This window comes from Zonotrichia leucophrys, chromosome 12, assembly GCF_028769735.1.
Source record: "Zonotrichia leucophrys gambelii isolate GWCS_2022_RI chromosome 12, RI_Zleu_2.0, whole genome shotgun sequence".
NCBI classification, from domain to species: domain Eukaryota; kingdom Metazoa; phylum Chordata; class Aves; order Passeriformes; family Passerellidae; genus Zonotrichia; species Zonotrichia leucophrys.
In genome coordinates this window covers 14777991-14838938 of record NC_088182.1, presented here as the reverse complement: position 1 = coordinate 14838938, position 60948 = coordinate 14777991, and the positions used below count along the sequence as shown (strand labels likewise).

At 44.3% G+C, this 60948-nt stretch overlaps 3 protein-coding genes and 1 long non-coding RNA gene across 6 annotated transcripts in view; 1 reads left to right on the top strand and 3 right to left on the bottom strand.

The window, feature by feature from the left end:
- Positions 1 to 5696: 5696 nt before the first annotated feature.
- On the bottom strand, positions 5697 to 35183 carry NISCH (nischarin). Of its 3 annotated transcripts, XM_064723845.1 has the most exons (21): positions 34994 to 35182; positions 29453 to 29536; positions 28546 to 28728; positions 25226 to 25274; positions 23442 to 23605; positions 22029 to 22124; positions 20353 to 20448; positions 19884 to 20039; positions 18534 to 18602; positions 17899 to 18084; positions 17568 to 17696; positions 17060 to 17173; positions 16110 to 16218; positions 13407 to 13528; positions 12490 to 12545; positions 10701 to 12008; positions 10105 to 10279; positions 8772 to 8925; positions 8099 to 8227; positions 7576 to 7737; positions 5697 to 7093 (listed from the first exon to the last, which is right to left on the bottom strand). In XM_064723845.1, exons 1-21 carry the CDS (start codon positions 35078 to 35080, stop codon positions 6465 to 6467), a joined length of 4257 nt encoding a protein of 1418 aa, XP_064579915.1. In that variant the 5' UTR covers positions 35081 to 35182; the 3' UTR covers positions 5697 to 6464. The 3 variants fall into 3 exon arrangements, with proteins under 3 accessions (XP_064579915.1, XP_064579917.1, XP_064579916.1); XM_064723846.1 differs by lacking the exons at positions 5697 to 7093; positions 7576 to 7737; positions 8099 to 8227; ... (2 more) ...; positions 10701 to 12008; positions 12490 to 12545 and having other exon boundaries at positions 16102 to 16218; XM_064723847.1 differs by lacking the exons at positions 5697 to 7093; positions 7576 to 7737; positions 8099 to 8227; ... (3 more) ...; positions 12490 to 12545; positions 16110 to 16218 and having other exon boundaries at positions 13406 to 13528; positions 34994 to 35183.
- Positions 35184 to 39700: 4517 nt separating this feature from the next.
- TNNC1 (troponin C1, slow skeletal and cardiac type) lies at positions 39701 to 46743 on the top strand. Its single transcript, XM_064723956.1, has 6 exons — positions 39701 to 40038; positions 43512 to 43542; positions 43839 to 43985; positions 45157 to 45271; positions 45377 to 45513; positions 46078 to 46743. The coding sequence occupies exons 1-6, from the start codon at positions 40015 to 40017 to the stop codon at positions 46107 to 46109; spliced, it is 486 nt and encodes a 161-aa protein (XP_064580026.1). The 5' UTR covers positions 39701 to 40014; the 3' UTR covers positions 46110 to 46743.
- A 5081-nt stretch (positions 46744 to 51824) lies between these two features.
- On the bottom strand, positions 51825 to 54544 carry RPL29 (ribosomal protein L29). Its single transcript, XM_064724416.1, has 4 exons — positions 54423 to 54544; positions 54210 to 54254; positions 52955 to 53019; positions 51825 to 52046 (listed from the first exon to the last, which is right to left on the bottom strand). The coding sequence occupies exons 2-4, from the start codon at positions 54244 to 54246 to the stop codon at positions 51921 to 51923; spliced, it is 228 nt and encodes a 75-aa protein (XP_064580486.1). The 5' UTR covers positions 54247 to 54254; positions 54423 to 54544; the 3' UTR covers positions 51825 to 51920.
- Positions 54545 to 58105: 3561 nt separating this feature from the next.
- LOC135453252 (uncharacterized) overlaps positions 58106 to 60948 on the bottom strand; it is a 4048-nt gene continuing 1205 nt past the window's right edge. The window contains exon 3 of the long non-coding RNA XR_010441814.1: positions 58106 to 60332. This is a non-coding gene — a long non-coding RNA (uncharacterized LOC135453252). The remainder of the gene's footprint in view (positions 60333 to 60948) is intronic.

Here is a 60948-nt window from a genome sequence, read left to right as displayed (position 1 = left end):
CTTCTCATAGATGGATTCATCCTAGGCAGATAAATGTATTTTCTCATGGATGACATCTATAAAAACTTTATGCCTTAGAGGCAAAATGCATTGGGATCAATTTTTTGATTCCACTGTTTAGTCCAATAGTCTTCAAAACTGTCAACAAATAAAAACCCCAGTTCCCTCACTCATTTCAATATTAGACCCACTCATGCACAGAGACATCTCTACTAAGTATTTCAGACCCCAAAATCTCATAAAGCAAGATCCTGAGATTTGCCAGAGAGCCTTCGTCAAAAGAGAAAATTTAGGCAAGGCTTGTAAAGATCTAATGACAGAATACACAAACAGCCCTGTGCAGGCAGGGTAGGAGGATTTTGTTCACGTCCTAGTCAATGTTTGATTGAAATAGGATTGTACAAATCCAATTTTAAAGCATACAGTAGGAGTTGTCAACTGTCTGGCAGTGTGTTTATCTGTGAGGTTTCACACATGGATTTATTTGTTTTAGAAAGCATGGAGATTGACTTATCTGTCAAGTGTCTCTTGCCCACATAACAGAAGGTGGCTGGTTTAGCAGAAGTCACAGACATGGGTCTCAGAAACATCTTCAAATTCTGGCCCTGACTTCTTCAAGATGACTGCTACAAAACACTTAAAATTTACCTTGTGGGCTCAGTCTCCCCCATCATCAGCAGATTGTTGGCAGCAGGAAAGCTCAGGATTTTTCTCTCTCAGGGAAAAATTCCCTCTCTTCTTATTTATGCATCAATGACATGCTGAGTCCTCTAAAGCAACTTTTGTAAGACCTGGAATTTTTATTGTGTACACATTAACATTTAAAGTTGAGAATCTGCTGGTAAAAATTACTCAATCTGTTTCACAGAATAAGAAACCAAACCCCCACTTGGATAGAGGCAAAGGATAAGGCTGCAAACCCTCCCAGACTCCCTGCCTGCCTGTACCACACACTGTGTTTTAAAATGCTGGGTCACCAGCTCTGTTCTGTGAAGTGTGTGCAGCTCTGACCAGATTGGGCAATTTCCTGCTATTGAAATCTTTTGTATAGAAACTACAGAGCCAAGGCAAGTGATTTGCCATCCAGTCTACCTTGCCACACAGCTTCTCTGGGAACTGACCATTTGGTTACATCCACAGAGAGAAAAGGACTCTTGTTCTGCACTTCTGGCAAAGCTGGGAAAGGACATTAAGTCCCTTTGCTTGAGTTGTAAGGCTGTGAGTCTGAAAAGGATTAAGCAGGCCAAGCCAATAGTGGTTGTGTGTAGGAATGGGGCCAGCTGAACCATACTTACCCAACATACCCTCAGGGTCCTGGGGAAGATGCAAGGACACAACCCTAATTTTCCTTTCCTCTTGGCAAGTTGGAAGGAACTGGAATTTTTAAGGTTTGCTCATAAAAGCAAAAATCCTGCAAGGATTGCACAGAGAGACGAGTCTGTTTATCCTTCTCTTTCTCACACACAAGGTAGTCCACTTCCAAGCAGACAAGTAGGGCTGCCTGAGCACAATGCTGTGGCACAATTCAGAAAGAAATTGTCATGGTTGCTCACATCCTGTTACTCCAAAACCTCTATGGGCACCAGTTCCAATGTCGGTAAATAAGTGCTTTAAGTCTGGCCTATCACTTTCTCTTGATTCTGAGTTTCTTTACATGTTCTGCTGCAGTGAAAGACAGCAACATTTTCCTGTCTCTTGGTTTTAGTTTTGTACCTTTCCCATTTATTAATCTGGGATTGTACTGGAAAGTCAGACTCTAAACTCCCCACAGGTACCCAATATTAATTAGAATTCTGGGTAAAGCTCTTTGTTCCAATAGCTGAGCTACTGAAGCTCAGTACCTGCTGACAGGAGCACGCTGGCAGAGGCAGTGAGCTCTCCCATGAAGTGCTGCTAATTCTTGAGGCCCTGTTGTCTGTAAGGGACACAGAGGGCCTACAATGTGCTTGGCTCAAGCTGTACCCAACAGTTTGCCAAGGTCAGCACTGATGGGAGTCAGAATCCTGCTAGCTCTGCATTTTCAGCAACTTCAGAGATGCCAGGGGTTCTTGTCATCCCCTCTCAGAGGCCCTGAAGACTGAAGCACAAGGGCTTGGTGCCCTCCTCAGCTACTCTGGCTACTGCTCTTCATGCACCTATTCAGGCAGATTTTTTCAGTGCTGGCCAGTCTTTCTGGATCTAATGAATTTCCCATCCTCCCTTTTTCACATCAAATTTTAGCTTTCCAAGTTACTAAATGCCCTTTAAAATCAGGTGGGCATCAAGCTACAGAAGCTTGTGGTCTGCTCTGAGCCACAGCTTCCCTGCTTTTCCTCATGTGGCTGTTTTCTGCCTAAGATTTGGTGTGTTTGAAGATTACTACTGCACAAGTAAACTTTCTGATCAGAATGCAAGTAAGATGCAGCAGCACTTTGTGTTACACCAATTAAAAAACCCCGGTTCATTATCAGGGCTGATAAGAACAAGAAGGTGAGGGGCTGATGGAAATCCATGACTGTGCAGCACATGCACAGCCAGGCAGAGCAGAGCTCTGTAAAGCAGCACAGGAATGGACACAGGACACACAGGATGCAGGTCACACTGTCATTTCTTCTTGCAGAGACAACAGTGCAGCCCAGGTCAGCACCTCATTTACTTTCATTCCTGATGAAATTCATTTACAATTTTTTAATTGTGATACAAGGGAAGTTTTAAAACCTTGATCCTTGGCAGATGACACTGAACAAAAATAATTGTTTGGGTCTTCCTAGGGTGGCAAATATCTACATCAGCTGTAAAGCCAGAACACAGAAGTTTGAGAGTTCAGGAGATACTTTCCTGACAAAGGTCCCCCCACCAGCCTCTGTGTGTTTCTGGTCATAACTTCAGCTACTCAGATATCGTCTTAATGTTGAACAAGGGTTGGAAGCTGGAGACAATTTGAGGACAAAGGGTTACTAAAGAGGAATATGCCTGCAGGGCTTTGTAGTGCTCTTGCAAAAAAAGAGGTAGAAATCAAGACTACTCTATGTGAGCTCAGCTGTTGACAGTGACTTCATTCTGCAGAGCTTTCTGTAGAAACTAAACGTGGAAAGTTCTGGGAAATCTTTGTGAACTGAAGGAATCAGTTTAGTTTCAAGATAAGTGATTGTACATTTTCAAGGAAACCTCACTTAAGTTCCTGTATTTAAGAACAAAAGACTACATTAAAATTACACAATAAAGACAACAGGCTGGCACTGAAGAATGACAGTTTATGAAAATTTTCAGCTTAATATTGCACTTAAATGAACAGAAATGCACACCCACAAAGCACTGAATCCAGCAGGCTCTAACACAGAGCATCTCTCCTCCTCTGGAGACTGGCTGGGAGAGTTTGAGCTGTTCAGGCTGGAACAAAAGCAGATCCAGGGAGACCTGGCTGCAGCAATATCAGGATTTAAAGGGTTTTTAATGAGAGACTTTTAACCACGGCAGACAGGGATACAACCAGTGGAATGTTTTTTTAACTAAAGAGATTTAGATGTAAGGAAAACATCCTTCACTGAGAGGCCCTGGCACAGGTGGCCCAGAGATTCTGTGGATGCCCCACCCCTGGAAGTGTCCAAGGCCAGGCTGGATGGGGCTCTTGGAAATTCAATCACAGGGGTGGCATCCCTGCCCATGGAAGGGGGGTTGGAATGAGATGATTTTGAAAGTCCATTGCAGAATCACAGAAACCATTCTGTGATTCTATGAAAGCACCAAGGGATCAGATATTTGGCAGCACGAAAAAGGGGGGATTTCTTGTTTGGGGTTTGGTTGAGCTGTCATTTCTAATTTTTTTTTTCCAGGTAGAAATGGAAAAAGAGGTGAAGTATCAAGGAAAAGGCTTTGTATAGCCCACGCTCTATTTAGCAGAGAATAAAAGATTATTTATTGAAAAAATGCTCTAAAAATAAACAATTCTGATAGCATCACAAGTAAGATAGTTAATGAAAGAATCAAAACATACTGCAGTTGTACTGAACATTTCATTAATCTTGAAATGTGATCAATGCTTACCAAGATACAAAGGAGGAATTGCAGCTATTTCCTGGATTAATAATCTGTTCCAAAGGCACAGATTCTATGTTTTAAACAGCTGTGGACCTAAAAAGAATTTCAATTTTAACCAGAGATGTGTTTTTTTTCTACAATAAAATATGAAAAAGAGGCCTTACCTGCTCTAAGTATGTGACAAGCAGGGGATTATCCCTGCTTACTCTAATACAAGATTCTCTGGTACCACTACTGCTTTAAAATACCTTTAAAACAGTTGGGTTTTACAAAAGATGCTTAAACAGAACTCATGTCTGTCTCAAGCACAGGGGACCCCCAGAACAGCCCTTATAAATAAGATGGAAGCAGGGCTGACTTACCCAGAAGCAATGACAAGTATAATCCTCATTGGAGAGACAGATCTGTCCACGCTGGCTCAAATCCCAGGCGGTTCCAGAGGAATCCTTACAGACTCCCTTTGTATTCATTTATAAATTCATTTGTAAATGATCTGTTCACTTGGTAAGTCCTCAAATGCTTTTGAAAATCAGACTGTTTAAGTTGCCACAGGCTCCTCAAGTGTTACCCTGGACAATTATCAGTAAGTGATTAACAGAGCTACTTCAGAAAGAACTAGTGAAGACCTAAGATTTCTTTTAATTACTTTATTCCTAGGATGTTAAACTTAGAAATTAGCTTTTTCTACCCAATGATAATTAAACTTAAATGAAATGAACATAAGCAACCTTGAGATTTCAGAGAACAGAAGTGCTCTAAAGTAGAGGAAAATTCAGTTTTCTCCAAAATCCTACAGTACCTACCTTAACTGTTCAGTTCAGTCTAAGCTTAAGGAGTTAGGCTTCCTCTGGCAAACTGGGAGCAGAGCTGCACTCCAGTTATGCTCCTCATCTCTGCTTGCTTTGGGAACTCCACTGCATCCTGCAATACAATTTGACTTTGGCTGCCTCAGTCTTTGTCATCCTTGCACTGACTGCAACATTCCTGGCTTCTGAAATCCAAAAAGCACAGCCAAGCTCTGCAACAGCATGGAAAAATACTCTGTGAAACCCACCAAATTCCTAATACCACTGTGGACATGCCATTCTGGAAGAAAACTCATAACTTGTTTGGACCAGGCCCTGAGCAACCTGTTTGAAGATTGCCCTGTTTAAAGTTGGATGTCCCAAGGTCTCTTCCAACCCAGATTTCTCTGTGTGTTTAAGGGGCACCAGTTTTAAGCATCATCAGCTACCAAATAAATATCAAAACTGTTCTTCCCTTATTCCCACTGAATATAGAACTTATAGATACATTCTTTTTCAATGTCAATATCTGTCTTCATAATAGTGAGTAGGGACTTTACTGTCATGGAGGATGCTAAAATTTGCTGGGCACAGTAACCATCAAGTTAAACACAACAGCTTAGAATGAAAATCCCTTATATCTCACAGATAAGCAAAAGTACTTGAAATAAATCCTCAAATTGTGTTTAGAGGCTGCAGATCCTCAGTTTCCATGACTCAGCTGTATTTCTGGACTAACAGTCTTGTAGGAGAATGAACTATTTTCTTCTTTCATCTTGCTGCACATTTCATACTTTACAATGCACTCAAGGAACAGAATGGGTGCTGCTGAACTGCCATATGGTATCGTGGAAGCACAAGATATAAACTTGAATAAAGACAAGGCCAAAAGAAAACTGTCAAATTACACTTTATTTGTATTGACAAGATAGGCAAAAGAAAGACTTTGTGTTCAGAGATACAAATCCATTATTTGCTGACAAAATGCCAATATACCCACATTGGGTATTTCCACTTTCAAGACAATACTGAGGGGATCTTTACCAAGCAACTCTTTTATCCTTGGAGAAGGAAAATGAATGCCTGTGAAAATAGTTTCATATGAAAATTTGTTACCTGCTTGTGGCTCAAATTTTACTGTTAAGTTAATGATTGGCAGCAAATAATTACACTTGGCCTCAAAGAAAAACATATGTAAAACTGTAAGGTCATTAAATAATAAGCATTAGCAGCATACCCAAAATACTTCTTGTACAAAGAACATTGCACTTGAACATACACAAGCATTTACCCTTATTTACACATTAGAATTTGTATAGAACAGCAAGACTGATATATACAGAAAAATAGTGGAAACCTTAACAGCCCCAGACGACAGAATATCTAGTGTTGACTCCTTAAATTTTCCATACAGTTTCCCAGGATGTCTCATGTGGTTTTTTTCACTATATACTATTGCATAAAAATAGACTGTACAAGAAGGTCAGTCCCCAGTTAACACTTCAGAATATTTCTATGTACTATTACATGTTCACTGCACCAGGGAACAAAGGAGTCCAGGTCAGCTCCTCATGAACACAAAGAGAACTTGACAGGTGCTATCTACTTACTCACTGTGCTTTACCTTGTAATACAGACTGAAATCACTTGGCTGGGCAGTAACTACCCAGTGAGCTCCAGAGGCAATTCCCTACCACACAGGATCTCCCACTGTCTTGCAAGCAATGAAATTAATTTCTCCCTGCTTTCTGCACTTGGGATAAAAACGTACCACTGGATCTCTCTGTTCCTGCTGCCCTCTTGTTTGGAATTTCCCTTTGGGACACTATCAGTTTCTCCAAAGTGATCCAGTGTTAAATTCTGCATCAGGTCCTGATTCTGAACATCATCAAACACAAATGTAAGGGCCTGTGGATATGTCTGATACCCCATGAGCACTCTGTCTAAATCCCGGATTCGTCTTCCATCTGCAAGCTGGTACTTGTCTCTCTTTGGTGGCTCCTTAGCAAATTCAGGTAGTGGGTAACTGATATAATCTTCATCAAAGAGGAACAAATCAGAGCTGGTCAAGATCAGTGTTTTAGGTTGAAGTGAACTAGTGTTCTGAGCAGATCCTTCAAAGTGATTTACTTGAAATGCCAACACATACAGAAGGATGTTGAGGGATGGAAGATTGGTCAAACCATCCATCTTCTCTGCCACTAGAAAAGCAAGGTCCCCAATTTCCTCTTCATTTGGATAAATAAATTTTACTCTGCTAGAGTGAATCAGTTCATAATTCTCCATTTTTCCTGCAAGAAACATACATTATTATATCTCTATTTAGTGCTATACAACAATTTCTTAATGTACTAGGATAAACAACAACCTGCTTGATAGCTGGCTGTAGCTGGAAGAATTTAAGTTTTGTATCTATTGATACATGTCTTTTGCTTAAAAACAATAGTGAAACAATTGTACTTGGATTGCAGGTCTCTGCCAGAGTCCTTCTTGCATTACCAACACACTTTTCTGTAAATTTCTAACCATGTAAGTCCAGGGTGAATGCAAGAAGCCATCAGTAACTTCACTTGTGCAAGACTCTTACATACTTTTCACAATCCTGCTCACATAAGGCACATCTAAGATAATTAAATCAGGGAGTTTAGTTGAAGTATCAAATAGGAAATGACTGATGCATAAATGTCCCTCAAAAGAGTTTTTAATCAGTACAGTTTAGGTGAAGCCTAAAGTATGACGCCTAAATAAGTCATGGCACGTAGAAAAGACTCACCTGTGTTTTTACTCCCAAATTCAGAGTAGAAGTCCTTATCTACTGGTTCAGGTGAAGGAGTGCGTGCAAGCAGTGACAGGACTGCCATAAGCTGCTGGATGAAGGTGTGAGTGTTGTAACTGTCTCTTGTCAGGCAGGTGACAATGTGATCTGCAGAATGCCCTGAGGAGAACACAGAACATAATTCACTCACTGTGGCATTACCATTTCTTGAACCAACATGCAACTGTCATCAGAAAAGATTTTAACGATTTTTTTCTCCTGAAAACATGCATTACTATTTAGAAATCTTTCAAATTCTTGAAAACAACAATGGATTCCTTACAAATCTCTCAAAAAAATAAATAATTTCTCTTCATTTAAAATACAATGTACACTTATGATTCAAATCTTGCTCTAGGTATCCAAGAAAAAGGAGAAACAGAAAACCTCTCTTCCATCTCACTAATAAAGACACGGATCCATCTAAAAAAGACTAGAACAAAATAGAACTGGAAGAGTTTAAAGCACAAGATGTACTCACCAGTAATTCGGAAGTATTGGTCAAACAGGCCAACATTTACTGACTGCAGGTCATTAAGTTTTAGCACAAAGCAGCAAGAGAGGTGGAAAGAACTGTTTTCACAGTCTGAGTTTTCTTTGTTCCAAAAATCTGTTAAAGAAATATACATGACAAAAAGGTCAAAAGAAAAAGATTGTTCTTTCCATAAGCATAATTTTTATATTACAATCTAACACTTATCTCACACTTGAAGACAGAAACGAAGAAAAAACTGGGTACAGTGAGTAAACATTTCTCAAGCAAAATACAAGCAATTTTTATTAGGAGCATTTTAAAAAATAATTGTCCCGTACCTGATTTAAATCAGCACATGCACTAACTAATAACACACTTTAACTGAATGACCACCATGAGGTTCATTACCCTTCACTTCCCATTTTCATTATGAGAGGGACCATGAAATAACATCAGAGAACAGCATGGATCCCATGGCAGCTAAAAGGGTCTGTCTGAGAAGCAGCCATGACTCAAGACTCTGTTTTTATGAACATAAAAGCCTTATGCAAATACTGACCCCTTTAACTAGGAGGTCTAATTAAAAATATTGACCAAAATTGGTTCTTAGACTGAGGACAAACACAGAGAGAGGGATTACATTGGTAACATGATTAAAGGATCAAAGTAACTATTTTACCTGACTGGTGCTCATCTGCATGAATGAAAGAATCATCCAACAGAAAGTAAATAGCTTTTGTTGAGAGAAGCACACAAGCCATCACTTCCACACTGGGAGTCTTGTAAAACAGAACTGAAGACCACATGAGGTGTCTCAACTCTTCATTTTCCACCTAAGATGTAAATTTTATTTCATAAACACATGAACTTTGATATTTCGGACAGTTTCATCACCTTAGAGGCAACTTTAGATCCCCAGAGAAAGAACTACAAAATCTTAAGCATCTGAACATGCTCTGGTTAAAGAGAGGTAGTGGCAAATGAGGCCACAATGGCAGCTACTGAAAATATCTTGTGTTTATGTAAGAAAATTATTTTTCAAGCAAATTATTCCTTGCTTTCTAACCAAAATTAGAAAAATACAGAAAAACATCTCATTTATAAGAAAGACTTTTTAGGGCAAGCACTGCAGGCAAAACTTTAATCACCAGCTGAGCAGTGGCCTCCCAAACCTCAAGTCTGGCTTTAGGTGTTTCTGAGGGTTGGATTCAAAGACTCTGGAGAGAGGACAGGAGCACAGCTTGCCACTGCAGCTGCTGCTCCAACTCAGCATCTTCCCAGCTTCTAACTTGGTGGGCTTACTGTGAACCCTTAAATGAGTCACCTGCTTTTTTATCAGCTTCTCCTGATATAAAAAGAGAAGTTCAGCTTGTAATTGTGCTTACTTAAAACATTTGGAAGAGACGTAAGGGAATAAGAAAAATGTATCTATGTCTCAAGCTTTTCAATTTGTATTCAGATCACAGTGATTTGTCACTCAAAAAGCCACATCATAAATTTTGGGTAATGTTTTTACTTTTCAATCTGATGTTCCCCACATACACTTTAATGTTTTTCAGAATCAGGTTTATCTGTTCATGTTTCTGGAGTACCTGCAGCCATGTACATGTGTTGCAGTCATGCACAGTACTACAAAAACAAGTCAGAATACTTATTTACTGATGTAGATAAGAACCATCCCAAAATAATTTCATTCTTGTGATTTTCTTTCCTTTTTCCACTTTAAAGAGAATAGAGGAACATTCTTGGAGCAATCACATCTTCAGACATAATTAGTGTACTCTCCTGTTCAGCACCACAGATCCTGAAGGCAAAATATGCTTTGCAGGATCCCAGTTGTTGTAGCAGGGAACCCAAAATGGAATAACACACAGATTCTTGATGAAAATATTTTCAGGTTTCCCAGAGCCTAATTCTCATGGCTAAATTTGCTCAGGAAAGTTTTTATGAATACTGTGTAGTACAGAAAGGTCACAAAGCATGTTTTTGTACCCTTGATATAGACATGATACCTCTGCAATGTTGCTATGGAAAAATTCAACCAGAGCTCTTCCCTTCAGCCCAGCCACATACTGCAGAGACACAGAAACATGAATGTGAACAGGAATCTGGTTGTCTTCTGTTATCTTCTGCATAAGAAGTTCAGATGGGTATAAGGATGACAAGGTCAGATGAGGCTTGCAGAAACTAGAAAAGATCCAGAATATAAATAATCAAAAAAATGTAAAGATCTGCACAGCTTTTTCCCTTCAAAAATATTTGTATTTAATTCAAAAGTTAAAATTAGATAACTTCCATTTTTAGTAGTTTATTATTATTTCTATCTTGACCATAGCTGTCAATCTGCTGTAACTTCAGCCTGCAGGGACATGAAAAAGGAAGTTTCCTTCCACCAGAAATTACATTTTACGTTGCAGCAACAAAACAGAAAAAAAAAAAAAAAAGGTGGACTGCTACAGTCCAGGATAACCACACTTACACCAGACTAGCACATTGTGGAAGTATTTCATCAATGCTACAGTCCAAATTCAACCACAATGACAGCAGCAAACACAGGGGTCAGGCCACATCCAGCACTGTGGCAGAGACCTTTCACAGGAATCCTTACCTGGCTGCCTGACTGTGTCTGTTTGCCTCCACAGCATGATTTCTTACGGCATCCGATTTGCTTGAAGCTTTGAAAATAATAATAGTCTTAACATCCTGGAGCAGTGTCCTTAGAAGGCTGTAGATTCTTAGAAAGTGGAATTTCTCATGAGGTAGAACAAACACTGCTGTAACAAATCTGTATCCAACAAGCAACTCCAGCACGTGCCCATCCGAAAATGAACCCTTCTGCTGCGTGGCACCGTGAGTTGGATGCAGCACAAGTGATGCCAATGGAATTCTGTTCAGCTTAAATACACTTCCCAACTCCTCTGTGCCTGCCCATTTACCTGGCAGTAAGCTGAAATCCACCTTTACAATGTACAAATGCTGGGGTGTTAGAAGTATCCAACACGGATGGACCACACAGGGACTCTGGTCAGAAGATTTATAAACTGAAGAATAAAGTGCAGAACACAAAGCATTCTTTGACCATTCCTTGCTATTGCCAGCTGACTCTGGTTGATGCAAGACTTTCTGAACGTTGGTTTTATTCCCATAAACAAGATATGTTGGGAAACAACCTTTTATTTCAACATCTTCAGCTGAAATGCAATTCAATTCCATGAGCTGACAGAGAAATTCTTGGAGATTTGCTTTTCTACAGTACCATGTGGAGCTTGGTAACACTGATGTGTAGTGTTGAGAGCAACACGTTTGTAAACAGGAATAAAAGTCTTGAAGATTCTGGGATTCTGAAACAATAAACAAGCAGTGGTCACTGTTTTTCAGCTTCAGAGTTAAACAGATTTCTGGCAGGAGAAAGCCAAATTCTATTAGATCAGTGTAGGGAAAACACAGTGTTAATTTCAAGGCAGAAGGGATGTGCTGGCAATTTCCTCTCAATTCCTGATGAGGAATCTCAAACACAGCTAGCATCTCATCGGTCAAAACCAAACAGGAAGCAAACTGTCTGAGTCCTTTATGAATGTGAATTGAAAAGCTCCAGAGAATTTTGACTATGTCAACACTCTCCATTGCTATGTTGTCAGATGATTGAGCATCCAAAGTAGTGCTGAACTCAAAAGTCTGATCTCCTTCATGAAGTCCCATTTCAAAATATCCATCTGCTTTGTCTGTGGCTGTGGAAGTACCCACAGGGCTTCCTTTATTCTCTGTGGGAGAGGGGGCAGATTTCTGCACAGCCTGCACTATCGAGGCAGAAAGGTGCTGGATAAAGTCTTGGTTGGTGGCAGTGTAGGACATACAATTAAAAGGCAAGATGATGGTGTTACAGGGGTCAGGCACTGCACAGTGTTCTCTCTCCAAACTTCAAAAGAGAGAAGAAGTCACAATAAGTACAAACTTGAGTTTAAAAACAGTTATGGCTACCTACAATTCAGGGTGCTGCTTTTCAGAACTTTGATATTTGCTCTTGCTAATACAGTTAAATCAGTGTAATTTTGTGGAACATCTTTGTACTGCACAGCCATTGATTTTCAAGGCTGGTAGTGTGTAATTCTATAGAAAGTAAAAACTAAAATGTTTAATTCCTCTTTCCTTTCCCATCCCCAGTAAGTACAACCTCACGAGCTAAAGGACTAGACAATGCAGCTATTGCTGGTTCTGAAACCACCAGCTGCATTCCAGGGTTCAAAGGTTAAAAACATATTTTTTGTTCAAAAAACCAGAGGCAGAATACAATGAAAGAGATTGTTTTGCCTTAAAGGCTGTGTTTAAGACAACAGTATCTACTGTTATTACCCAAAAGCTAACAAGGATTTAAACCAGAGTTTATTTATGTAGCTTACCACACATGATGACCACCACCATACTCTTTGCATGAAGCCAATGAAGAGGCAGGTGCCTAAGGAGAAAAAAGCAACATCAGGGAGCTGTAAACTACTTAAGAGTTCAGCACACATGAGAAGCAAAGTTAAAGCTGGCTCATGCTTTTTAAAGCTGGCCAAGTCCTGCTGTTTTTACAGGGAGTTTAACAGCCACCCTTTGAGGACCCAAAAATAATGTTTGCTTTAGGCTGGGCATTCAGCTAAGGCAGAAGAAGAATGAACTCTGCTGCTGACCTGAGAACAGATCCAGCCTGTGACCCAGGCATTTCAGCACTCTACAAACTTTTAGTGAATTAGTGTAACATGAAGCCAAACACTAAGGGAACCTGACAAACACCAACTACACTGGTAGCAAAGGAAGAGACACCAAGTCTTCCTGTCTTATTCCTTGAAGCCATGCATATGAAGAGTGCTTCCAATACCACAAATGAAATCACAAACCAGAAGTTATCAGACAGGAGGAGATTGAAGAAGACAAATTAAGGCCATTGCCTATTGACAGAGAGAAGATTCTTCTGCTCTACCAGCAAGAGAATAGCCTTTCAAAAACTGATACTGTAATATGATAAGACACAATTATTACACTCAGCATCTAAATGGCTGTTAAATGATGTTATAGTAGTACTGGGTAAACATCTCAAAGCCACAGTAGCAACAGTTCTCTGCAGCTCTGGTAAACTTGGATTCTGTATTTAATTTACAACCTGGACCGAACACACTTGAATCAAATTTGGGGCTGCCTCCTTTTCCATAAAATAGCTCTGAGAAGCAAAAAAACCTTTGCTATGGATTACTATGATAATCTAAGTTTAACATCAGAAATAAGTTTGCAAAAGCTTTTAAAAATACTATAATATAAACAAAAGTGTGGCAGTTACCTGAATTTTACATCTGGAGTCTGGTATTTCAAAGCATCTCTGGGGAACTGTATGGTCTGTAGGAGTCGAATCACTGGATTGCAAAAAACTGTTGGCTAGGACTGTATCTTCACAAATTATTTCTAGAACAAACATAAACAACTCTTTAAATCACTGAAGCAGAGCAAAAATAAATATCTTATAGTATCTGCCAATCAAGCGGGATTAAAATTGTATAATCAAGATCTAATCATAAATCAGTAAAGCTAAAGCATACCTTCACACAATAGCCAGGATAAAAAAGCAAGCAGAATTTTAGTTTAATTGAAAAAGACTGCTACAGCTTCTTTCTCAAACTAAAAAGCAATTTCAATCTCAAATTCTGGTGTAAGAAATCTTGACACAGCTCAGTTTTAACAGAACTAGTCAGCTGCTAGGCTGGCAGAACACTCTTCATGAACTTTGTAGCACATTCCCAAATTTCTGCAAGCTTCAATTGAACAATATCTGTAATATCTCTGTACATCCTTCAACCAGACACGAAGCTCTCATCTCTCAAATGCCACTTAAGATATTATCTCACCTTATTTGGAACCTTTTTCAAGGGTTCAAAGCTGAATCATCAGTAAAAACTTATAATGAGTGAATACAAGGCAACATTCTCAGGGACGTTTTTTGACTTTTTGCCAGTTTGATATTCACAGCATCAAACTGGCTCAACAGAGCAAATCAATTTTCAATATTGCCACTGAACCAGCCAGCTCAAGTATTTAAATATGAAAATGACCAACAAAATTACAGTGTGGACATGTTTCTGGCTTGAGCATAAAAAACCTGTATGTTATCTTTCTGCATTGATGGTAAAGTTCAGCAGATTACACCAAGACATCTCATGGTCAGAGGAAACACAAGAGGTATTTATTACTTGAACAAAATACTGTGTTAGCAAGAAGGAAACTCAAATTGACAGGAAAACCAGAACATGACAGCATTATTTTTGATTTTCTGTTTCCTATATAAATATTTAATCTTTTTCCATAAGCCATTTCCCAATGACATTAAGTATGAATAATATGTTACGGAAACAGATGGTGTCTAGAAAATGCAGAGAAAACAATTCATAGAAACAGCACATCAGGAAATTAATTCCATTATTCATGACTTAAGGTCTATCAGTGAAACTAATTGCTCAGCATATTTCCATTTTCTTTAAAACAGATTTCTCAAAACTGGTATTTTGAAAACAACCCTTCATAGTTAGATATGTAGCAAATAATAAATTTTTATTGTTGAAGCTGAGAAATAGCCTGCACAGCCCTCATTTTCCCATTATTTATAAAAGCCTTCCCCAAAATTCTACTGAATGAATCTTATGGAAAAGGACTACACTAAATAAGCCTTGACCCTTATGCCACTCTATAGAACTCCTAAGTCCTTTAGAAAGATCTATATTTTCTTTTATCTCAAGATTTGTTTGCTCCTAAACATTTACTGTAGTAGAAAAAAAATTGTTGATAAATAATTTAAACAGTCCCAGGGGTTGCTGACAGCAAGTCATATTTTTACAGCAAGTCCTGTATAAAACTGCAGGTTGTTACATATTTACAGAACTGAGACAGTTTATCAAGTGCTTAATATTTTAAAGCAAGCATTTACTTGATTTTGGAAAAACTGGCATTTTTTCTGCAGATGAAAAATTATCTAGAAGGGCTACAAAAGCAAAGTACACAAATAGCAACAAATGTGTATCAAGGTGTCTACCCCCTCATCAAATGCTGTCAGAACAGTTTCGTTTTTCTAGAGTGAACAAAGAAACCTCTGCTGATTCTGCAGAAGTCACAGCAATGGATTTTTTCCAAAAATCAAGCTCCTCAGGGATGCTTCTCTCCCTTATCCACCAATCCACTGACTAATGGTAAGAGGAAGCTGTGCTCCCCCTGCCCCATGCCAAGAAATTGAGAAGATAATCCCAGCTCTTTTAGATGGGTATGACGTTTTCTCTCACTGTGCATATTCTACTGCACTTTTCAATCAGACAAAAGCCAAAACCAGCAACTATTTCTTTTTCTCAGTCACAAGTGAATATTCACATAAGTCAGTCCTATGGGCTAAAGAAGAAAGTTAAGTCATTCTTCTAAGTTCCTAATGCAGCAGGCACATTCATTTGAAACACAGAGTAAAAAAACTTGAGGTGAGGCCAGCAGGTACTATAGAGCACAACAGATGTGCTGAAATCACCAGCTCAGCCAGAACACTAATCCCACAGGTGTCTTTTACTCATCTCTTTTCTCTATCTTCCCCCTGGTGTGACAGAAATGCAGCTCTTGCAAAAAGCACTAATGGAACATATGCTGCTTGAGCTCACATTTTGCAGACCAAGAATGAGTAGTGAAGCAATTTTAAAATATTTCTCTCTATGCCACAGTTTTCCATTAAGGCATGACTCTAAACCTGGAAGTGGCATCTAGTCCTCTGCAGGATGATGCAGTAAAAAGTCCTGTACCCAAATTCTCACTCCAGATATTTAACCACTACTGGGAACTACAGGTAGGTTTTGCTGAGTCACATTCCATACAACTTTCACTTTCAAAGCCAATTCTACCGTGTCTTTGTGCTTGTCTTGAGAGCCCTAAATCCATGCACATAATATTCATGTATATCAATGCAGCTTAGAAAAGCAGAACCAAGAGGCTCAGCCCAGCAGCACGATACATACATGATTACCTTGGCTGGAGCTGACAGGACGAGGCAGAGAGGGAGAGGAAGGACGAACAGTAAGAGAAGAACAGTTTGATTTGGAGCTGGCAGCAGTGAGCCTGGAGTCCTCACTGATCTAATAAAGAAAGTACGCAGCAATTAAAGAAAAAAACTAAATACACAGGACACATGAGATCCTGAACTAAAATAAGCCCACACAACCTTTCTCGATTTTAGTAAAAGGAAAGTTAGTGCCAGCTTTTTTATTTTTGTTTTTGGTTTTTTGGTGGGGGGTGGTGGGGGTGATCACCTCCTCTAAGTCTCAATTTTCACACTAGGTGGAATTCCACTAAGAATCCTTTTAGAGAAGTCATTCTGATCACTGACTAATCACTGTATTGACAGAATTGGCAGTGTCACAAGTCAAAAGAATCAAACCGGATTTCCACATTGTATGGACAGAACCTCTTCTGTCCCTACACTGACTTCCAAACCAAGACTAACCAAGTACACAGCACACAGCCAGGTATGAGGGAAGGCAAGGAGAACTCAGATTTCTGATTCTCTCCCACTGCTGAATACCCACAGGAAAAAAGTTTGGGGAAGTAATTTCAGTACTCTGCAACGCAAGCAGTAAAATCACAGCTCTGAAATACTTGTGTAAGATAAAAAATATGGCTGTTAAGGTCAACTGTGAATTCACTGTGTACACCATTAAGTAATTTTATCTTTTCCTCCCACTTCCTCTCTCCTGAGCCAGCCCACAAATAGAAGGTCAGATAACTACCAAAAATGCATTGAAAACTAAATAGGAAAAAGAGGCAACATTAAAAGTTCATATCACATTAAAACACAAAGCATAAAAATTTTAATGCTAAGGAAAATTCACTTCATTCTGCTTACATCTAACCTGTAGAAGTAATTTTGTAAGCTTTTGTAAGCTGCACATTCTACTTTTCTCACAGCACCAGACTCACCTTTTTATCAGAGTTGCTGAGTTTGTATTTCACCTCCTTTGCTTTTTGAATAGCTTTTAGCACTTCCACTGTGTCCAGTTCCTTTTCTGTGGTAACAATGTTATCCAAACAAACCTAAAAAAAAGTTAAAATACCTAAAAGTATTGCAAATGAGGCATTCTCCAATTTTTATTAATGGAACAATCAAAAATTGCCATGGCTCAATGCAAACCATGTAACTATTACACAGAAACAATTACCACATTAGACCTTGAGCTAACATCACTTTAATGCAAACTCAGCAACATTTGGTAAGTGTAACACCATTCCAGCACAACAGTGTTTCAATATTAACAGACTGTTACCCAATGAGGCAGGGTAAAATCTCATTTAGATCCGGGAGTACTGCTGAATAACATTAATAAGGTTTCACTCTCTAAACACCATCCCCAATGCACGCTAAAAACTCCTCAGGTTTGCAGAGCATTTGCAGCTGAAGGGAGGGTGAGAAGGGCAGCCCTGGGCTCACCTCTGAGGCCCTGTCTCCAAACTGAGCGAGGACTTTGGTGCGGTAGTCAGGGATGATGCTCAGCGGGTTGCTCGATAACATCACCTTCTCCAAGCATGGCAGGCCGCCGATATTTTTTACTTCATCAATCTGAAAGTATTTGAGAATAAAAGCACGAATACACACTGGCAAAATGAAAATGAGCACACAGACTGAGCATTTCTTCCATAGATTACATACAAACAACAACCAGGAAAAATCACTACAGCCACATTTATTTATTTGCAGTTTGATCCACTAAAAGAAACGACTTCTGACCTAACACATTTTGACACCAAAAGTCAACAGTTACCTGTTCTATTTTGTTGTTGCTCAGATCCAAGTTGACTAATGAGTACAGTTTGTTAAGACCACACAGCCTTTCCAGCTGATTTCCTGCTAAATTCAGAGTTTTGATGTTTCCCAGTTTTGTGTGAACACCTTCCAGTGTTGTAAGTTTGTTGTAGGATAAGTCCAGGTGAACAAGGTTGTACAGATGCTACAACAGCACAGAAAATTCATGTCATACACCAATTAAAATGAATAAAGATGCTATCTTATAGCTGGCTCATTGTATTGTGCAACAGTGTTTTCATGCTGGACACTACATAGCATGAAAGACATGGCCTGAAACTGTTCATTACAAAGATTAAAGCTTGTAGAAATGGAATTTCCTCCATTGCATTTTTACCAACCCACACATACAGCTGGCAGTGAATGAATTTAGTTAAGAACTAAATGTATGTCAATATTGGCAAAGAAAATAAAATATCCAGGAGCAGTTAAGAAATGCATCACTAAAAGAGTACTTGATGCTACAAAGAGGCAGCTGTTTGGGCTGAAACTACTCTCCATGAAGATGAGCAACAAAACTCTGAAGCATAAAAATCTGTGTTCTAAGCTCTTGGGCACTTGGGTAAAAAATTCACCTTCAAATGCATCACTTACCTGTAAATTTTCCACCAGAGACACCCCATTGTGACTCAAATCCAGGAACTCAATCTTTGGAATTAATTTCTAGAAGGGGAAAAAACCCACATGTGTCAAATGCACTTTAGTTTTAAGTCAGGCCACACTTCCTTCAGTACCTGCTGACCAGCAAAAGCAATGGAAAGGTCTTGTCCAACACAGTCTCTCTTCCCAGCTTCTGGCATTAAGAAAGCATTCTGTGTGACTTGGGGCAAAAAAGGGCTGACTCCTGCTCTTAAGAAAACCAGGTTACTCTGAGGGGCACCATTCAGTTTTAATCTAAAACCTGGTTTCTTACTGAAGACAAATAATTTCTCCTAGCTTATCCCCACTAATTATAGATAAAACTCACTAATGCTGCTTTGGTCTTATCAAACAGATAAACCAGGGGATTTATGCTACACACAAACCTGGATAAAGACAGTAGTACCAAAACCCAGAGTAAATCCATTCCTGATTATACCAGCCAAGAACTACAAGGTCAGGTCACACAAACTTGTAGAAAATGCATTTTAACTTAGAAATTCTTTTATTTTGGAGGTCTCAAACCTTGAACTTGATGCTGAATTCTGACATCAGTGTTTTGCATCTGCTTTAATTTGGTTGTAATCTCAGAATTGATTTGCCTTGACAGGCCAGTTAAGACCTGCACACAGACTTGAAGCATCTTAAATCTACATCCCAAAAAATTATGAACAAGATAATTATGCTCCAAGTCTATGATGTCTGGTTGAGCTACACATGTAATTATTTCCTGCTTCACAAGAGTAGCTCAAGTAAAAAGCTATCTTCATATTTTACCATGCCCTTGTGATGAATGTTAATTTTTTTCTTAACAGTTGATTTACAAAACAAAATTCTAAAGTACTGGCAAAATACTCCAAAATTTTGGTTTCATGCTTTTCATATTGTTTTGATGTCAAGAAAGCTGCCAGCAAGTCATAGATTTTTAAATATGCAGGAAACTCCAGCCTTGATAACTGCTCCAAAGTTGAGCCATGAGGCATTTTTTCTTTAAAAAAAAATTTTAAAAATTCTGATTGGCTCCTACAGCCAAGGCAAACAGTAAAAGCATATTTCAAAAAGTGAGAATTCATGGAAATGCCTACAGAACACAAAATTACAAAAGTACTCTCCTTCAGCAAAGGAAATGAAGTTCTTATAGAACAAACCTCCTAAGCACTAACTTGGGTAGATAACCAACATAAAGTGCAACTGAAAATTCTCCAGAAAAAGCAGTAGAGCAAATCCAAAATCCTTGCTGTGCATAATATGCCACAGCATAAGTAATAAGTAATATTTTTTCCACAAATTAAAAATACTTCTTACCACTGAGTCATCAATTTCAGAGATGCTGTTGTGACTCATGTCCAAAGTTGTTAAAGTTCTCCAGGTTGGAATAATTGCTGTCACTGGACAACTTGAATCCAGTGCATCCTCTGGCTCCCACTGATCAAACTCAGAGGCCTCAGGCACCAGGATTTCCTGTTTAAGAGAGGGACACCAACATTTGGCTTACATCTTCAGGGAGAGCTAATGGTTTTGGAAACTATGCCAACAACCCCATGTAAACAAGCATCAAAAGTGTCCCTGTGAAGGGACACATCCCAACACTTCCCTCAATGAAACTTGAGATTCTGTAAGATTAGAAACCCCTTAGAGTTCCATGGTTTTAAAAACAGAACCTGCAATAGGCAGTACAGAAAACCCCATGAACTCCAAATGGATATTTCCCCACTGTGCATGTTGGTTTTGCACATGCTTTGAACACTCACCAGAAGGAGGAACTTGCTCTTACCTTCATTGATGTTGCTGAAAACCGAACACTCAGTGTGGCCAGAGCATGCTTTGATGAAGTCAGCCCTTTGATAAGCTTTCCCCCACAATGACTGATCTATTTAAAAAAATTACATTACAAAGTCAGAAATGTTAGGACAGACAAATGAGACACAAAAGAGGTAGCTGAAAGCTTCAACAGCAGATTCTACAGCAATCTGCAAAGTAGTTACAGCACTTCCTTAAAATCTCCTGGGATTATCAGGTCAGAAACACTGACACGTGGCAAAGCTAAAGCAAGAAATTAGAGACATAACTGGAGAAAAGTGAAATTCCAACATATATTTAAACAAAGCTTCTTCATTGACTTTCCACCTGTCCCATGTATTCAAGGTGAAATTACCCAGGTGATTTAACAGGTCACAGTATTTTTACTGTTACCAAAAAGAGATTTATTTCAAGTTATGATTCTACCTGCAGACACGTTCATTTGGGTATCAGATGGCCTTTTTATCATAAGAAAAAAGAAATGCCTAGAAAGCGAGGACACTAATCTAATGACCTGTAGTCAGCTAATTACACAGACTAAGTGTAAGATCACGAAGTCTTTTTTTCTGTAGCTCAATTTCAAACAACATTACTGAAAATCTGCTACAGTGTCTCTCCAGATCCTCCTCTGTAGACAGTCACACACATTGTGCAACCATGAGAGCTGGCACATTTGCTGGTGTATCAGGGAAACCACAATGAACTAACAGAGATTGAAAAATCTCTGTCATTCTTGAAAAAAATTCTTCCCAGATTACCACTGTTCCTTTTTGGACAGTGCTTACTTTGGGATGAAAGTGTTCATCTAGTGTGAGTCAATCCAAAACCTTTCATGAACATACAATTTCAGAAGTCTTCAAGATCTAAAATCACTTTTCCTCACATTCATGCTCAGAGAAAAGGGGAAAATTGATACAATTCTGCACTATCCTCTCTGCTGTGTTAGACTCTCTCCCTCTATTGTAGCTTCCTTCCCATATGAGAATGACAATAAATCACTGACTTCAGAAACACACTTCAGTTCTCAATCAACAACTGTCTCATATCAATGACACAACAGCATTCACATACTAGAAAAAGTACAGCATCCACCAAAAGTGCACAGACTGCATGACAGAATTGGATAGTCTTTCTCTCTGGAAAGACCTGAAGTGGTCAAGCAGGTATTTGAAAAAATATCCATTGAAAACTGCTAGAAACCCTGGTATTTATATTGCAAGCAGAGCAATGAAAAACATCTGTAAATTATCAAGCAAGCAGCACTACACCCAAAAAAATTAATGTCAGGGTATTTTCATAAATACTTGACATACTTTTTTTTCCAAATAAAAAGCATTTTGTAATAGAGGACCCTACTATTACCACTTGTTAATTCTTTATGGCAGTGGAAAGGCACTTAACATAGGTTTTGTGTGAATACTGAAAAGTGATTTTTTGGAAATACACACAGTGAAAGGTCTTCTAATTTAAATGTTGTGTCCTTATTTCCAAAACTTGTAAAAAAAACATTGTTTCACAAATGAAACAGTCCTGCTAAACTCTGCATTCCCCAACTCCAGCAGCAAATCAAAGCAGAGAATCACCAGTTCTGAGATATTGGCAGCAGACCTGGCATTTGCAGAGCACATATGAGCAGTATTTCAGCCCTACCTCTATTTGATGAAGTGATTTGAAAATAGACAGATCAAAAGGCAAGAGATGCTCCTGAATGTTACTGGTTCCAAAAGGTCCCCCTGTTCCAGTGACCTGGCATTTAAGACATTAAAGAACTGAGTTAGTGCACACAATCCAACTTGTTCACATTCCAGTCTTACACAGGCAATGGCCCAAGGGCAGTGGCTTGGAAAGACAGCCAAAGTTCCAAGCAATTTTTGAAATATGAAATGATTCATAACATTTGCAGGTTAACTCTTCAGGAAAACAAATACTAATTGCTCCAGCTAAGTGCACTGAACTTGAAGTGCCACCTTGTGCTTGCATTCTGTAGCACATGGGGCATGCAAAAAGCAATATAATAAGCAAGGCTGACCAAAGCTCCATTCTTAGCTGAAAATCAGAGAAAATCCACTGAAAATGACTTCCATGAAACCTTTGAACCCTCCAAGTCAGCGCTGTCTTTAATTCCACTACAAGGGATGAAGTTCAAGATGGGTTTGAGGAAGACAAGCATTACACTGATACATCAATAAAAATGCATCTGGTATTTCCATATGGTTATAGGATTCTGGCCTCAGAGCATGTCAGCAGCATAAAAAGCAAGTGGCTTCATTATGTTTGCTGTGAATAGAATTTTGAGAGAAAACTCAAAGGGTTTTCTCTGGTTTTATGTATCTTACAAGTTCTGAATGTGCCCACTCACAAGCATTCAGAAGGGCTAGAAATTCTGCAGATGCCCATTTTTCTGAACAATAAGCTCCTCTCCAGCCAGAAAATCCTCCCTTCAGAGGATTCTATACAGACAGAGGACGACAAAGGCAACTGAGGAGCCCCAGGAACACCAGCACAGCTGTGGTTTTGCTTCCCTGATCCACCATTTGATTTCAGCTTTGAACACATGACACAGTTAAAAGGCAGCTCCTCATGCAATAAAGGGGCTAAAATGAGTTTTTGAGTCATAGCAAGCAGTGTAAAAGAATTACTTTAGGGAAAGTCTAATTCATTTATTTGGTAGAAAAAAAAAAGTCAAATTGTCTCCTGACAAAAACTATCTGTTCTGAGGCCATTTTACATTTATTCTGAAATAGTATTTTAGCTAGAAATTCATGGCCACCTATGAAACTGAGGCACTTTTTAGGGTTTTATTTTTAACTTTCAAATGCAGTGAGACAGTGAGAAAGGGGGCAAGATTGATATAGAGGCACATATATTCATATACAGAAAACAAGGTTGGAGAGGTCAATATTTATTTCTTTACCCATCCCTACTGGCACTCAGCAAGGTTTTGTGGCTGCACCTATACAGAGGGCACTGCTGAAAAGACCACATCACACACACACACCTTGGCTGGAGGACAGCATGGATTGAAGGTTGGCAGCATGAACACTTATTTAACATTGACCTCACCTTTAGATACTTGAGTCTACAAGTGAAATCCAGAATATGCCCCAGATCTGTTTTGGCATCTCCATTAGCACAGGTAGGTTTGCCCTGCAGCAGCTGCTGAGTGACAGCATACAACTGCAAGGGCCTGATGGTGAAGACTTCTCCAGCCATTAAGAGCTGCTCTCCTGAAAAACAGAGTAGCTCAGGATCAAACACAATGTTGCAAGGCTCACACAGGAATAAATGGTACAAAGAAAATGTAGTGATACACATTTGTCATTTGTACTCTAAGATGAAAATTGAGGTAGCAAAATAAATTTTTTTTAACACCAAAATAATTCAGGTATTCAAGTGGGCACTCATGATACAGGCCTGAAGTTCCTAATGCAATTAATGGCAAATTTCCCTCAGCCTTAACAAGACTGGAATCAAAGTTCCTTTATGTAATGTAAGAGTTGTGAAACTTTTTCTGAGATATCTCTAAGTTTATAGCAGTTAGGTTTTTTCTATTAAGAAAACACAGCACCTGCTATCTAAAATACAGACCTCAGATCTTTTGCTATGCTAAATGCAGAACTGTAGTGAACAATATGTTCTTTTGAAAGTATGGGGATTTTCTGCATGCTAGTACCAAAGCAAATGCCCAGAACAGAAAATGCCTTATCTAATTATAATTTCACAATCCAATTTAACAGTAGGAACAGCAGGAAGCAGCACATAAAAGCCTCTCTGAAGGCACCATAAGCTTGATGTAGGGTACAGCAGCTGGAACCCACACATGGAATGAATATCTTTCTCCATTTTAGGGACACCAGTTTGACTTCATGGACAAAAAAGCATCAGCTTTTGTGATAAGCAGAGTTCTCAGAAATGCTCTGAGGAGTAAAATTCCCTACAGTCTCAGTGGGATCAAGTCCAAGAGTCCAGCTGCACATACATTAGTGGAGGATTACACTAATACAGAGCAGTCAGTGACACATCAATTCTCGTATCAGTGAGACTGCAGGCACAAGAAAGCCAGCAAAGATTTCTTCACAAGCTTTAGATATTCCAAAATTCACTGAATGGGCTCTCTGAGGTGGCCTCACCTAAAGGTAACTTTCTGCCAGAAAATCTGAAATGGCATTGCTGAAGCATGCTTCACCTTTCATGCCTACCACACCTCAGCCAACTGGAATGATAAAGTAGCATCTTGCATGTCCTTCAAAACAAAAATAGCAGGGATTAATCCTTTCACATGCCTCCTGCTGTTAATGGAGCAGCTGGAGCTGTTGTAGTTACAGTAAGAGCATTTCATTTTCATCTGCCAGCCTCAGAAAAGGACACCCTTAAATTAACTGACAGGTCTCCTGTTTCCTGAATTCTGGAAGAATAATATTTAGGTATCCAAAGTGATCTCTTGCATTTAGTACACAGACTGTCAGGACTCACTGACAGACCAAGCTGCCTTACAGGTTACACTAAAACACAGTGAGACAGAGCTTAGCAAAAGCTCCTGATCACCACTGCCACATGCTGTCCCTTAAGGACACAGACTAGGAGGCCCTTTGCAAAACACACATTCACTCATTTCTTGTTTCCATCTGTGGCTGCAAGACTGTTGCAGCTTGTCACAAAATGCAGCTTGAATTAAAGTGCAAGCAGCAAAAAAAAAAAAAAAGACAAAAAGAAAGAAGGAGGAGAAAAAGTATCAGTTGGATATGGAAGATCAGATCTCTCATTGTCTGGAGGTAAAATATGAAAGATATGTGAATGCATGAACAGAGAGGAAAACATTTCTGGAATGAATGCTGCAAGTTCCTTACCTTTGTGAAAGAGCTCTTCAGCCAATGCAGCAGTGATCCCATTGATCTCCTGCAAACAATAAACCATTGCAATAAGTGTTATTTACATACTTATGGTTCCAATTTTTAATTTGGACCTTTAGTGAAGTATCCTTCATTTGCTGTGGTAGAGGACTGTTGTTTTTGAGGTTTTTTTTACTGAAATCAGGGTGACCATTTTATAGATTTGTTTATAACTTGAAAATGCTTCATAAAAATTATTTGACAATGTTTTATTTCATATGATTTTCACTTCCAAGATGAAAGACAGTGAACTACATTTAAATAATCCCATTCTGCACACACCAATAAAAGGGCAGCAGCAACTAGAGCAAGTTATTACTAGCCATCATTAGTCCAACTTGGAATATTACAAGTGTAGTGTTCTTCAGATTTGAACATTAAAACTATTCTAATGCCTGAAACACTCAACATTTCCTCAGAACATCACTAACATAGGGAATGCTTTAGATTGACATGTCTACAGAAAAAAAGAGATGTAAAAAGTAAGTAATCTTCTGGACTTCAACTCTGCTATGCTTGCTGCAAGGTAAAGCAAACCCCTCCTCTCCCATCATCCCTCTTCCCCTCCTGCACCCACCCAGGTGCTCAGCCTCCATTCCTGGCACTGATGGCTCCAGCATGAAAGGCTGAAAACTCTCAGTGCAGGGATTTGTACTTCCTGAATCTGCAGGTGCACAAAGATCAGTACAAGTATTTCCCACCTGGGCACACCTCTCTCCACAAAAAGCAAATGCTCTGTGCAAGTCCAGAAATAGTTCTGAGAGCTTCCAACAGCTCCCTTTTAAAGGCCCACAAAAAGAACAAAATAAAACCATGAGGGTGAAGCTTCCCCTAGTGAAACATCTCACTTTAAGGTAGCTGCAAAGTATGAACAGATATTATGGATCATTGCCACATGAATATTTCATGAGTTTACTTTGCTGACAAATACCTCATGATTCATACCAAGGGAATACATCTACAGGACATCTGCAGCAGACAGCTCAGTTCATTTGATGAGACAAGGATTTTAGAACATCACATTCTTAGTGCAACTGAAACCCCATTCACTGAGGATGAACAAAGCCTCCACGCCATAGTTTGAGAACAACAAGCTCAAAGCTGTGTTTCAAACAAAATTAAACAATTCTGATTCACATCTGAATAAGCCAGTTACACTGATCTGGCAAGCACAGACTTAATTGAAAACTCTACTCTGTATCTCTTTTGTCATCTGGGACACAGAGCCAAAATTTTTTTCCTACATTTATAATTGGAACAAGATTATGACTTAGACTGTTCACTGACTAGCAGGCAAAAAAAAAGGAACTCTATTCCTCTGTCAGATCTACAAGAGACTTCTGTCTTAGCTGTAACTACTTAAATGCATCACACCCACAGAAGTCCATTGTTTGCAGGTGTCTGAACAGCAGTTTGTGGGTACTCAATGCTTTTCCTGCAAAACCTTCTACATGTAAGTTAACAAACCCAATCTTCTAAAATGACAAAGACCATGCAACAAAATAAACATCCCCAGGTCACTGCAGGAATCCTTTTCAATGTCAGAGTAACAATAAAGTTCTACATTGCTCTCACATGCAACTGTTTCTCTTTGCTAGGCTGCACCCAAGAACTACAAAAGGCTTCAAAGTGACTTTAATGTATCAATGGCTGGTATCTCGACTCCATTTACTTCTATTAACCTGGGAAATGAAATGAAACAATCCTTACTGGAAAAACTGCAAAAAAGAATAGACAAAAATATTGTAGCCTTCCTACATAAATTAATAAGGCAATATCAGGGATTATAATGGCTTCTGTATGCACATGGGTTGTCTGGTAATGAAGATATTTTAAAAGATCAAAGTTCTGCAGAAAGGTCATTTTTTCCAGTAGAATTACTGCAGTAAATATTTAGCTTTTCTTCTGAATAATTAACACATTTTTGGTAAATATTTACAAGTATTCTAAAGTTCCAAGCAAAAGACAATAGAGTTTAAAACTAAGTCAGATCCCCCTAAAGCAAAGAAATGCAGACTGAGCAACATCTTTGCTCTTAATATCCAAGAGCATTTAGAAACAGGGAAGCATTCATATCCAAATACTGCTAGCTCTTCGGAAAAGCAAAAACAGATTACATTACAAGAGATAAAAAATAGTCCTGAGAAATAAGTCAGGGGCAAGGAAGAACTTTTGCTTGCATAAAAACCATGTGGAAGTTACAACACTGAAACTTTATTGAAACAGATGTCATCTACAAGATAGAGCACAGAACAGAAAAATTATGCAATTTGCTGGTGATCACTGGAATTTTGGTTTATTTGAACAGAATTCTCCCTACATTGTCAGACATTTTGAAAAAATTTAAAACCTCAAATCCATTTCAGAGGGCTTGATAGTTACAAATCTGTGCTTCTCTCTCAAGTCTGCAAGGCAATAGCAACAGTGTGGAATAAACCTTCAACTATTTTTATCTAAGAAACTCTGAAGTCTCACCAGGATAATTATGTTCATGTAACATAACTAAACCAGGCTTTCTTTTGTTGCTAAAACTTAATTAACTCCTAATGGATCACTGGTGACTAATTTCTGAAGCTATGAAACCCTGAAGGGCCTTCTCAAGACATCCCATCCCAAAGCAGTTACTGCTCCTTCTTTCCACTCAGTTCTCCAGTGCTTTTTCCTCTTGAGGAAATTCCTTCTCCCCCTTACAACATGATGCCACATTGCAAAAAAAGCCTAACTATACACAAGAGATGAGCAAATTGCAATCTGAACATGAAATCAAGTAATTGCTTCTTGCTTCAAGTATCCTTTACCATAACATTCTGTCTACTGGAGCTATTTCTCCAAAGGCCACTCCATCACTGTGCTTCCACAGAGAAGCATCATTTCTCTTCATTTGGGCTACTGGAAACTGTTTCAGTGTGAACCACAGCTCCAGCCATTAGCCACTAAGTAGGAGGGTGTGGATCCATTATGCAATGTTCATTTGAGAGCCAGCACTCTTGACTTCAGCCTAACCAATTCAGCCTCCCATTTATTCACAGCTTCCAACTCTCCTGCCAGCATTTATTTTTTTCTTTTTAGAGTCCCTGCCCACACTACTTCCCAGCACAGTGTCTACTGCAATAAAAAGCTGTGTCAAAAAATCTTAAAAATATGCTTTGTTATATTGTGAAAAATGTTGGAAAAGAAGCATTTCAGCAAACTCATGAAGATTCCACAGAATTTTCCCCAAGTCAGAGAATTAGGGAGAGACTCAGGCCTCTATTCAGACACTAAAAACATAAACTTACATATAAATGAAAGTGTAGGAAGTGTGACAAAACTTTTGGTGCAGTAACAGGGAACTTGAGCAGCAGAGTTTGCAGGTAGATCTCCAGTTCCTTTTGTCTTTTCTCCACAAGGCTTTTAGAATTTTTTCCAATCATCTTCTTTGGAGGTAACAGATTTTTATCTATTTTCTTCTCTGAAACAAGCTGAAAGACAAAGACCAGAGCTAATACCTGACACACCACCTGAACTTGCACAAAAGATGCAATGGAACACAATAAGTGCATGTTGCCTGATGCTGGGAAGATCAAAAAATAAAATTACTTGGGTAAATTTGTCTACTGCCTTCAAAGTATTAGGTATTTTCAGAAAGAACATTTTGTCATGGAATGATCAGAGTGGAATAACAGTGTCAGCTCAAGGAATCACTCTCAGTACCAGGGCAGAATGCAACAAATATGATAAAACAACAAAATAACCACTGCATTTCTGAGAAAGCAGAACATTCATGATCAAAGTAGATTTTTCCTCATTTTTGTTTTTTATCAGCACTGGTTGGTAAATATCCCATGCTACTTTAAGGATGTTTTTATCATCCACTGTGATGAGACTTTGGCCACCAAATCAGCTGATCATAAACATCCTTAGCAAAAAGTTCACTGACTCCAGCCTGAACTCTCCTCTCTGACACAGCTTCCACCCAAGGCTGAAGTTGTCCAGGTCAATCTCTCCCAGTTCAAGAGGGGAGTGTAACAGGGGCAAGTAACAATGTTCTCACAAAAAGGACTGAGTCTGCAGTTCAGATGGCATCTGGCAGATATTCTCTCTCTTTATTGAAGAAAGAAATTATGTAAATCACTCCGTAAAACAAACTACAAGAACTGCACAAAGTTTTGTAATATACCAAGGTCACAGTTTTAACATTCTTACCTTTTCATGCAGGTCATGGAAATCACTGTAACGATGCTTGACTGTCCACTGATGATTGCCAACACTGACCTGAATAATGTACACCTGAAAGGATGAAATTCAAGTAAGGACACTGCAAAACATTAAAGAGAAGCTGCCAGTGAGACCTGCTGATTGATGGAGCACTGTAAGGTGGGTAGATATTCTGCAAGGATCAGAGCTAAGGAAATGCTAAACCCAGGTCTGAGGGGGCTTTGCTGATGGGGGATACCTGATCTCACTACAAGGGTGCTCCATAACAACAACATGCAGATGTCTCAGTGTAAAGCAAAGGGATTTTTTTGCAACCCAAAGGTTGATGGACCAAGGGCTCTAAGCTATTTCTTTTCCCAAAAGTTTCTGCTAACTGAAGTTGCTCCTCATAGCTACCCATAAGCCTGAGACAGCAGCATCCCTTCTTCCATCTACCAAGTTCCACAATGGGCAGAGGAACTTGGCAAGCATCCTGCTGTCACTTCAGTTTAGCAGAAATCTGGAGCTTAACCCTTGAGAAAACAGAACAAACCCTTTGGCTGGATGGATGCTGTTTTATTCCTTTTGGGGTAAAGCACACAAGACATCTTCCTGAAGAGTTACTGAGCCCAAAGAATCACTGCAATTATCTAAAGCAACCCAACATCTCCTAATACAAAATTAAGTATTTTTAGCCATGCATGTACCAAACAAAGATTTTCATTCTAGGTGACTTTCTGGACTGAACAGTACAGGTTTTGCAGAAAACTCAGCCTACCTTTTGATATGCCAGAAAAAAGCCATCCCAAAGACATTTTAGAGGTACAACCTAAAACACAAGCTGAAAACAAACAAGGCTCTGCAAAACCAGTTCCACAGCTACTTGAATACAACAAATTAAATAAACTATATTATCCAGTCCAACTGTACTCTTTGGGGAAAACACCAACTTGTAATCAAATCTTGAAAGCATTTAATACAGTTAAGAACTTGCTTACTACCACAGATCACCCAGAGCTGACTCATAGCTGCTATGAGGATGATACACATCTAGTCGCTAAACCCACATGAGAAAACAAAAATCAGTAACAGTTTCAATCTGTTACATAAAAGACCGGTTTTCACTTACTGCAAGTACAGAGCAGCACAATGTCAAGCATTAAATAGAATGCCACCTGCATTTTAGAAGATGAACTAGAGTTGATGCCAGTTTTATTTTTGTAAGCATCTGACACTGGCTCACTGAACAAACCCCAAACCAAGATGTCTGACTCGAGCACGCGGTGAGTGACACATCAGAGCTGGGATGAGCACTGAAAACACAGAAGAATGCCCACACAGAATTATGGACTCAATTAGGGCCTGTGCCTGTTCTCCTGTCATGTTGTGTTGGGAAACAGCAGATCAGGATTAATCACTGTGCTGGTGACAAACCAGAACAGAAATAACACCAGCATTCAAAAGCACCTCACAATGCTGAGGAAAGCAAGGAGAAACTCCAAGAAATTGAACTCAGAAGTAAAGAAGTGCTACATTTATAAGCTATAATAAAAATACCAATTGTTTTGAAAAAAAAACAAAAAAGCTGACTGTGCTAAACTATGGCAGAGCAAGCAGTGCATCTAAATGCAATGCACATTGAGTACACAAGGTATGAAACCTAAGATTAGACACTGGAAATTCAGTAACTTCACAGTCCCAACTGACAACTCACCAGGTGAGCAAGCAAACCCCTCCTCCCTGCTTAAAACACAGAGTAAATTTGTAATAAAGGTTTAATATCCTTTTGCTGAAATGGCAAGCACTGACCACTTCTAGAAACTTAGAGAAATGGACAGTCTGGTTGGGAAATTAACTGTTCAAGTGAGTGTTTTTATGCACTGATACAATTCCTTAAGTCTTTAAAAAGCTGTAGCATTTCCCATCTAGAAGGCAGCCAGAGCAGGCAGTACATATTCACCCCCCAAACAGCACCAGCATGCAGAGACAGCAACTGATTTCACATCAATCCACAAGCTGCCCTTATCTTGAAGAATAAATATATAAATGCAATATGCTGATGTGTGTATTAGACTTGTCTTAATATAGAAATAAATCATTTTAAAGCAAAAAATCCCCTTAGGTTTTTCACTGTTTTAGGAGTTTAAGCTCATCACCAACAATTTTTGAGTGCACTAATACAACAAGGCTGACAGCTGAAGTTAAGGTTCTCCAAGGGCTGCCTGTCACACCAGATGCTAAAGGAATACAGGGATAGATGATGACATCCCCACTCTGCACTTTCTTGCAGACATAAATAAATATACCATGTGAAATCCCCACCCATCCTTACACCACAAACCGCACTTCTATTGAGCTAAACACAAAACCCTTTATGTTCACAGGATTTCCTCCTCCACCTGTCTCTACCAAACCCTTCTGCATTAAAAGTTTTGTCCATCTTTCTATAAATCAGCTCTTTTGGTTATGTTCTACTTTGCAAAGTGTTTCACATACTTGCAATGCTATATATATATATTTTTGTTTTCTAGCGAGCCACTTCAAGTTCTTTGCAGTTAAGAGCCCACACCACCAAACAGCATCCCTTCATCTTGTTAAATACTGAGGGCTGGAAGACCTACTAAACATTTTTAAAGCAGATATTAAATGAACAACAGTGATTCCAGACTGCTTTTTGTTCACTTCCTATACAAAACCTGCCTACCTTGCTTTACATGGAGAACTGGCATTTCTACATTGTGTCTCATCACACTGCACATGCTTCAGTACTGCAAAAAAACCAAATAACAGCCCAACACTTAAATGACAGAGTTCTCCACAGGAAGGCTGGGACACAGGTGTGACTACAGCCAGCAGGACCCAAATTCCAGAGCAGTGATGCAGCCACATCTCCTCCTCCTGCCTCATCGTGTAGGCAGTTTACAGCCATTCAAGGAAGCAAGAGTATTTCCTTAAATATCAAAGGTAGTATTTATGTTAAAAACAGCTGCAAAAACCAGGAAAAGCAGGAAGGGAATTTTAGGCCAAACAAATGCATAGCAGGAAACAAATGAAGCACTGACAGCCCTGAGGCCTTCTACTGAAACCCAGTGTTCAGTCAGCATCAGCTGGAGCAGCACAGCCAGGAGAAACCCTGGAGAAATGCTCACAGCTCAGTAACCCAACAGCAAACACATCAACCAGGGCAGCATTTTTCCTGCTGGATTTACCCATACCTTGCCTTTCATGCTAACACTCCAAAAAGAATCATATTTTTAAAAGTACCTTCAACATCACACAGAACTGTGGGGCTCCCTGGTGTATTCTACAGGATCTGATACCACAACTGTCAAAGAGATGTCATCACAGCCCCCTTCTATTGAGAGTGAGCTCTGAAACACAGAGTGCAACAGGAAGCTCATCTGCCACAATAAAAACAATCTTTTAAAAACAAGGATGCAAACAGGATCACTGCCACCTGAGCACATGGTAATGGATGAAGATGCAGGTTGCTACAGCTGTATTTCCTCTCTTACCTTTACCAAATCTTTTACAACATTTAACAATCTCTGTCCTGGTGCAGGTCTTTGTCATGTCTTTAAAATCCACTCACCTAATTATGAACACTAAACACATGCTATTTTTTTCAAAAAACTTTTCAGCCTGTGACAAATTTTGTAAAACTTCTGCTTTCATTTAAAGATCTAGTCCCACATTTCTAATGGCTTGGGCCTGTGTAACAAAAGCTGACAAGCAGCCTTGGAGTCCTGCTAACAGCTTCAGGAGGTTTACATACAGGCAAGCTTAGTGCCAACATGCCTTCAAAAATGCAGCAAGAGAATCAAAGCAGGACCAAATACTGGTAAATCCTGTCTTTCATACACTGCACCTTTAAAGCTCCCAAGAAAAATGGCATTAAAGTAGCAAGGTATTTCCATAACCACTAATGAAAGAAATCTGGTCTGGAAAAAATAAACTTCTTTAGGTTTAGCTGCAGCAGCTTAAATTGTTATCCTCAACTATCAGCCAGTCAGATGAACACCACCTGCAGAGTTACACACCTGAACTAAAGCTCAATCCAGAGCATAAATGGTGTCACCCAAGGGTGGCCCTACCACAGCACTTGTCTGCAGGCTGGGGCAGCAAAGGAGCTCCTTTCAGCTCCTGCACAGTAACTTCCAGAGGGATAAAGGGGCAGATGACACTGGCATTTTGTCACCTGAATGCACCTGATTTTCTCATTCACTGGTATTGCATAATACTGATTGAAATTCTCAACACCAGCACTGCTGAGTCTTGGTTCACAGCTGCCATGGAAGTTTCCAGTCCCCAAGCCACAGGTCTCACTGTGCCTCTCAGTGACTGAGGCTTGAACCACATCCTAACACACCCTCAGTAACACCTCAGCACACAGTGGTACCATTTCTGAGAACACACATCATGCAACTAAGAGAATGAGCTCAGGCACCTCTCAAAAATTCATTTCAAGCTTGCAGTCAACTCCTTCACCAAATGCTCCACACGTTTCTGCCTGTAAATTTGGCATCTCACCACCTGAAAGTCAATGCCACAATCGTGTTCCAATAGGCATCACCTGGGAAGGAGTTAGGCTCTTCATGTGCCCCAGCTGTGTAAGCTCTGTCCTACTGACAACTCAGAGACCACTCTCCTGTTGCTCTGTGTTCCCTGGATACCTTTACAGAGGCAGGAGCATGAGGCATTACTTGTATCCATCACACAACTTTCCAAACATTGTCTTTCTAAACCATTGCTCTCCTTTCCCTTTTCTTTCCCACAGCAGGAAGTCTGTAATCCGTGAGCATTCTACCGAAAAAAGGTCTTTCAAATCACGCTAAAATAAGGCAGAAGGAGAAAACATTTTTTAGTTATATAACTAAAGGGCGGTGTGCTCGAGGCATTTTCTATCTGCAATTACACTGAGGTTTGCTTTAGGATGAGCTTCTTCCTGAAAAACAGACCAATTAACTCTTGGTAGAATGCGACCAGATGAAAAACAAGTTATATATCAAAAGCTTCATTCCTTCCCCAAATTAAACACTGCTGGCAATTTTTTTTTTTTTGGTGGGATAAAAGAAAAACTGTCTATCCTAAATCATCTGATTTCCTCTGGAAATAAGATCAGAGGGTTTTTTTAATGATACTTGCATGCAAAGGAAAGATTTTCTGCTTTGTTTAGTCCAGCTTTAAAAGCTATGTTTACTCGACAGCCATCTCCCATAAACATACGCACATACACAGAGATATATACGGGCAAGAACACGACACTTGCCCACGGAGCCTCCGCCTCTCCCGAAGGACCGAGGCTACGCGGAGCTCGGGGCCGCTTCTCCCGGCGGAGCCCGGCTCCCCCGCGGCTCCTTTCCCCAAAGCCCCTCGGAAACTTGTGCCAAATGCCTCGCTCCATCCCCAGCGTGGGCACAGCTCCGGCCGGGCACAGCTGCCGGCGGCAGCCCGGCCCCGAGCCCGGCCTCACCCGCTCCCCGGCACCGCTGAGGCGGCGGGGCCGCTGCCCCATCTCCGCACGTCCCGCACGGCCTCCCCGCTCCGCACCGTGTACGTCTCCACCAGCTCAGAGCCCAGGACTCGGGCCTCCCTCGGGGGCTCCTCGCCGTCCTCGCCTCCCGCCGCCGCCTCCATGTCGCCGGGAGAAGCGCCGGGGCGCAGCCGCTCAGGCCGTCACGGCTCCCCCGCGGCCGCCGCCACCCGCACCCGCCGCCCGCCCGGCCCGCACTGCCGCCGCCGCCATCTTGGTTCGCCCCCACTCAGGGCGTGGCGCGCTCCGCCCGCGCCCCTTTATGGGCACAGGGGCGGGGCCCGGCGCGAGGGGGCGGGGCTGGCGGGGGAGGGCGGTGCTCGGTTGCAGGGGCGGGGCGTGGTGCCGTCGGGGCGTGGCTATGGCCCACGGGGGCGGAGTCTAGCCTATCCGGACGCGCATGCGCGCTGGCTGTGCCCGGGGGGCGTCGCGCAGTTCGGTGCAGTGCGATCCAATGGAGTCCAACAGAATCCAATGGAATCCAAGAGAATCCAATGGAGTCCGGCAGAATCCAATCCAGTCCAATGGAGTCCAATGGAACCCAATGGAAAGCAGCAGAATCCAATCCAGTCCAATGGAGACCAGTGGAGTCCAACGGAATCCAATGAAGTGCAGCGGAATCTAACGGATTCCAATGGAATCCAGTGGAATCAAATCCAGTCCAGTGGAGGCCAACAGAGTCCAATCCAGTCCAAAGCAATCCACTGCAATCCAGTGGAATCCAATGGAATCGAATTCAATCCAATGCAATCCAATGGAACAGAATCCAGTCCAATGCAATCCCATGGAAGTCAATGGAATGGAATCCAGTCCAATGCAATCCAATGGAATAGAACCCAATCCGATGCTGTCCAATTCAATACAATGCAATCCAGTACAATCCAGTGACTCCAACCCAGCCCAATCCAGTGCAATCCAGAGGGATGCAATCCCAGCAGTGCAGAGCTGCCAAGGGCTGAGCCCCCTTCCTGTGCTGTGGCTGTGACACTGTCCCAGCTGCTGGCAGCTCGTGGTGCACATCTGTGACCACCAAGGGCTGCTGGAGGCTTGGACACTGTCACACCAGGCTGAGGTGCCACCCCAGTGGTTCTGTGACTGAGCTGCCCACCCCAAAACAGAGCTGAGGAGCTGGGATGATTCACTCAGGAACGAGCCCAGGGTGAACTCAGGGTGTTGTTTGGGGTGATTTACTGACAGCATGGACTTTACTTTCACTGTCCCACTGAGCATGGGGAAGTGTTTCAAGCCTGTACACACTAAAGGATATTGCCAGGAATTTGTAACAGAAGTGGAGAATCTAAAAGATGGCAAGAAAACTCTCCTCAGCCTTCTCCCCTGAGCTGAACCTGAGTTGCCCTGAGGGAAAGTCATGCTATGGCAACCTTTCTGACAGGCTCAGTGTGCACCCCAGGAACAGAAAATTGCAGGAGAGAGGATATAATGAGTTTCTTTAGAAGTATCTGATTGTATTAAAATTGAGAGGTTATCTAGAAATATTATGTTTTGGCAGAAGGATGCATCAAGCATCCATCAAGGCTTTGAAATAAACTCTGTGCTACATTACACACACAGAAGGATTAGGTTTTGGACTGTCAAATCAAGGAGATTTTGTTAAAAAGTACCTTCCAGCAAAATGAAAGCAGCATCTGTCTGCCCTACCTTATGCTACCTAAGAGAGGATGCAATTAGCTCAGTATGAATTACAACAGGAGTGCAAATGCCCTGGCTGGATGTGTGGGGCTGCAGGGGCAGTGCCGGTGTCTCAGATACCACCAGGACTGCAGTGGCAGATAAACAACCACACCTCTGCAAACAGAACTGGAAAAACCCATTTTGGGGGAGGGGTTTCACTGAAAAATGTTTTTCCTTGGTCAAGATGTAGCCAAAGGATGATGTGTACAAGGACAAAACACAGAGAGTACAAGCAGCCCAACAGGGATTTTCTAATGCTGCCCCAGCATCAGGAACTGCTGCTGGCTCAGCCGCTTCATGAGATAATAAGTGGGTTTGCAGAGCAACTTTAATTAAGCTTCCTCAGAATGTCCTGTCTCCTTAATTAAATAAGAATTTGCAGCCCTGTCGCGGCTGTCGGGTTTGATCAGGGCCCGTCTCCGCCTCCTGAAGCAGCTCCTGCCCGCAGGCACAGCGGTGGCTCAGGGTGTGACAGCCCTGTCCTGGCCCACAGAGGAGAGAGCAATGTGCCTGGGGAAGGGGGAAATGGGGGCTCCTTCAGCTAAAATATTCTGAGTAGGCTTTAGGAAGCAGTAAATTAAAGAATTTTGCTGTTGCTGGGTTGGACTGTCTCTCAGGGCCAGGTGCCCAAGGCAGGGAAGGGGGATGCTGGAGCATTTTGCAGCAGTTTGGAGCCATGACAAACACAGCCAAAGGAGCCCTGCAAACACCCCTAATCTCAAATAAAATTGCAATTTAGTTAGGCTTATGCCTTTTATTTCTTATATTTGACCTCAAGAATGCCTCTGCTAGTTCTGCAGTGGGTTACAGCTGCTTGGAAGTGAGAACCTAAAATGAAGTTTTGGAGGAGAAAAGCTCAGTAAAGCTTCCCAGTTGTCTTGGTAGCTTGGAGGGACTGACAAGTGGGACAGCATGTGAGGATGCAGCTGGAGCTAACAGGCTGTGCCTGACCCCAGTGACAGCCGTGGCAGATTAAAGGCACTGTGCTGGCAGCCCTCCCCAGGCTATAGATAGGCACCCTCCCTCTGCCATGGGGCTCCCGTGGAAGCAGCAGGACAGGGTGGTTCCCTCAGAACACCCCATACCTGCAGCGGCCCCTCCCTGTGCTGTGCATGGCAGAGGCTCTGGGTTTCCCTACAAAACCCCAATTCCCAGTTCTTTTGTAAGCAAACAGCCTGGGAGAGCCAGGAGATGCTGGAAGCCCTGTCTCCAGGCAGCCAGCAGGGAGGCAGGGGCTGGCATTGTGCCACTCGCCTGTGTCTCCTTCCCCGGCAGGAACATCACCTCCTCCTGCTGCCAGATGGGATTTCATCCTCTCCTCTGGCTCAGCTCTGCTCTGTAAGTCTCAGATGTGCAGCTTTCCCATGCCAGTGTAGGGTGGCAGTGGTCCAGATCTCCCCTCCCTAAGCACACAGAGACCCTTCCTCCACATCCCAGCCTGAATTTCACCCCAGCTCTCTCCAGCAGACCTTTTAAAGGCAATGTTGAGCCACCCCTCCTGTGCTACATTGACCCTAAATACATTCTGACGCATCCCAGGGGCTGTTTTCAGGGTGACTCAGAGCCATCCCTTCCCAGGATGGAGGGACAGGGCCAGGCAGGATTCCTCAGCCCCTGTCCTGGTAGTGCCCAGAGCTGGCACCTGCCACCCCACTGTCTCTGCAGTGAATCCCAAGGCCAGAGAAGCAGCCAGGGGCTGGGGTTTGCCTCGGGGCAGCATTTCCTTGGGAAGGTCTCTCTGGGGTGGCCCAGGAGGATTTGGGTGGTGGTTTGGTTCAGGGGAACAGCAGGTCTCCCATCCCAGCCTGTGCCCTCACCTAAGAGCAGGCTCCAATGCTCTTTAGCAAAATAACTGCTTCCCTCTTCTGCTTTTTCTGACTTTCCTGTGATAAAGGCAACCAAAATATAAATACATTCAAATTAGGAAGACTAACTTCTTAAAAAAAAAAAAAATTCCTTAAATGTAACAATTTTCCTTTTTATTCCATCTTCTACCCCTATGCTGAGCAGAGGCAGGGCTGGGCTGAAGCCTGGGTGCCCACAGGACCACAGTTCCTATCAGCCTCTGCAGTGAGTTAATCCTTCAGGACTCAGAAACTGGGGGGATGTGATGTGGGGATGGCTTTGTGCTCACCTGCATCTCCTCTTTGTGCTGACACCACCTGGTTAATGCTGCTTTGGCTTGGGCATTCCATGGGGACTGCAGGTTTTCCATGCAGCACGATTCCTCTTAAAGGTGGATTTGTAGAAAAGCAGAAAAATAACAGTTGTATTAATTGTATTTTTAGTTTTGCAAACTAACTCTGGCATGAGCCAGCTGGAGGTGAGACTTTGCCACCCTGTGGTGCCAGAGCCATCTGTAGCCTCTCTGGACACAAGAGGGAGTCCTGAATCATTTAAAAAGAGAGATTTGTCTTTGGCTCCTGTGGATTAAAACACTTCTCACAGCACTGAGAAAACTGCTCATCCCTCGGAGGTCTTTGGTGTGTTTTGCTCTCCACCGTGGCAGTGTAAATCTGTGGTAAATCCACAGTCAATCCAGGAGTGTGGATTTGAGCTATTTGCAGTGGGGACAGGTCAGCGAGCTGGCTGGGTGAAGTGAGTCATGATTTCCCAAAGGATTGGCAATTATCTCTCAAATCAAACAGAGCTGATACCCCCATTTTGGTGGCTGGTCCCCACATTTTGCAGCCCTAGCTGAAAACAGAAGACTGGGGCAAAGCTCCGTGTGTGTCTCCATGGCAATGGGGCTGCACACTCCCCCCATGCTCCTGGTCTGCTCTCACACATCCAACCCCTGCTCCCCCAGAGCCCCAGCTGCAGGTCCCCATGGATTTGGGGACACACAGAGGGGACCAGGGGCCCTGACACCCCCTGTTCCCACCGCCCCGGGGGACATCTGCTACTGGACAGGGATATTTTGGGACATGTACCTTTCCTGCAATACCCAATCCTATTTGGCACAGTATAATCTTTCTAAGGCAGCTCCCAGGAGGAACACGCTGGAGGTGGAGGTGACACCATGGCATGGCTCCAGCCAAGAAAGCCAAGAGCCTCAATTTATCAGCAATTTCGGTGGGTCTTGCTGAAAAGTGGTGCCTTGATCCCACAACACAGTCACGAGGAGAGCTCCAGCTGCCGCCGAGGGGGCTGGGGCTGGGGCTGTCCCCGGACGTGCCAGCACCGGGCTGGCCGTGTCCCCGTCCCCAGGCACGCGGGCCGGGCATTCCTGGGGGGCCGGGCGTGCGGGGCTGCCGGGGCCGGCCCCAGCCCCCTATATCAGCCCTGCCCCCGGCAGCGCCGGCACAGTGACAGCGACAGACCCTGCCCCTGCCCCTGCCCAGCCATGGATGACATCTACAAGGCAGCGGTGAGTGCTCCCCCTGGGGCGCTGGGCTGGGGAGGGGGTCTGAAATGGATCGAAGGATTTTTGTTGGGTCTGAAATGCATCTAAGGATTTTTGTTATAGGTTCCCCAAAGCTGCGATGGCAATAATTCAGTGGAGAAATGGAAATGAGAAATAATTATAGGGCAGCAACTTTTAGTCAACATCCTCATCCAGGGCACTGACCTTCCCTCTCATGGCTCTGGAAGTTTCACACTCCTCTTACAAGTGTGAAACTGTCAACCTGCTGTTAAATTACTTACAATGACCCACTGGTTCCCCGCTGTAAAGCAGGGAGATGGCTCCTAGGTGAAGTTATACATCTCAATAAAACCTGCACGGCATAAGAGATGACTCTTGGTTTTAGCCCAGACAAAGCAGAGGAGGATTTCCCAGGAAAGAAACATTATTTGTATGGGTTCAAACTCACCCTTTTCTTTCTGGTGCTTTACAACTCTGCCATTGCTATGTTCCCCCACTCCTTAGCTGAATATTTTTCAGGGTGATTGTAAAAAACGCTTGGTTTTTCCTCAGTTCTTTCCAAACCTCCTGCTCTCCTTTGCTGCTCCTGCTCTGTGCAGAATCCAGAATGTGAGCTATGCCCTGGGGAACGTGGAGCATCCTTTGGCTATTTTAACTTCCACAGCTGCAGGCTGCGCTCATTGTGTAAACCCAAACTATTTGGTCTGTAATAAGAACTCTGCATTGATCTGTAATGCAGACAGACAGAGATGTGCAAGTGGAATACGGATGAAAATAGATTCTGGATTGTGTGGATTGCTATTGCATCCATAACTGGATTTACAGTAAGAGGTTTTTGGTGCTTTTCCCCCTTTAAATATACAGCTGATCAAGTTTGATTTTAAGCAAGAGCACAAAAAATGCATCATACCAGTCTTATTGTTATGCCAAGGTTTTTAGAGGGAAGAAATATAGTCCTTGGTAGGTAACTGAAGGAAAAACCCCCAATGCTCACACATCTCCTGTCCTTTGGTCTACCTTGAACCTCGGAAATGGAACCCCTGTAGTGATCCTGATAATGTGAAAAGGTTCAGGAAAGGCTGAGTCCCCCAACCAACACCTTCAAAATGGAGAAAATTGGAACCTGTAAAATCAAAGGAAATCCAAGCCTTTCTAATTAAAGTTTTTAATTAAATAAGCTCTCTGTGACTCAAGGCACAGGCTCTTTCCTCATTGTATAGGGACCACATAGCCATTAATTAGGTAAATGCAAGGTTTGAGTCCTGGGCATTTACTCCCAACACCTTTACAGAGGCAAAACAAGTCCAAGACAGGCTCAGCTGAGGCAGACAGCTTGTTTGTGTATCTAATTCCCAAAATTTAGACTGAAAAGAAAACATTTAGCTGTGGAAAAAATTAAGAACCTCAGCTTCATCTGTCTGACTTCAAACGGAACCATGGGATGGAGAGAGGAGCTGATAAAAGCAAAATACAGCAGATCTGGTATTATCACAGCAGTGCTGTGAGCTTAGAGCTTGCCTTCCCACACTGCAGGCAGAAAAACCTGTTCCTGGAATGATGTGGAGATAAAAGATGAATAAGGCAGCAACAGCACCCATATCCAGAGCAAACTATGAACAGCTCAAGAGACGTTTCTGTGACAAAAATGTCACTCTATAGCAACAATGCATTTAATTTATATACACCACATCTATCACTTAAATACTCAAGGAGGCTTCAAAACAGAATAGTTGTGTATTTTCTGCATGTTGATAGCATCTATTAATATTACATTTATGCCAAATCCTCTACATACAGCCAGAGAACCCAATGGATTTTCATCTTACCCACTCATGCCTAGATAAGGGTGTGCAAACACAAAACTATTTTGGGAATATTTTTAGGCTCTGTTAAGCGGTGCCTAGAACAGTGCCAGGGACAAGTGTCCAGATAAAGGGCTGCAAGGATAAATACCAAAGCCTGGGAACAATCAGGGAGCTCATCTTTATCTCCAGCACCTCTCTCCCCCAGGCTTATAAATAGCGACTGCACCAGGGGTGTCGTGTTACAGAGCAGGACTGGCTGCGGCCATCCTGGTGGTGGCTGCCCTTGCTCTGCCCAAAAACTGTCTACAGAGGGCCAGCAGCTGCCTGCCTGCCTTCAGCAGCACCAGAAACACACTGGGTTTGGCTTTCCTCCAGCAGAGGAGAAAAATCCTGCCACCATCCTTAGTGCTTTCTGCCAAGTCCTCACCTCCTGGAGCATGGGGAGTGGGATAAAATGCTCTGCCCGCCCCCACAGGCTCTGTCCTGCTAAGGAAAAGTGCTTTCTCTGCCTCTTGCTGCAAGCAGGAAGAACCAGCAGCTGGCTCTTGCAAAACCATTGCCCTTTGGGGCAAAAGAATCAGCTTTCACTCAAAGACTCAACCTGGGTTGTGGGGTCCTGCCCCAAACAAAACCTGGCAGGGATGGGTGCTGGGGCCACTGGCATGGGGGTGGCAGCAAGGAGATTTTAGTGGGGTCAGACAGGGCAGCCATGGGGTTCTACCTGGCTGGATATAGAGAGGCTGTTGACCAGCATAGGAAGGAAAAGTTGATGTTCTCATGGATGCTTCCAAAGCGGCAGTTGGACATGGTGGTGAGGGCAGCAAGTTCAGCTAGGCAGGACCTGGAATGAAGCCAAAGAGAGAAAGGCACTTAAACAGGTATGGCACAGAGCTGATTGATTCCCCCTTGCTCTCCTTATTGATTATTTTCATTAATTCTTCCTATCTAGTAAGCTCCCACTGATGGTTTGTGGGGATTCAGTTAGGGCAGAATTTGGGAACAGTCTGCCAGCCCATGCCAGCTAATGCCTGTTGGCTCCGCAGGCCATTCCTCAGAGATTCCCAAAACAGAATAAAGGGAATAGCAGCTCCCTTCAGAGCCAGACACGTTTGTAAGAACCCTGGCTGAGATGGAAGCAGAGCGGTTAAGCTCTGGACAGGGCAGCAGTTCCCTGAATCTAGGCCTGAAAATCAACTGCCAGGGATAGTCTTGTGTACCTCTCCCTCCCCAGGGAACTCCCCAGAGCACATCTCAATTCTGATCTGGCATTGGCCCACATGTGAGCAGCCCTCAGCAGTGCAGCCATCCTGCAGTGAAACCTGCCACAACAAGAATTATCCCCAAATGGTTGACAGAGGCATATTCTTTTCCCAGTGGGCTTTCCCTGCTTGTACAAAAGCTATTTCTGCCATGTATTAGCATGTACAACTCTAGAGAAGTTATGTTTTCTTCAAAGGAGATGTGAATAATTTTTTTAAAGGGGAGAATGTCTTAGACTCCAAAATCTTGCTGTGTCAAACCCCTCTGGCTGTACATTCCCTGATCCATGAGGTTGCCTCTTGTGAGGTTTGGTTGACCCTGGCAAAGGCTGTTTAACAAACAACATGTCCTTTCAGCAATTAGTGATGCTGACAAAATTAAATTGACTTGGTGTCTGTGTTTTCCTTACAGGTTGAGCAGCTGACAGAAGAGCAAAAAAATGGTAGGTGCACCTTCAACCTGACACCACAGTCTGAAGTGGAGCTCCCAAGCATCAACCCTGCCTGCCTCCCAAGAACACTCTGGAAAATGCTTTGGCCAGACTGGCCAAGGCAGGGCATGGCCCAGGGATTTTGATCCACCAGCATTGCTGCAAGGCAGTTTTGGTGTCCCACAAGGCCATGGCTGGGCAGTGCTGGGTGCACAGTCAGGGAGGACTGTGCCTGGGATGCGCCCCTGCCTGCAGGCTCCAGCTGCAGGGCAGGACCCCCTCACCTCTCCTGTCCCCTCTCTCTCCAGAGTTCAAGGCTGCCTTTGACATCTTCGTGCTGGGGGCGGAGGATGGCTGCATCAGCACCAAGGAGCTGGGGAAGGTGATGAGGATGCTGGGGCAGAACCCCACCCCTGAGGAGCTGCAGGAGATGATAGATGAGGTGGATGAAGATGGTGAGAAGTTTGGGTTTCTTCCACTCTCCCAGGAACCATCCCCACATCTGGGGGTGTGGGGCCATCTGTGCAGTGCTGGCAGGATCTGTGCTGGGGACAGTCACAGCTGTGGGGTGCAGCCTGCTGTGAATTCAAAGGACACTAAACACCCACCAGACCTCAGCATGGCTCCTTTATGGAATTTCCAGGCAAAGAGGAACTATAGAAATTTTTATTCCTACAGCGATCAAGACTGCTTGAACTGATTTTGGGGTGCACTGTGAAATTGTACAGATCCTTTTAAAAAACCAAATATAGGCTGAATGTAGGAACAGCCATTTCAGAAATGCCACTTAGAGGATTTGATCAGGAAAGTCTCTCACTGCTCAAGTGTACACACCCCCACATAACTAACTGTCAATACTGATTCAATCAGTGTACTGATGATCACATATAAAACCCACTGTGGGCATTTGGGCAGAAATACCACACTAAGCAACTGGAAAATAAAAAAGCAGTTAAAAATCAGGCAAAAAAGGAAAGCATCTGAGTAATTGAAAACAACACTACTGTAGTGCAAGTGCAAAAGCACACTGCATGAATACCTTCTGGAGCTTTCAATATTAATACCTAAAAGAGATGGACAGGTATCTCCATAGCAGGAACTTCCATCCTTTGGTGCTGCCAGAAGGACTTTTGCCAAGGCAAAATGACTGTGAAAAGTAAAAATTCACTTACAAGGTCAGAGAAAGGCCTAAGTCACTTTTTCCAGCATCCTGAGAGCTGACTCTTGCTGCAGGGCTGCTCTCCTGAGTTTTGGCCCTTGGTTGCTGAAGGGAAGGGTGATCCCTCATTGGCATTGCCCATCCACCCCCTGTAGCTCCAGCTGATGGCTCCAGCTGGGCTCCCCTTTCCTGCATTCCTCAAGCCCAGTATGAGAAGAGACTGAGGCATGAGACCTTGTATATTCTTCCAGTCTGACTTGTAGAGACACTGTCTGATGGCAGTCTTGATTTTTAACTTAAACAATAACAGGTTTAGCACCATGACTTCAGGTTTTGGGGTTCTGAATTCATGAGGCTGTGCAGGGAAGGTGGGTGGGTCAGTCTGGTGGAGCTGCTCATGAAGTGTGGAGCTCAGTCAGGGTCCCAGTGCTGGCCAGCTCGCCCCAGACAGTCCATTCTCCCCTCAGGCAGCGGCACCGTGGACTTCGATGAGTTCCTGGTGATGATGGTGCGGTGTATGAAAGATGACAGCAAAGGCAAAACCGAGGAGGAGCTCTCAGACCTCTTCAGGATGTTTGATAAGTAAGAGCCATGAGCACAGCGGGGTGGGGTGGTGGGAGGGTGCAGCCAGCCTGGGCCCCTCCCCAGCAGCTCTGTCTGGTCCTGAGCTCTTCTGTCCTGGCACAGAAATGCTGATGGCTACATCGACCTCGAGGAGCTGAAGATCATGCTGCAGGCAACAGGAGAGACCATCACTGAGGATGACATAGAGGAACTGATGAAAGATGGGGATAAAAACAACGATGGCAGGATTGACTATGATGGTAGGACTCTCTTGCATTTTTTTTGTGGTTTGGTCACAAGCCCTTGGTCATGCCCCTGGGCAGCTCCCTTGGTCTTGGCTGCTTTCTTGAATGAGCACGAGCTCATGCAGGCAATGCTGGGCAATACATCTGACATGAGCATGTGCACAGGGATGGGGGGTTCTTACACCTGTGAAATGCGAGCAAGGACCTGGGGCTGCCTTACCTGTCCCCTTGTTACACTGAAGCACTGCCACTTTTCACCAGTCCCCTCCTGCCCCCATTAACACCAGCACCACTTCTGAAGAGCTGTATCTTTGAATGTGGTGCTGAAAAAATGATGCCCAGACCATGTGGTGGCAGCTGAGGGGGATGCTGGGCTCCAGTGACATTTCCAGCAGGAGTCACAAGGAGTCCTTGCCACAGTCAGAGGAGCAGTAGCCATCTCCCCCTTGGCCTCTCACATATCGTGAGGGTGGAACAGGAGACAGGGCTGGGAAAAGCTGCCAAGAGCACACTTGACAGCTGGGAGGGCATTTCAGTCTCACCTCACACCTCTTGTCTCCAATGTCTTCCCCTTGGCAGAGTTCCTGGAGTTTATGAAGGGGGTTGAATAAATCTGAGGCCAGATGGACAGCTTGAATCTCCTAAACCCTCCAGCTCTGCATCTCATCTCCTTGACTCAGTCCCCTGGCTACCAGCATGAAGACTGAGTGCTGAGAAGGGTGGCCAGGGGGAAATAAAACCTGTTAATACCCAGTGCCTCAGCTGCTCATTCCTTGGAGGTTCAGTGACAGCTTCACCCCTGTTGTGTGCTTATGATTAATGAAACCACTGCTGGGGGCTACTTCTGGCAAGGTGACATCACAGCTGGAGCTTCAAGCCTCCAAGGAGGTATTGTGCTGCCAGCCCAACAGCAAAGTCCATCCAACAGAGCCATGGGTGCTCGTGGGGAGCTGCCATGTTCCATCTCCTAACTCTCCCATGGTGAGCAGGCTCAGGAGCTGGCACTGGTGCCTGCTGGTTTAACTGCAGCATTGGCAGCATTTTAGCAATGAAATAAGAATTAAAACCCCCTTCAGCCATCACTGAGATCCATGTGCCAGGGACAGTCCCTCTCCTCTCTACTTTCACCCTGGCTATCCCAAGGGTACCCCTCCTCCTCCCTGCCAGCCTGACTGGCACCCTGTAATGCCCAAAGAAGACCTCACTTTGCTTTGGAAACATGAATAAAAGCCATTCCTGAGCTGGACTGGATGCTCCTTCCTGTCTCTCCCAGCCTGGTGGGAGGCAGGTACTGGCCCCTCATAGTCCTCCTGCAGCCCTGGGTGGGAGCCTCACTACAAAAAAATGAGCCCCCCAATTTTCCCTGTCAAATCACATCGATCTGGGCCACTGAGAAATGCACAAGCCCACTCTGGGTCTCAGCTCCCAGGCACAGGGTGACAGCAGGGCCAAGGAGCCACAGCAGTGTCTCCTCTCACCCCAAGGAAGTGCAGCATTCCTGTGGCATTAGCAGCTCTCCCTGCACATAGCTGCCTCCTCCCATCGAATTACAGCCCCAGCACAACTCCCACATTGCAGTCGTGTTGCTAAAGTCAATCGTTTACCCAAGCAAAACAAACATTGGCAGGGCAGGCACGGGACAGTGCAGGTGCAAGCCCGGGCAGTGCTGCCCTCAGCCGTGGCCTGGGCCAGTGCTCCAGCTCTGCTGCTTTCCTTCTGCCTTTCCTCCCCAAACCAGATTTATTTTTTCCCCACTTCTGTGGAAATAACACCCTTAAGCAGCTGTGACACAATCTCATTTATAGCAATGATGAAATATTGCAGTTCAGGGAAAACAGGGATGAGAGAGGTGGTTGATTGTTTGCAAGGACATGGCTGTGTCTTTCCTCTGGACAAGCAGCACTAAATATTTTGCTAAACCAAGGCTCATAACAACAGAAAAACTAAGAAAATTAACCTGTCAGCTAGAAACCTAGAGTATTTTGGAAACAGCTCTAATGCAAACATCTCTTTGGCCCACTCAAAGGGGTCTCCCCAAGGGATCCAAGCCCCTGATGCCATAGATACTGCAGGTTCAGCAGGACTACAGGTGCACCAGAAGGCAATAGAAATATGGGTCTGAGAACCCTGTGACAGGAAATGCTCCCAGGTGTTAACAGATTCTGTTTCCAGCTAATCTGTAGCCTAGAGATGAAAAAGAAACATTTTCCACCTCTGCAGTGTAGCAGCAGCAGTTGTTTCCCACCTGTGAGGACACAGCATGTCCTCATGTTTTACCTCAGGCCTGGGAACCTCCAGAGTTGCCAAGAGCTGGGGGTCAGCCAGGAGCTGAGGTGATGCCAGCTGTCCCCACACCCATGGCCACCCACTCCAGGGGCAACCCTCACCTGCACTCACATCACATCAGGCACCACTTCCTCTGTCCTGGCCAAATCCCAGCATCCAAAAAGGACTTCAAAATATTCCTCACAGCTTACTGATAGGCTTTGGCTCCCTGGAGGGTGAACAAGAGAGAAAATAAGGTTAACCCCTTTCCTTCAGTCAGCTTGGTGGCTTGGACTGTGCTGTGACCCAGGGAAAAGGATGGCTGGGAAGAGCCACCTGGCCCTGTGTCTGGGCTCTTCCCCCTTGGCTCAATGGCACCGGCAGCAGAAAGCCACAGCCTCACCTGCTGCCCACCCTTTTCCAAGAGAGAAAGTGTTGGCTGGAGAGAGAAGACAAAGGTTTTGTAGCAGTCAAAATTTGTCACTAGAAAAGCAGATATACTGAGACTATTTAGGCTTTTCCCATCCTTAGAACAGGAGGTTGGGAAGCCAGGAAAACTGTTGCCAGGTGGCCTGCCCTAACACAGTGCCTGTCCTCCAGTCAGACAGCAAATGCTGCAGGGTGAGGAGCTGTGGGTGGATTCACTGCTGGCTAAAACACAGGAACAACTGCACAAGGAACGTAACACGACATGACAGGCCAGAGAGTGGGTGAGCAGGATGAAAAAACAGTGCCCCTGGAGGATCAGCCTGGCTGAGCCCCCACACAGGGATGTGCTAACAGTGAATGAAAACCACCCAGAGGAATCCATGGATCTGTGCAACTCCAAACCAGTTCACAGTTTTCAGTGCACGTGTAGTGAACCTCTGGTGCACAAAAACATTTGAGAAATGTGACACAAGTCCACATTGTCTGGGGAAGAAAAAGCAATTAACTTTTTTTTTTTTTTAAATCCGGCAAAAAGTAATTTATGAGTGTCTAAAACAGTCCCTAGATCTGTGTGCTCTTACCTCCCCAGCAGAGATGGGAGCTGTGCAGGCAGGTGACAGCAGCCCATGCCACTGGACACTGCCACAGCTCTCAGGCCATTTATATGCTCGCCTTTGCTGTAGATTTAAACTCCTGCCCTGGTTTGCAGCTTTATCAGTGTATTTGGGGCCTCTCCTCAGCCCTCAATAAAACTTTGCTGTGTGAACCAAGTGACTGCAGGAAGCTCAGATGAAATTTTGTACTCACTGCCCTAATAAAACCTCTGCCTAAATCTGCCAGCAGGGCAGTGGCAGTGTAACATGAGCTAAGGTACGTCAGATTAACACCTCACCAAGCCAAAGCCCCTGTGGTGTAGAAACACCTGCAACAGCCTTGAAACCTGGGCAAAGCAGAACATGTGTTCTGTTGCTGCTTCTTTTTGGCCACACTATTGAAAGCCAGTAAAGGGGGACACAGCAACACGGGTCCAGCCCTAGTTTGTCATCACTGTGAACATCAATGTCCCCAGTGAACACCTTGCTCCATCAGAGCATTTTGCAGGGCTTTGATTCCCCCCCATCCCAGTTCCATGCTCTTGGCTTTCACAGCAATGGCTCACCTTTGCCAAACGAGATGATTTGGGATTTGGTTACACGCCCTTTGCCTTTTTTCTTTTTTAAGTCAAAGCAGAGAAAGGAGCCAAATTGGAACCTGATACTGAGTCCTCTTAATTGCAAAAGGGAGAAATAACCTGCAGCAAGTATGACATACAGCAGCAGCAAGCATGAGATGTATAAGTTGATGTACAGCAGTTGTTAAGCATTGAGATGCTTTTGAGCTCTTTGCAGAATACCAAACACTTCATCATGAGAGTTTTGCAGTTTTCAAATGTCAAAGATGAAAGAGCTCTGTGTAATAGGAATAGTTTCAAGGGGGTCACAGCTGCTGGTCCCCCCTCCTGGGCTCTGTATATGTAATGCCCCCAAAAAGGATCTCCAACCCCACTTCACCAACAGAAGTCACATGATTTCACAGGGCCAGAGAAAGAGGATGGAGACCCACCCAGAGGCAGAGCCAGCACAAACTCCCCTGCACAGTTTCCCCCTTTGGGGCTGGGGTGACTGTACAAAGAGGAGAGCTGTGAACACAGGTGTCACAGGGTTAGCACATGCAGCAGGTGGTCACTGATGTCCAGGCAGCGTCCTGCAGAGCCACCACATGAGCAGGGAGCACACAACAACAAACCTGACACCTGTGGAAGCTCACAGAATTCCTGTCTCTTGCTACACAATGATGCCTGGATTAAGGTTACGTTCCTCTGGGCTGCATTTTGTCACGCAGCCGCTATTTTGGTCAGAAAGTCAGCAAGGCCTTATTTGGGAAGCTGTCCCACTGAAGGGCAGCATGAAGGGCAGTGAGATGAAAAGGCTGCTCTGAAGGCAGGCCTGGGGGAGCTGCCTGGAGCCATAGGAAACCCAAATCTTGCCCTCTGCTTCTCCTTAACATTCCAACATCTTCTTCTCAGCCTGACCCTTGCCTCTCTCTTCCCTCAGACTGCATCTTGCGGGTGAGCTACTCACAACACAAGCAATCTGGGGAACACATCAAGGGGACTGAGATGAAATCTCCCTTCTTTCCTTTTTCTTACAGAAAAGTTTTAGTGCTAGAGATTTAAAATGCACAACTTACACTGGGTAGAAAATCTGCAGACACACAGGTAAAGGTGTAGAATGACAAACACTAAGTGCTCTGCTCAGAGGTTTTTTCCTGAAACTCTTTTAACACACATCTACACCAGACTGACCACACTGACCCTCGCTGGACCAGACACTCCCATCTCCTTCAGTACCAGCAACAACTCCACTCTGTGTGCCCTAATCATCTAGCAAGCAGTGGAGTGAACCTTGCAATGAACTCTATCATGCTGTTGCTCAATATTAAATCTGTTTTATACTGATACCTTTGCTGGTGATCCTTTAAGCTCCTCAAACATTTGTTTGTAACAGGCTGACAAACACCAATCTCCACAAAAGCCCAAGAGATCCACAGAGCAGCAATCAGATAACTAAGGGCTACAGACATCCCTGACTTTACAACCCCCTTGACTTGTGAGTTTCAGATTAGTAAATCTCTTTATATTGCTTTGTTTAGGGGTGGGTGGGTTTTCTGTATCAGTCAAAAACAATTAAAAAGTGGGAACTGGGAGAAAATTTTTGAATTTAAGCCAGAAAGAATTCAAATTAACACACATAATTTTGGTAACTGGCTAAACTACTAAAAAATAAATTACATGGATTGGATGTTCTAGTTAAAATTGATTTTTATCCTGCAAGTGTTTGCTGCTCAGCTGCAGTCAGGTCCGTGTGAACATCAAGCCTCGGTGTGCTCTGCTGATTTACCCCACCGGGTGGACACGCACAGGAACTGCAATCTCAGAGCAGCCGGCTGCATTCCAGTAGGTGCCTCATGCCAAAAGTGCAAAGCTCGGCCTGAGCCAGCGTTGGGGGAGCCCTGGAGAGTGAAGTTCTTTCCTGATGTACAAAACAGCAGGACCAAAACCAGGGCTCATGGAATTTCACATGTTATCCCCCTCATCTCCCCAAGCCAGCACATTTCATCACAGTACTTTTGTTACTGGAGTGATTCCCTAAAATCAGTCACTATTAAAAAATGTGCATTTTGTATATTCCCAAACCCTTACACGTTCCCATGGGTAGCTCCATTAATGCTTCAATATCTGCAAGTATTTCAGGACACAACACACACCAACTCCAGCACAAACTCCTGTGGTCTCCAGCACCACAGCCAGCACTCCCTCCCCTCCTATTTCCCTGGATTCCCACCGCTGCAGGGAACCACACAGCAAAGCAGCAGACATGTAACAGCCCTTGGAAATTTCACCTTGTTGTAACAGCACCAGGAATTATCACTGAACTCATGGTACCCAAGAAAGAAAATGTCAGCCCAGTTTTCAAAAGCACAAGGAGGAGCCAGGACCCTGCAAGCCAGTCAGGCTCCCCTGGATCACTACTCACAGGGCTTGATGCACAGCTGGCAGCTAAAATACAACTCAAACAAGGCCTCTCCTCAAATTCAGGAGGTGAAGGCTTTGTTACATACAATTTTATTTTAAAAAATGCTGTAACACACATGCCAGTAAGAAAACTGGGTCTTCTGGTTAAAGCACATCAGTCCTTTTTCTGCTGAGCAGCCTGCTGAGCTGCCTGCTTGGCATTGTTGGCCTGCATCTTCTTCAGCCCCTTCTTGTTGTGCTTCTTTGCAAATCTCATGTTCCTCAGAAACTTGGGATCAACCTATAAAAATAAAGGAAAAATAAGCCATGTTGCAGAGGAGACATATCTAAAAACATTAGTGGCTCCATACTGTTCCAATTATTCCCAAATGCAGGCTGTGACTAGTTCACACTTCTTTTCTGATTTTTCAACAAGATTATTTTAGTCATCTGCAAACAGGCTTTAATATCCATTTTCCCTAATCACCATAAACAAACAAAAAATCCCAAACCCCATCAATAAACATAAAGAAAAAACAGGATGGGCAAAGCTGCAGGAGAGGCAGGACTGAACCCTCACTGAGCTCCGCAGAAGACAAATTTTTACATCACTTCTAAAAAGCTTTGTAGACTGTGACATCTACAAAACAAATAAAATCATAACCCTCCCCTGACAAATTTACTGTTTTCACTTTCAAGTGTGAAAAAAGATCCTGTTGTACCATTTGAATTATCTCAAAAAGCAATATACTGTCACTTCCATGTGTTTTGCCCAGAAATGACAATTCCTCTTATTTTGTAAGTGAAATTATCTGGATTAGTATAAACAGTAAAACAATATTGAAGGAGAGACAAGAGGAGGAGAGGAGGAGAAGACCCAGCAGGACTCAAAAGGCAAAGGAACCATTTAACTGGAAAGTGTTTGTTTTACTGGAAACAGCACTCAATGACAGCCACCAGAACGGACAGGGACAAAACTGACTAAAATTCAGTTTTATAGACATACAAGGGCAGATTTCATGTGGGTCAGAAATATCCCAGCTGCATGTCAGTCAAGTGAAAGAAGTGAACCCCACAGTGGTTCTGACCCCCTGCAACACAAGCATGTCTCCAAAAAAAGTGTCAGTCAAAAAATACAAATTCTGGGGTTTTTTTCACCGTTAAGCCTCAGCGACTCAACAGCCTGGGAATATCAGCAGAAATACTCACCCCTTTGAGAGATTCATATCTATGGGTTTTGGGCTTCTTGATGCCATTTCTGTGCCACTTACGGGCTGTGTGGAAAATGAGACAATTACTTAAATTCCAGTTTCTGCTATTATTTAGCAGCTGCATTAGTTTCCTTTTTAAGTGTACCTGACTATCAAAGTGATGTGGAATAGACAATTTCCAGATTAAAACCACATCTCTATGCTTATCCCCTTGCATGGGCTTCCAATCCAAAGATTTCAGGCAGCTCATATCTAATGACACCCTGACAGCACCACATCACTCACTAATAAACTAAAGCCCTTGTGGTCAGTGTCACAGGGCACTGTCACTCACTGTGCAGGACCAAGCAGAGCCCATCTGTGACCTCTGCTAATCACAGCACTGATGAAAGACCCCAGCCATGAACTATTTCATCACTATGGCCATCTCTGGATTGCACAGGATCCCAGGGATGAAGCTTTTCAGGAACATCACACAATGACAGGATGGCTTGAGTTGGAAATAACTTTAAGGACCATCCTGTTCCACCCTCTGCCAAAGGCAAGGACATCTCTCACCAGACCAAGCTGCTCCAAGCCCTCTCCTTGGACACTTCCAGGGATGGAGAAGCCACAGCTTGTTTGGGCAACCTGTGTCATCATCCTCACAGGGAAGCATTTCCTCCTAATATCCAACCTAAGCCTACTCTGTCAGTGTGAAGCCATTCCCCTGTGTCCTGCCACTGCCTGCTCTTGTGAAAGGTCCCTCTGCCTGCTTAGCTGATGGTGACCACCATGGCATCACTCAGGTTGGAAAAGGCCTCTGAGATCTGAGTCCACCATCACCACCCAGCCAACTCAACTAAAGCACGTTCAGTCTTTCCCTGAACACCTCCAGGTACGGTGACACCACCACCACCTCTCCAGGCAGCCCACTCCAATGTCCAGGCACCCTTCCTGTGAAGAAATTCTTCCTAATGTCCAACTCAAACCTCCCCTGGCACAGCTCTGCATCCTGTCACCCTACTGCTGGTTACCTGAGATAACAAACCGACCCCCCGTTTTCCAATATAAACACTCCTATTTTTCTACCTACATATTAATTCTACGTTGAGCCCAAACAGGTCCCGACTCTTATCACACTCCTTCAACCCCCTCCCATTCGATCCCTATGCAGTACCACCTTATCTGCCACAAACCCCCGGGCAGGCCGTGCTGCCCTCACCGCGCCGCTCCCGGCCCGGTTACCCCGCCGGGATCCCCGCCCCGCTCACACTGGTTGTGCGTGGTGTGGTTCTTGGACTTGGCCATGGTCGCACCTGCGGGAGAAACACACACGGCTCAGCCGGGCCGGCTCCCGCACAGAGCCCGCCCGGCCCCGAGCCCCGGTTACCGCCCCGCTCCGACAGCCCCGGCCCAGCCCTTCCGCCCGGCCCGGCCCGCGGATGGTGCCGGATGGGCGCGGATGGTGCCGGGGTCGCCCTCACCGGAGCCGCGCTCGCCGCCGCCGCCGGACCGGAAGAGAGAGAACACCGCAGGGGCTGCCGGGAATCAGGGCCGGGCCGGAACCCCGTGTCCTGCAGTTCCGCCCGGCACTTTCCCTGTTGCCTTCCCGAATCGCTGCTCTGTGCCCGCACCGCCCCGGCTCCCGCGGCCGCCGCTCCCGCTCCGGCTCCGTGAGGGGCCCGAGGCCGCTCCCGACCTGGGAGGGCCCCGCCGCGGCGGGACCGCAACACCCAGCGACGTGGCGGACCCGGTCCTTTAGCAACGCGTTTCCCCCAGCAACACGGTTCCCAGCAACACGGTCCCCCCACTAACATGTCCCCCGACCATGGTCTCTGCCGGCCGGGGGCCGAGGGAGCCGGGGGCTGAGGGAGCCGAGGCCGCCTTGCTTGGCCCTGCCCGATCCCCGCGGGAGCCTGAGGCTCTCGGCCCCGTCGGAGTCCGGGTTCGGTTCATCTGCGCGTTCACCGCACTTGGGCAGTGTATTCAGGCACAAACAGTGCTCCTCAAGGCGGGTTCACTCAATGCCGTTCATCTTTTATTTGTGTGAAGCACCAGGGGCTCGAACAGCTCTGTTGCTTTCAGACAGAAAGCTGTGCCACCTCGGTCACCCCCTGAACCCTTATGCCCAGCAAAGACCTGGCACAGTGCAGGTGTGTCGTGTTCTGATCATGTTGCCAGGTTAAAGTGTCACTCCTGCAAAAGACAAGGACTGAAGTTTGGTATTTCAGTCTGTGAAAGACACTGAAATGATGGCTGTGATGAGAAAATTTCCTCATTGAAAGGGTAGACATTATAATGGTTTGCCCAGCGTGGTGGTGGAGCCACCATCCCTGAAGGTGTCCAAGGAAAGACTGGATTTGTGGTTATGGATTGGGGCATCTCCCATGGAGAAGTGGCACAGGAATAAGTGGAACAAGGAAGGCCAAGCTTGCCCAACCCCCCTGGGGTTCTATCTCTTGACCAATTGCAGCATTTCTGGCCAAGGCTGCTGTGATTTTGAATGGGAACCTCTGAAAAATGAGCAGAAAAGACCCAGGCTCTTCTGCACTGTGGGAACAGACTGCCACCTTTTGATGGCATTGCCTTTATTTTATAGTGAGAGGCACAAGTGAATTGTTTAAAGTAGCCCAGACTGAAAAAATAGCCCAGAGACCAAATGCCCCACGGCCAGTAGAGAGTGAGCTGGACATTGTTTCAGTGGCTGATTGCTTGCAGAGCAATTGCTATTCTGCCCCAAGTTCAGATAGCTATAAACAAACTCTTCCTATTATAAAAGCAGGGGAAAATAGATTGTCCTTGGTAATGCTGATGAGAGTGAAATGAAAATAGGCAGGAAAAAGAAAGATAATGCAATTCAATTTCCATATCTCTCTTATTTTGAGCAAGACCTAAGATGCAAAGTGTATTTGGCTTAATTTCCCAGCCCCACCCCTATTCTGGGCAGCTGTTTTGTAAAAATAGATTAAAATAACAATATTCTTTTACTGGCATTTTGCAGCTGGAATATGAAGGCCTGCTCAAAATCCTCCTTGATATGCAAACATCTGACTTTTTAAACTGTTGTTTTTTTAAATTCCTTCCACTGAAGAGAGCTCCAGTCTTAAAATATTTGTACATCACTGTGGCCAGCTAATTGCAGCCAACAGTAGAGAGAAGCCCTGACTCCTGATAACACAGAGAGCCAAGCTCAGTGGAAGACAGCGCTGAATCCCAGAGGTGTGTTTGCCTCCACTGCATTTCAAAAGGCAGAAAGGCTGCCAGCCCCCTGAGCTTGGCCATTAGATTATCTCTAATCTCTTGATCTTTTTAACTAATTTCCGAACCTTCCTCCATAGAAAGAAACAGAAGGGTTTACTTTAGGGCTCTATCCACCCTTTCCAACTTTTTTCAGGGTCTTGCTGCAATTATTGCTGTTGGATCTCCCTGGGAGTCTTTCCCAGCTGCTGCTGGGGCCACTCAGATGAGCAGTCAGCCAGGTGGGGATTAGAGAAGCTGTGCTTAATGCCCACGTGATGACAAGATCCATAAGCCAAATTAATAAAACAAAACTGGAAAACATTCAGTTCATGGGGCTGAGTGTAACATATCCAGGGCAGTTTATAAATCACTACAAACCAATGCAGAGAACAAGGTGAAAAGGAGGATCCAAGGCAGGACCAGGGCCTGTGTACACTGCTGGGTGATCAACCCCCTTGAATTTCTCCCGTTCCCTGATGAGCTGCTGTGCCTCTAATTGTGCTGCTACTGAGATCAATTGGCCAGTTCAAAACCTTTAGTCATGCTTCTAGTGATTACAGACTTAATTAGTGCACCTTAGCACAAGTGTCCTCTATTAAAAGAGCAGTGCTCATTGAATAGGATGGTAGTTACTCCAGCTGCAAAACAATGATGAAAAAGTCATAACACAAAAATCCCACAGTGCCTTTGACAGCTGTATCTTGGTCACTGTCCTTGCATCGTGCATACTCATGCTGTTTGATCTCTGGTCTGTCACGGTTTTCATGCTGCCACCCCATTTCAGCAGCCTCCCTCAGCTTGCCTGTTCCCTCCCTGTGAGGTGACTTTGCCCTGGGGTAAGGAATTTCTGGGGCTGCCCCCTTCAGTAATGCCAGGGACTGCCCACTGTCCAGCGTGGTGCCTGTGCCAGCTGAGCCAGGCTGAGTTTTACAGGGGCTCAAACAGAGGCTGGCTCTGGTCATTCCCCAAAACGTGAAGAAATTTCCTCATTCCTTCCATTTCCACAGGAAGAAGACAAGGAAGGGCCATGTTCATGTAGGATGCTGGACACAGTGTGACAGCACAAGCTCCCCAGTGAACACAAAACCAGTGCAGATCAGGAGTCCAGCTGACTTTGCTTGGCACAGACCCTACAAACTGCTCCCCAGTGGAGAGCCATTGAGCCGTGGGGAGAGTGCAGGGATGCTTCTGGCTATTCCTGATGGCTTACACGGAGGATTCCTACCCTGGGCTGCTCGGGCACTTCAGCCATCCCCAGCCATCCCCACTCGCTCTGCGGACACCACCCAAGTGCAGCTGCAGCGTGCAGGGCTGTGCCTTGTCAGGGAGAGCACCCCGTGGGATATGGGCACCTTCACCCCCTCCTTCAGCCCCTCCTTCACCCCAGCGAGCTGACCAGGACTGGGCTGTCTGGCAGCTCCCCAGGAGTCCCTGCCCTGGCAGTGCCCGTGGCTTTGGGGCGATTTTAGGGCTGTTCCCAGCCTGAGAGCAAACAGGGCTCGTCTGTGCTGTGGAGCCGAGCGATGCCCGAGGGCAGCGAGTGCCATGGGAGAAATTCTCCATGGGGACAAATGGCCGATACAAGTCCAGAGAAGGCAGAACAGCGGGATAAGGAGGCACTAGAGGGAGCCTGAGCATAACAGATCCAGCTCCGGCTCCAAGTGGGAGAATTAGTCCCGCTCAGGGAGAAGGGGCATCACCAGCCAGCAACAGCAAGTCTCACGCAGCAGTTTCCCCCTTGACCTGGCATCCTACCTGGCTGTGCCTTCCCCCCCCCCCCCCCCCCCCCCCGACAGCTTTATCATTTCCTTGAAGGCATAAAGAAATGGTTTCATTGATGGGAAGTGCCAGTCTACCAGCAGAGAGACAGCTGGCTCTGAGCATTTGGGATAGGAGGTGAGAAAAATCACTGGCAACTGGTGGCAATTGTCAGATGGGAGGGTGCAGGAGAAAAGGAATTCTTGCAAGTCAATGGAGAACAGAAGTCCTGATCCACAGCTGCAGATATCCCTGTGGGAAGGGGAGGTGTCACAGCCCAGCCTTGCCAAGTGTTCCTGGACTGATGGCAGGGACAAGGGAACAGTAGCTGAGGTTTGTGTCCCCCTCTGGTGCATTCCAGTTAGCACCAGTTAGGAGAGCTGAGGCACCAGAAGAGGCTGGACACCTGCATTCTTTTATTTTAATTTTGGATGTACCTGTTCTCAGTACATCTGAAAAGTGCATCTTCTTTTACAATGTTTTCAAGGGGCCAAAATTTGGTTTTTACAGGGTACACAGGTACAGCTCAGTAGAAATCAGAGGAGATGAGTGAGCAGGGACCAGAAACAAATCCTTCATCACCCCTGGCTGCTGTTGGAGGCTTTCATTCTCCCCTCAGATCAGCCCAGACCCTACATACATATTGCACAAGTGTGTTCCTGTAAGCAGTTTCCTAGCATGAGGGCAGGATTTAAAATCAGGCAGCAGCCTGCAATGCAGCCCTGACCTTTCTCTCCAGGACTGCCACCTCCTCCCACTCTCCCTGGAGCTGGCACTACTAACAACTGGTTTCCTCTTGTTATTTTTCCACCTCCACTCCTTCCTCCAGAGGGGAGGCCGTGCTGGTGGCCCACGTAGCAGTGACTCACAGGCTGGGACCTGCGAGGAGCCAGCTGAGCCTGGCCAAACTTAGAAACATCTCATTTTCCATTGCCTACACCCTGGATGCTGCTTCTGGCAGGGTTCATCGCTGGAGACCTTCTTCAGCTACCTGTGGGGTTTGGGAGGATCAGCAGGAGCTGGGCTGAGATGGAGCAGCCCTTGATGTAGATAATTCCATCTTGGTCAGTGTTTATCCAGCTTGCTTATAGCCAAAACCGATGACATGTTCTGGCATTTCATGCTTGGGAAACATGTAAATAAGGGCATATATACAGGACTGCATGGTTGTTCCGTTTTTCTGGAAGCATTTGAATGATTTAAGGGGAGCTTAGAGGTTTAAAAGCTGATTCTCCATCTGTGTCAACCAGCCTGGTCATCCCTAAATCAAAAGATGACAATTGCAATCACATAACCGAGCCTGGGGTACCGATGGCCTGCAAAGGTGGAGGTGGTTGGAAGCTGGGAATGAAGCAGCTGGGTGGTGACCAGCAGTGGAGCAGCGGGGCAGGGAGATGCAGCTGCACCGGGAGGAGCAGGACCTGCAGCTCCGTGCGGGGACAGCGCCAGCAGGGGAGCAGCCGTGCGCGCTGCCCACGCTTGGTGCTGCTTTAACGGGATTTTCCAGAACATTTTTTGCCCCAGTGTCGGAAAGGGGAGCTGGCCTGCCGCTTCCGAAGGCTGGGGGAACGTGTGCAGGCGATGTGGCACCTGCTGAAGCCGCACTTGCGAGAGCCCGGCGGCTCCCGCCGAGGGAGCGGAGCCGCAGGCACCGAGCAGCTGATGGCTGCGGGGAGGAGGCACACGGAGGCGGCGGGGAGAAACGGAGAGGGCTGACCTAAATAGATGCTCAGCTAATTTATTCATTTCTCTGCTTTATTATTTAACACAACTTCGAAACAGCTCAGGACTTCTGGTTCCTCTCAGCTCTGCTGCTGACGTTGGGGATGGGGTTATTTTTTACCTGATTTTGCTGCCTTGCTCAGCAACCCCTCTCTCCCCACAGGCAGGCCAGGCACACTATGGGAAAGCTCCAAAACAACCACTTTCTAGCCCGGAGCACAGAAAGGACTTATTTAAAGTTATTTTGAGCTTTTGATTCACCTCCTGCTTAAGAAGCTGTTCGAATTTTGGCCTGCTTTATGCATTGCTAATAGGGAGATTTATCTCCAACTTAGCTGGCCGAGGAGGGGATTGGTGGGCTCATACAGCACAAGGCAGCCTTCAGCCTCCACTGACATCTTCCTCCAGGCAGGCTGCCAAAGGCAGCCCCAGGCTCTGCAGCACAGGGGCTTTCAAGGATAAACCTGGAGCCTGTCTCACTTCCAGCCAACCTCCTCTCTCCTCAAATCCTAGCAATCCCCTGAAACACTGTCCAGGAGGAATTTATTACTAGAAGGACACGGAGCCTCAGCTGCTGGGAGAGCTGTTCAGGTTGCAGTTCACTCCACGGGCTGCACGTGTCCTCTGCGAGCCCATGTCACGTTTTAGCACTGCTGAGCTTGAACAGCCACAAGCTGGGGGGAAAAAAAATAGATGCCTGTGCAGGTTGTCTGAACCCCTGCACCATTTCTGCGCAGGCACGAGGGACACGGGCAGAGCTGCTCCATATGAACCTTCCCAGGATTCAAATCATGCAGCATCCACCTTGTGCCAAGCAGAGCCCTTTAATTTTTCATTACAGTTTGTCACTTGATGTATGAATTTAGGCCAGTGTTGTATACCAGTTACAACAGCCCCTCTGTTGTGATTTTTAAACTGGATTAATTCATCAACCTGCTTGATTCCTTGCAGATTTCTAAGCAGTAAAATGAGCCCTGATGCTGTTTAGCTAGGCAGCAGGGGCATCTCAGCTCACCCGCCTTCACACTGCTGGAGAGTTTGGTGATATTGCTGGGAGTGGGATAGTGCAAAATAGCAGAAATGAAGCAGTCAAGGAGGCTGCAAGTTAAAGTCTTCCAAAGCAGCAGGCACTGAAGGGGAACAGTTGGGCGTGGGGCTAGGAAAGTAGGTGCTGCTTCCCTGCACATTCAGCTCCTTCTCTGCCCTCACTGGTTAAACTGGGGCAGGGTGAATCCTGGGCAGGGTCCTGTGCTGGCAGCCCACAGGGTGTGCAGCCTGGCCCGTGTCAGA

Excerpts from the sequence above, each read along its gene's own strand:
- RPL29 (XM_064724416.1), bottom strand. The coding sequence starts at position 54,246 with ATGGCCAAGTCCAAGAACCACACCACGCACAACCAGT. Across the intron at positions 53,020-54,209 it reads CCACACCACGCACAACCAGT|CCCGTAAGTGGCACAGAAAT; the intron begins GTGAGCGGGGCG and ends TTTTCCACACAG. Across the intron at positions 52,047-52,954 it reads GATATGAATCTCTCAAAGGG|GTTGATCCCAAGTTTCTGAG; the intron begins GTGAGTATTTCT and ends TTATTTTTATAG.
- NISCH (XM_064723845.1), bottom strand. The coding sequence starts at position 35,080 with ATGGAGGCGGCGGCGGGAGGCGAGGACGGCGAGGAGCCCCCGAGGGAG. Across the intron at positions 18,085-18,533 it reads CTCTGGTGGAAAATTTACAG|CATCTGTACAACCTTGTTCA; the intron begins GTAAGTGATGCA and ends GTGCTGTTGTAG. Across the intron at positions 16,219-17,059 it reads TCAGCAACTCTGATAAAAAG|ATCAGTGAGGACTCCAGGCT; the intron begins GTGAGTCTGGTG and ends TTTCTTTATTAG.
- TNNC1 (XM_064723956.1), top strand. The coding sequence starts at position 40,015 with ATGGATGACATCTACAAGGCAGCG. Across the intron at positions 43,543-43,838 it reads GACAGAAGAGCAAAAAAATG|AGTTCAAGGCTGCCTTTGAC; the intron begins GTAGGTGCACCT and ends CTCTCTCTCCAG. Across the intron at positions 43,986-45,156 it reads AGATGAGGTGGATGAAGATG|GCAGCGGCACCGTGGACTTC; the intron begins GTGAGAAGTTTG and ends TTCTCCCCTCAG.